Genomic DNA, 71,301 nt, shown 5'->3' with positions numbered 1-71,301 from the left:
AAAAATCAAGCGATCAGAAGTGGCAATGGCAGATTTAAATCCCAGAACCAACATAGATGACTGAATGAAGCCACTCGGGGAGACAAAACTATTCGGCCTTGGGCACATGGAAGACCAAGTTACTTCCATTGGAAGTGGACTAGAGGAGGAATAGGCCAAACTCATTGACATAGAACTGAAGCGTAACAGTGATCCGTCTGCTTGGCCCGCGACTGACATGTCAAGAATACATCCATGGGTCTGTTAACCCTCGGCAAGTGTACGGAATCGTATCAAGTAATAATAAAATGGTAAGACCAAGTATCGTTTCCCAAAGACTCACGGCCTAAACAGTTATGTGATTTGTTGATTATCTTAGACTTGTAACCAAAAATAAACATGAATGCAAAGTTTTGATCAGTGGACTTGAAAGATGAAAAAATGGTTGATGTATAATATGAATGATTATGTTGTTGGGGGTTTCCGATTCATCCTATTCACTCTCATGTATTCAAGAATTCATCTTTCTTCATTAATGTTAATGTTACTTTCTAATTTACCTTAAACTCGATGTCTCGGTGAAGAAAGCCTACTCCTAATCACTAGTTTACAATTTCTTGTCTCCCTAACAATTATTCATGCATTACATTCGCACAGAAGCTTAAAGGCAACCAATCCTCCTATCCCTATGTCTAGGCAATATTGCTCTTGGGAGAATTTCTTCTATTCTAGATTTACTTATATGTGTCCATACAAATAACATCAGTGATCATGCAATTGAATGAGTTAAAAAAAGCATGCATAGAGTATAGAAGAAAAACCCTAACAATTAATGAAAGAAAACATATAGATTAAAGAACCAATTCAATACATGAGAGTTTCAAAGGATTACATCGGTTCCCCAACAACAATGAAGGTTTAGTTCACCATAGACATGGTGAAACTAGATGAAAAATAATGAAAGAATGAAAGATAGAACCCTAGAAGTTGAAGAATAGAGCTTGAGCATCCAAAATTCTCCTCCAAGGGGTGAAGAAAGTGTGATTTCGCCTCTTTCTGTCCAAAGATACTAACCCTAATTCGGCTAAAACCTTATATAGCATTCTAAAAATTACAGAAAGTAGGCCCAAGGCCCAATAAAATGGTGCTCAGTGGTAAGTGCGATTCTTCTATTTTGACGCTCAGCTGAAGTTTTGCCCCTCAACGTTGACTGCGGGACTTCAGAGTGCCACTCAGCGGTAAAAGTGGCGTTGAGCGGTACATGCGGCTCTTCTTTTGTGCACTTTTTCTTCCTTTTCTGAGTCCAATTGCTGGCTACTTCACTTCTTTCATTCAATTCATCTTAAAACCTACACAAACAAGGAAAACCAAGCATAAAAGCCATTCAACTCTCTTATTTCCAAAACATAAGCAAAAGCATGATTCCAAGCTGGTTTCTAAGTCATAAAGGTTGTTTTTTATGTCAAAATTAAGTATAAAAATAACAGTTTTTCAACTGTTATTAGGGTCATGTCACACAAATTGGAAATGTTTAAAGAAGCCCGCCTAGTGGCATAGAAAAAAAGGAGGCTTGGAGAGGAGAAGAGGTTGACAGTAGATGCTGAGGTGAAGAAACTCTTGGAAGCATATTTGGGATATAACAAAATTTCCATATATCCTCTAATAGTGAGAAGAAAATCTTTAGCATTGAAGGGTCAAATTACTGCTATGAGGTAATGTCGTTCGGGTTAAAAAACGCGGGGGCTACCTATGAACGTTTGATGAACAAGCTGTTTCATCGTCAGATTGAGAGGTGCATGGAGGTTTACGTAGATGATATGGTCGTGCGAAGCAGATCATTAGAAGATCATGTGAAAGATCTTACTAAGGTGTTCGACCAGGTGCATAAGTTTGGAATGAGGTTGAACCCGGCTAAGTGTACCTTTGGGGTAGCCGTAGGGTAATTTTTGGGCTTCATGTTTACGGCTAGAGGGATAGAGGCGAATCCGAACAAGTGTAGGGTTGTGCTAGAAATGAGATGCCCCCAAAACCTTAAGGAGGTACAACGCTTAGTAGGGCGGCTGACTTCGTTATCCCGGTTTATCCCAAGATTGGCCGGGCGAATCAAGCCTATCGTTAAGGTGATGAAGAAGATTGTTGAGACTAGTTGGGACAACCGGTGTAAGGAGTATTTCAATGAGGTAAAAGGCATCCGGGCTAGCCCACCGGAATAGGTCAATCTGATTCAAAGCACGACTTGTAGTTGTTCCTAGCAGTATTGGAGGAAACGGTCAGTGTAGCTCTGGTCCAAGAAAACCTAGAGTTCAAGTTTGTCTATTTCATCAACAAAACGCTACATGACGCAGAGACAAGGTATAAGCAAGTGGAGAAGCTTTCCTTGGCCCTTGTCATAGTCGCACGACGTTTAAGGCCTTATTTTCAAGGCCATCAGGTGGTGGTAAGAATCGACCATCCTATTGCTAAGATATTGCGAAAGCCAGATCTGACGGGAAGGATAGTAGGTTGGTCGGTAGAGTTGTCCGAGTTTGGATTATGGTTTGAACCGCGCGAGTCTGTTCGAGGGCAACACTTAGCTAATTTTGCAATTGAATTGCCTCTATAGGGAGAAGAGCCTCCGCGGCCTTGGAAGCTCTTTGTAGACGGATCAGTTGACCGAACAGGCGGGGGAGCAGGAGTTTTCTTAGAGGGCCCAAATGATTACTTGTTGAACAATCCATCATCTTTTGGTTCAAGATTAGTAACAATCAGGTTGAATATGAAGCAGTGCTTGTTGGTCTTGAACTAGCCAAAGACTTGAGGGCAACTTCCAGTGTATGCCGGACGGATTCGCAACTTGTTGTTGGGCAGATGGACGGGAGCTTTCAGACTAAAGATGACCAACTGCTCCGTTATTATCACAGAACTAAGGAATTGGTTAAACAATTCCAAGTGGTGCAAATCAAGCATGTTCCTAGGATGAAAAATGTTAGGGCCGATATCCTTTCGAAGATAGCTAGCGATAAGGAGAAGGGTCAATTGTCTTCGGTCATTCAACAAATCTTGTTGAAGCCTTCCATTGAGTGCTTGTCGTTCTTCAAGATATCCGATCATTTTGATTGGAGAAAGGAAATTGGAGAGTTGATCAAGAGACAAGAGGAGGGCTTATCAATACGAACGGCGAAAGCTAAAAAGATAGCTCGTTACTTGTTCATAGGCGACGACCTTTATAGGCAGGGATTAATTGTTGAAGTATGTCTCGTCAAACGAAGCAGAATATGTTATAAGAGAATTGCATGAAGGGACATGTGGTATGCATACAGGGCAACGATCCCTTCGTACACGGGCGCTGCGAGCAGGGTACTTTTAGTCGACGATGGAAACAGACTGCAAGATGTTCGTGCAGAAGTGTGCGAAGTATCAAGAACATGGGAACAACCTCAACATGCCACCAGCAGAGTTGCATAACTTGGTGTCTCCCTGGCCATTTGCGCAATGGGGAACGTTCTTGTAACTCTCACCTTAAAATTTTCGATATAGGGAACATTCTAAGTGAACTCCTAGAGTCCAACGCTTGGTGAAGAATGTTTTTGTAACTCTCATCATAAAATTTAAAACCTAGTGAACTGCTAGAGTCTAACGCTTGGTGAGAAATGTTCTTTTAACTCTTACCTAACATTTTCGACCTAGGGAACATTCTAAGTGAACTCCTAGAGTCTAACGCTCGGCGAGGAACATTCTTGTAATTCTCACCTAACATTTTCGACCTAGGAAACGTTCTAAGTGAACTCCTAGCGTCCAACGCTCGGTGAGGACATTCTTGTAACTCTTACCTTAAAATTTTCGACCTAGGGAATGTTCCAAGTGAGCTTCTAGAGTCTAACGCTCGGTGAGGAATGTTCCTGTAACTCTCACCTTAACATTTTACCTAGGAAACGCTCTAAGTGAACTCTTGGAGTCCACCGCTAGGTGAGGAACGTCCTCGTAACACTAGGATCAAAATGATTGGAAGAGTGGGAAAGATAAAGAATGAATAAGAAAAAGCAATGTATATATTCATTCAAAAAGTTCGATACAAGAACTAAAGGGTAAATAACTATAGGTGCCCTCTACAAAAAGTAGAAAAAATATGCAAGCTAAGCATTTTCCCCTTCGGCCTCGTCAATGATTTCAACCAATATTATGTTGAGGCTTAGCAGAGGAGGCGATCGGAGCAACAGTCTCGGGAACAGATGTGAGGGGCACAAGTTCACCCTCAACCACGGTCTTCATCACATCATAGCGAGGATTGTCTAAAGGCACTTGATAGATTAAGTTGCATTGGGTGATCGTCTGGTTGAAACCAAGGACATGCTCGTTGATAACCTCTTCGCCCAAAAACTTGTTCTCTTCATCCAACTTTTGCATTTTACCGCATAGAGAGTCACGCTCAGTGAGAAGATTGTCTCTCTCGGTGACGAGCTCTTTGTTTTTCTCAGCAACACGTTGTAGGTCCAGCTTTAGGTCATCATTGGATCGCTGCAGCTAAACGGTGGTGTGAGCCTCAGTAAGTAAAGCTTTGGCCTTCGTTTTGTCGTCATCGACAATCTTCTCAACCTCAGTTACCCGAAGGGTAAGCTCTTCATTCGACTTTATAGCCGAATCAAGCTTCTCTTGAAAAGCTTGTAACTCCGCGGAGGCAGCAGTCTTCTTCCTATTAGCAGTATTGGCCATGTATACATTGGCTCGAGCAGCATGCTCGTAAGCCATGTTGGAGGCCTCCTCCTCGGCCATTCCATTGTATTCCTTTCCCTTGGGGAAAAGGTTGAATTGGATCTGTCGGGCTACCTAGATGTTTGGGTCGAGTGACCTAGTGAGAGGAGGACCACCGGGAAGATTCCTTTTGTTGCGCTTTAAAGATATTGAGGGCTCTCGGGAATCTTTCCTTTTATCCTTCTTCTTCTTCTGAGTAGGAGCATAAGAGATAGGGATAGTCTCCGGGGCGTGCGGCCGGACGGAGGCAGTAGTGTGGACTTCAAGGTCCACTGGAGGAGTTTGTACCACCACGAGCTTAGGAGTAATGGGAGGACGGGAGGATCACCTTTCTCCAGATTTCTTAAGTTCCTCCTGCTTGCGGGCGAAGGTGCTGCTCTTTCCCTGATCCATGATTGACAAATAATCTGCAGAACAAAAATAAATTTAGATAAGTTACAAATGAACGCTCGGTAAAAGCATCAAAAGTAGCTTACCGAACACTCTGTTATGAAGATTTTTGAAGCCCAAGTAGCCTATGAGTGTGCGAGAGGAGGATTAGAGGGGCAACTAACTTAGTTGGTTTATCACTTCAAGCTCCTTAAGCGTCATGGAAGACTTGGGCCAAGAAATAATTTTCTTGGGACAATGGTCCAGTAAAATAGAAACTTAGGCTGATCATCCGGAAAGTAAAGTTGGGAACGACCGGCCTCGAGAATGGCAACCTTGAGAAAACTCCCTTTGAACACTTTGTAAGTTGTATTGAACAGCGTAAAATTTTTTCTTTCTTTTATTGAGATTAGGGAAACCCAAGGCTTGTTGGGGTGTGGTGTGACACGGAAGAAGTAGAGAAATGATGCAGGAGTGGGAGTAAGGGCAAGAGCGGCGTAGACGACCGAGAACGCTTGCATGAAAGCCCAACCATTCGGATGAAGTTGGGCGGGAGCAACGTTGAGTTCATGCAGAACGCCCATTTGAAACCCCGAGAAGGGGAGAAGAACCCGCAGATCGCGGAATAATGTCGAATAGACATAGAAAAAGTATGAGGCGTACCCTTCTTGGCCATGGCACACCCGCTTGGTCATTTGGCAAAGTGCCAATTTGAAACAATTTGCATCGTTGGTCACCTTCACCAAGCAAACCCTACTAGCAAGCGCTTTTATCGAGCGATAAAGTTTAACCTTGTGAGGAGCCCAATCGTAATCAGCGATGGCGGGCCTAGCTTTACATCTTCCATCCCACTCACTGGTGAAACCAATGTTGATCCCCACCTCCTCGTCTTCGTTGTCCTCGAATATATGAGAGGAGTTTTCGGCAACTGGTGAATCGGCCTTGTTGTCGGCAGGAGAATTTCTCTCATCGCTGGGACCTAAAGTAGAGGAGTTAACCGAGGAAATGGATGTTGCAGCACCGTCAGTATACCCCCAGCCTTCCCTCTCGGTAGAATTAGAACTCGTCGGAGAAGACATTGTTTACTTGGATGAAGACGAAGGCTTGGAGCTTTGGAGAGGAATTTGGAAAGACAAAAAGAACGTTCGGGAATCGAAGAACTTGAGGGTAAAAGTGAAAATGAGGGGCGACCCCACCGATATTTATAGCCGATAAAAGCGTTTCACTCAAGCCATCTGAGGCGTTGGATGAGAGGGGATCTGACGGTTCAAAGACCTGACGTTTCAGTTTCTACCCTTTCCTGCCTTTTCACGGATCCTGGGGGAACACGTGTCATTCTGTGAATCGTCATTACCTTTGGTAACTCAGGTAAATGTGTCAACCGATTGGTATAACTAAGTAAACCCTATGAAATATCCAAGATTTTGCTAGGGTTTGGGGCCCTATGTTACTAGAGGGATAGACCCGACTGATCGAGTATGACTGTGTGCTGAGTAGAATGAACCGAACGACCGAGGCATGGAAATGGACTTCGCAGTCGTTCAGTCACGACAATAGTTGACCAGAGTTAAAGCGAAATCAATACGGTAATTGCTATTGATGTCTGGTTAAGACTGACATTAATGACCATTAAGAGGTAAATTAATTGGTCAGATTCTTGTAAACTCTATAAATAGGGGTTTAATTTCGAGGTAAAAAATATTTTTTTTCATAATTGAATTACTTTAGACCTCCAGAAAAAAAAATTGACTTGAACATCAGAGTGACTTCTACAGGTCACCCTCTCAAACCAATCGGTCATCCAAAACACAGTGACTAGTCCAGACAGGATACTACGCAGGAATCATCCTCGTCCCATTTCATCCCATTTCATCCCATTTAAGCAGAAACAATTTCTATATTGGTTTCTAAAAATTAATCTCTAAATAGTTTTTATTACTAAAACTAATTATTGTTTAGAAATTTTTAGTGATATGACTTATACGAGATATTAATTTTTTTCTCAATATTAAAATAAACTATTCAAGTTTTAAAGTCAATCTTATTCTATTATTATTAAGTCAACTAATAGTAAATAGCTACATAATAATAAATATCATTCTATTGTATATGTAGCTTTCAAACAGAAGAGAAAGTCAAATAATAATAAGTAGCTACATAATTATTTTTAGAAAATTAACAACCACCCACGTTATTGAAATATAAAATTCAAGCAAAGTCAATGAGGCTAGCTATTTTATCTTTTATAATAATTTGTTTTATAATGATTGATTTTTTTTATTTTAATTATGTTGATATTTCAAAGTTCATTAATAATTTATCATGAAATTTTATTAAAATAACAAAAATAATATAAGTAAACATATATTTCGTCTCTATTAATTGTAACTTGTGTTTATTAAAGAAAAAATTAATATGAATATGCTATTAACTTCTAAAGAAACCTTTTACCTTTTATTTTGTTTATAATTTAAAATTTGTTGTGGTTACTTCACATATCAAGGGTTGTTAATTCTTCCACAAAGTTAACTTGCTTGGAATATACATTATCACAACACGTTTGATGAAGAATTTTCTACTCTTTTCTTCACATATAAAGGACAATATTTTAATGCATGTCATGTTACAACTGCTTGGTGTGCTAAACCAGTTTGTTTTTCAACGTTTAAATACCTCACTAAAACTAAAACTTGAGCAATTGCTAAGTTCATTGACTTGGCTTTAATTTTATGTTTCAATAACGTGGGTTGTTAATTTCTTAAATAACTATGTAGCTATTTATTATTATTTGACTTTATCTATGCATGAGATCAAATTACCTATACAATAGAATGAGATTTATTACTATATGTAACTATTTATTATTATTTGACTTTATAATAAAAGAACGAGATTGCCTTTAAAATTTGCATAGCTTATTTTAGTATTGAGAAAAAACATAATATGTTCCATTTTAATTATGCTGATATTTCAAATTCCATCAATTATTTGTTATCGCATGAAACTTTATTTAAATAAAAAGAAATAATGCAAAGTTTGCGTCTAAAAATCTTAATGTCTTTTTAAATCCCTATTTTCGCCCAAAATCTCAAGGTCCCTTTTTTTCGGCGTCTCAATTGGGTCCTTATTTTAGTAAAATTGAATCAAATAAAGGTTTTCCATCAAATTGATCAAACGCAGTTAAGGAGTGTGTGACGTGACATGTTGATAGTATAATTTTTTATTACGTGGCATTAAAAACATGACTGAATTGTATTTTTTTAATTTTTGAATTAAAAAATGAAGTGTACAGAATCGAAATATAATTTAAGTAAGGGCAAAATTGGAAAATCAAATTAAATTAATTTGACGGCTATCACCTATGCTGCCCCTTCCCCACCTAAAATTAGGGTTTCAGATTGGAGGGAAGGGGGAAAGCTTCATGCGCCGCGAGAGAACATGGGGCGCTAACTGAGAATGTCTCGTGGCAGCTCTTGGAGGCGTGATTCAGAGAAGATAAACCAAGGTTGCTTCACGGTTTTGTGTAGAAGACGCAATTAGGTAGTGTGAACTTGAATCTCGCAGGGAGATCGATGGTGGAAGCGCGAATCGCAGTGGAGCAGGTTCTCGTGTTGACTGGCTGTCTCTCGTGGAGGAAATTTCGAGTTCGATTCGCGATGGGGTTTTGTCACGGCGACTTGGGTTTCTCTGTGTTTTCTGGCTTGGATTTGATGTAGGTTTCTGATGCGATGATGGAGGAGATGATGTGGCTAACTGGTGGTTGCAGTGAAGCTCACAAGGAAAAAGAAAGGGATATGCGATTTAGGATTACGTGGCAATTGGGATTTTCTGATTTCTGGGTTTGCAGGTGATGAAGATGAATGTGCGGCGACCATGGAGGTTGGCGACAACGGCTTGTAGTCCGACAAGGATGATGGTGGCGGCACAACGTGGCTGACGGCGGCATTGGCTAGGTTAGGGAATTAAGGTTTGGCGGCAGCCTTATGGTAGCGCGGAATTGACAGTGATGGTGGCCACTAGCGGTGCGGTTTCATGGTGGCGGCACAGGTGATAGTCGTGGCGGTGACGTGGGGTTTGGTGGCGGCAGAGTGATTGATGGCTAATATAATTTTAGCACTTAATTTAATTTGATTTTCCAATTTTGCCCTTACGTAAATTATATTTCCACTCTGAACACTTCATTTTTTAATTCAAAAATTAAAAAAATACAATTTTGTCACGTTTTTAATGCCACGTAATAAAAAATTACACTGTCAGCATACCACGTCATAGCCTCCTTAACCATGTTTGATCAATTTGATGGAAAGCCTTTATTTGATTCAATTTTACAAAAATAAGGACCCAATTGAGACGCCGACAAAGAAGGGGATCTATTTGAGATTCCGGACGAAAATAGGAACCTAAAGAGACATTAAACCATAAACAAACTATTCTCATTATAAAAAAAACTAAATAAATACATGAATTAAACATTAAACTACTCATATGATTCTCTATGAATAAAAATTAAATTAGTTAACTTATCAACACAATGATTGTTCTCATGAAAAATAGGAGAAACTTGGAAGTGCATATTCTTATAAAAATGCAAGCACTGATGTTATCTTCTTATAAGACTCTAAGAAACCACCTTGATCAAAGAAACCCTAACAAACTAAAGTAGAATCACTCTGTAACCAAATTTTCAAAAATTCTTCATTCCAAACGTGCTTCATAACATAAATGACTCTCATAAGTAAAGTTGATAAAGTACTCATATTTACGCTATCTTCCTCTAAACATACCAGCAAATATAATTAAACTAAGAAACATCTACTTGCATCATCAATATTCACAATAAGTTTATATTTACCATAAGTCAATTAACAAGAAGAACTTAGAACTTGTCATATTACATTCATAAAATAAAACTATCATATGCGCTCTCTAGTTCGAATAATGAAAAATTGTAGTAAAAAAATCAGAGACATTATTACTAATAGGCTTATTTAATTTATTTTTAATTATACACCTCATTAATTTGAAAAACAGTAGAAATAGAAGTAATTGGAATCTCAAGTCTATTATGGTTTCTTATCTCTAAATCATTCAAATAATTACGTTAAAGTGTGTATTAGACTGTAACTATAAATAAAGGTCTATAAGAAGCTTTATAAACTAAACCACCAAAAGAAAAAAACAAGAAATCTTGAAAAATCGTATTAAGTTACCTCAGCCATTAATAGATTTCAAAGAAAACTTAATAGAATTAAAGTGTGTATTAGACTGTAATTTTTGTTATTAGATTAAGAAAGAAACATGTGAATAATTTTCGTACTATTTACCCTAAAAATAAATATTTAATATGATATATTGTTAATTTTACATGTAAGATTGTGCAATATAAATATATACTTATAAATGTTGTTATAAATCATTAAAAGGTCTTATGAATTATTCAAAAATTTAGAGGAAAATTGGTTTTGTGCAGTATTAGGATCAAGAAAAGCAAGTATTGAAATTGATATTAAGCTCAAGTTAAAATAGGAAAGCACTATTCACAAGAACAAAACATTTTGATAATATTGTTAGTAATGAAATAACTCATTTATTGTAAAATTATTTCCACGTTAATTATTCTTTATATATTAAATCAGTCCATTTCTTTTATTAGAGTCGATTCAAACAAATTTTTATGCAAGAAAATTTGTTAGATTTTTTATTCAATTTAAATAAATTTAAAACTTTAAGAGAGATGAAATTAAAGAAATATCATACTACTATTCAAAACATAGGAGATCTCAACAAACAAATTTAATCATAATTAACCAAATTTTAAAAAATAAATATTTCAACATTTCATAGATATAAAAAATATATTAACAATGGAAGCTAGAAATCGCAACAATGAAAGAGGATGGAAGAGGATTGTAGTAATGTGAAACAAGTATTGGAAGTAAGGAAATACGTGCTACAATAATACTACCAGAGTGCAAAACCTATTTAATTATATTAATTAATTATAGGGTTTAAACAAAATTAAAAATTTGTATAAATAGTATAATTTTTTCTTGTTGTACTAAAAACTAAATATATTGAAGTAACTATTTATCCAAAATAAAAATAATAACATTTTATTAGATGTTAAAGAGGTGTAAGAAAATTCAGAAGTACACAAAGTATAGGATTTAGGGTTTATAAAAATAAGCCTAATGATAGGTTAACGAAAAAATAGGCAACCTTAATTTTCTTCATAATAAATTAGTTTTATAGTAGAATAGGGAGAAGTTATTAAAACCTCCATCAGACAATATGTTTACAATATGTTTAGCTTTATGGAAGAATATTTTTAGCTCCCATTATGCCTGCCAAATGCCATGACATCCAGCTTAGTTATATGAGTAATAAACAAAAAGTATCATAATAAACACTTCAAAATTGACGTCGTTCCATCCAAGGTAGTTTATTATTTTACGGGAAGAGTTGGCGAGAAATTGTCAAGTATATTCAAAGTTTCCGGTTTTTCAGGCATTATATCAAATTCCGGCCAACAGGTTAGCCTAACAGGGTTTTGTGTCTAGTACAGGGGAAATTTAGGTTGATCGTCCTCGGTAAAGAAGTATGGTCGGCCTAGATCGATTATTTCTATTTTGAAAATTTTATCTTTGAACCCCTTAAACGAAAGGAAGAAAAGCTCAAAGTGCATTTCTTAGTTCAGATATTAAGGATACCCATCCTCGTTTGGCAATCGGGCGAGTACGAAAGTAATACAAAAAAGTAGCAGGTGTTGGTGTTATATCAAGCACCTGACATATTACAGCAAATGCTTGTATGTAACCCCAACTATTGGGGTACAATTGGGAGGGCGTTGTGTTCAACGATTTTAGTACGCCCATTTGGAAGGCACTAAGCGACAGTCTTATAAACATATCATGAAACATATAGGCATACGCAAAAAAGAAGTCAGTGGGATGGTTGCTCTTCCCATGGAAGACTCTTTTGTTTTCTTTACATGCTGACAGTTTAATCAGGGGGCTAAATTCTAAGGTTTATACTATACAGTTATTGTCTACCCAATCCCCTAATTCTATTCTATTTGTAAAGAAAGTGCTAAACTCACTCACATCGCGAGAAGCCCATTCATATCCACTATAATACTGAGAAGGGTTTGTGTTGGATCTTCTTCGTCTTCAGAACCTTCAACTAGAACATTACCGTAGACAAAAGCCATTCCAACGCTTAACATGGTTTTTGTTGTTCTCCCTGTATTACTTGGTTGGCTGGTAGTACATGACGATTCTACCGGTGCAGTAGGTGACACACCATCATCATTGCCTCACCCTCCTCCTCCCATATATTTAGTAGATGAAGAAAAGGGTATAGTAGAAGTCATGGTTACCTGTAATTTCTACAAACCGAGTTCTTTAAGGAAGTAACTGCTGGAAAAGTGGAACGACATAGTGGGTCTAACGTATTCATATGGGGTAAGTTGTGGAGTAAGAATTAAAGGGAGTCGCAGGATGAACATTAATCTAATGGCCTTGAATGCAAGACGTTGTAACTTCTCAAAGAGCGGGAAATAAAAATAATCGTTCAATGGTGCAACATCTTAATCTAATGATACAAAATTTTCATCTTTTTTAATGCAAGAGCGGTTACAGAACTGAGCCTCAATTCAGATCCAATACTTAAGCCTATTATAAGTCCTATATTTAATTATGGTTAACTCGGACTTGTGGGCATATGTATGGTATAGAGGATCAGATTCGAACGGTAAGAAGGGTAATAAGGTAGCGTCGATAACAACTATGGTATGTAGGCCGAACGGGTTACATTCATGACCATTCGATCTATTCCTTACATCAATAGTTAAGCAGGTGAAATGGGTCTATGCGTGTTGGACCGTAATTGGACCAATGCAGATATTACTGTTATTGGGCTAACGCCAGCAGAAGTGCTATTGGACCAGTGGATTGGCAGGGAAGTAGTTAGTAACTCAGTAATAGATTGGTTAAGATAATAATAACATATTTAGAGTGGTTAAATAATAATAACAGATTGGCAGTTAATGTATACATAGTGCTAACATGGGCAACAACAATTGAAGGCCGATAAAATACCTATAAATATAGAAGTAAATGCATAGGTAAGCAAGCTTAATTGAGTTCTAATACTTAATTGTGAATTAAGTTCATTAAATCTAACTTGAACGTTGGAGTGGTTTTAACAATCGGATTGGACTCGAAAAACTTGAAGTCAGTGAATCAAAAAGCAAAAAAGACAAAAGGAGAAAGGTGTGTCTTAGAGCCTTACTCAATTATATATAGAAACAAAAATAATAACTTTTTATTAGATGTTAAAGAGGTGTAAGAAAATTCAAAAGTACACTTAAAATATATAGGATTTAGGGTTTATAAAAATAAGCCTAACGCTAGGTTTGCGAAAGAAAAGGCAATCCTAATTTTCTTCATAATAAGTTAGTTTTATAATAGAATAGGGAGAACTTATTAAAACCTCCGTCAGTCAATATGTTTAGCGTTATGGAAGAATAAACAACCCCTACTTTGTTCCTTCTTTATTGAAACCTTCCATCTAGCAATAAGTTTTATATATATATACCCCATGCACGAAGTACCAACATAACATAAGAAAGGTTAAAGTATGAATATGAAGCTTTCCGAATGGTCACGGTCAGGGTATAAAGAGTTAGTTCTCATATACTCTAAAGGATCCAAAAGTAGCATTTTGGGTTTGAGGTACGACCAAAATAGGGTGTTGTTGAGACTTCGCAACCCTTTCTGCGACTCTGGTGCAACGCGTGAGCTTCTGGTGGAGGTCACTGCTAAGAAGGGAAACTCTCGTGAAGGTTTCTACTTTTGGGCAGTCAAAGTGATCACAGGTAGACTCGATGACACTCCAAACCATGATGGATTCAATGGTGAGTCAGAGCTGAAACAAACTTTCAAGAACTCCTTTTCTTTACTTCAAATGAAACCACTAACAAATATGTTTGGTGATTTTCTATGTTTTGATGATTATGTCTATATGATGCATGAAATGAAGTTTAGAACCCATATAAAAATTGTGACAGATATTCTCCATAACTTTGAGACAGTTTGTGATAACAAATATTGGAGCGAGCTTTGTGGAAAGGAAAGTTGCTTTTATGAAGTGATTCGAAAAGTTGGAAACAGAAGTTCTGAGGAGGAGAAGGTGAATTGGGAGTTTTCTCACTGGTGTTCTGTGAGTGGTGAAACACGTATAGCATACAGTGTGATTATCGAGTGTGACAAAAGAAGGGGACTTAAGGCAGAGCTTAAAGGCCCTTTTAAATGCTTGAATTTGGAGAAAAAAGTAGAATCTGAGCCTGCACTCACTCTGCAGAAGATGAAGAAAGAGCCAACAAAAGAAGCTGAGAGAAAGTTTGTGGAAAGTAAGATCGAAGGAAAAGAATACATTCTCTTAGCAGGAGGTTCTGACCAACGTGCCACAGTGGTGAATAATATTGTTAACTCCGGTACTTTTACAGGTGATGGTAATGGCTCTAAATACGAAAATTGTCATATTGAAATGAAGTCGGACTTTAACTCATCATCACCCTAGCTAGCCCTAGATTAAGACGTCGAAACATTTGTGATTTGCAATGAAATTAATAATGCATGGTGGCCACATGGTTGATCTATAAAAGTTAATGGGGGTCTTCTTCTTGTTAGATTTTGTTGTTAATTAACATAATCTACTTTCTATTGTTATTAGTTATATATCTTTACATTGGGAAATAAATCACTTCATTAAATTTTAATTACTTTATAAATTTTTGGGTTTTCAATTGAATTTATTTTAGAAATCTTCATTTTTTATTGAATGTTTTTTTCAATTAAGAAGTCTTTTTTAATCAGAGTTACATGACCGTTGGTTTTTGTAATTTTAAACAAAAACTTTTAGACAATAAGAAAAATGAAATTTTGAAATCTAATTGTATTCGTCAAATATCATTATGTGTCTCCATTGTTATTTAATATATGAAATAAAAAAATGTTGTTTTTTATAAAATAATGTCTTTTTATAAATTTAAGTTCATGGCATTCTGTTTAGAGAATGCAAAATGAAATGCTCACGCCACTTAATTGATGATAAAAAAATCAATTCAAAAATAAGAAAGTTTTACATACCCACTGGAACGAAATTTTTTTTAACAAAATTTAAGTTGAAAACATTCAATTTTACAAAGGACTTAAAATTTAATAGGTAGAAACATATAAATAATGATGATATAATACAATCCTGTTTCACTAACCAACGGCCTTCTTAAATAGTCTGTTTAATGAATTTTTTAAGAACTAATTAGAAAATAATCACATCTATAATATATATATATATATATATATATATATATATATAAGAGAAGATTTAAAAATTTATCTTTTGAATTAAACTAGCATTTTTTGAATTTATATATATACTTCATTATTTTATATTTAGAATGTATTTACATTATTTATATACTTTATTAACAAAATGCATTTTATTATAAAATTATTTTAAATAAAATATAATAATTAAATAAACCAAAATAAGGAATTTATAACTAAATTAAATATCCAGTAATAAATCTTACATATTTTGATAATAATTAATAGTTTTAATACTTATTTTGGCCTCTCGGTTCGTAACGTTTGTTCAAAGTGATTTTACTTTTTTAAAAGGTTTAAAATTGTTAAAACGGTTCAAGTTGATCCTTTTTGCTGGTAGAAGTATGTGGCAACATCATTCCAATTTACGTGCCAATGTTAAAAGTCTTTGATTTTAATTAAACTCTCTCTATTACAATTAAATTTACTTTACCTTAATTAAATCTCAATTCACTATTATGAAACTCTAATTATAAACTTTTTTCCCTCTCTGTTTTCATGTTCTTCCTCTCTATTTTCTGGTTCTCAAACACACCATGAAACTCTAATTATAAACTTTTTTCCCTCTGTTTTCAGGTTCTCCCTCTCTATTTTCTGGTTCTCGAACACACCAGCCTTGGGGTGTCCCTACAGGTTTCGTAGGATTTTCTTCTTCTCCTTTGTCTTGGTTAGGGGTCATCTTCTCCTTTTCTAGTTAGGGAACATGATTGGCTAGGTTGAATTTGGGTTATGTTAGGAATTTCTTCTCTACAAGTTTTGATCTCGCGATTTGAGGCTAGGGTTTTGATTTGGGTTCTGTTATTTGGGGTTTTGGTCTTTGGGGTTTTGTTCTTGATTCTTATCTACAAGTTTTGATCTCGCGATTTGGGGCTAGGGTTTTGATTCAGGTTTTGTTATTGGGGGTTTTTATTCTTGATTCTTCTCTACAGGTTTTGATCTTGTGATTTGGGATTAGGGTTTTGATTTAAGTTCTATTATTTGGGGTTTCTGTTCTTAATTCTTCTCTATAGGTTTTGATCTCGCGATTTAGAGTTAGCGTTTTGATTTGGGTTGTATTATTTGAATTTTTGTTCTTGATTATTCTCTACATGTTTTGAACTCGTAATTTAGGACTACAGTTTTGATTTGAGATTCTGTAATTTTTTTTCATTTGGAGGGTGATGGTTGCGGTTTGTGGTTTTTCGGGGGTGATTTGGTTTGGAGTTTCCAATGATGGTTTGGATGCAAGTAGCTTCTGAGTTTAACAAGAAGAAGATTAGAATCTATTAAGAATAACTTTTTCACCTCATTAATTTTTATTTTTAAAATCAACACCTCATTTGACATCAGTGTGCCACACAATGAAGAAGTGGACAACTCATTCAATTTTTGGCCAGGGGGCAACTACATTGTTAGAGTTTTTAATGTCGTCAGCACAAAGGACTAACTTGAATCCTTTTAACACAATATGGGACAATTTTAATCTTTCTAAAAAAGGCAAGACCACTTTGAACAAACATTATAAATCGAGGGACCAAAATAGATATTAAACTTAATTAATAATGTGAAACCCATAAAATACAAAACCTTCTTATGTCATGAGAGATCCCATACACACTCATTCTTCATGTCTTCTCCCAAGTTGTTCTCTTCTACCTTCTCCTTTGTTCCATTTTCTTCTTCCTCTTCTACTTGTTTATAAACTCTTCCTGAGGAAGCATCGAAAAATTGATAATTGATGTTATCATAATATTTTATTATGATTATTTTAATATTTTATTATTATCGTTTTAAATAATCAAGGGTTTATTAAATAATTTTGAAAAATTAAGTATTTAAATTTTATTTGAAAAATATTGTATAGATAAGTATAACACTAAAAATATTGAATAATATATCAAGGATTGTCAGTTACAATGCATTTAAGTACAAATTTTCATATCCAGTTAGTTGGACTTACTTTGCATAGCAAACATGACCAATTCACCCAACGAGAAGGTCCAAGTTGCCCAATAACTCTAACTCGTCTAACTAATTGTGTGTTTTGAAAAGTATTAAATAAAGTATGTCAAAGATTTAGAAAACACTTTTGTGAAATATGAACCTAAATCCTAAGGGAGAGGCAACATAGATGTATTTAAGATGCGGGAGACATATCATCGTCATCATATCCCTTTTCTAGTGCTCAGAATGTTTAGGAGTAATTAACTCCCTTATTCATTGGGATTAGACGTAATGTATCTTCACTCTTTATGATTTCTGCTATTTAATTTACTTGTTTTTCATTTCCTTTTGTTATATTGTTGTCCTTAATTGCATGATTATGGATGACTTATTTTATGATATCTGATTATTTGAAAATAATTTAAAACCTTAATTGGAATAAAACAACTAATAGATTTTAGGTTAAACCCCTTTAGTAGTCCCTATTTATGTTAGGATTTTCCAGTTAGATCCCCATTTTATTTAATTCCCCAATTTAGTCCTAAAAAATAAAAATTTGAGTCAATTAAGCCCTTGCCGTTAAATTGGCTTAACGAGGTTAAGTTTTTGACGTTGATGTGGCCAGTTTTTGAAACATGGCATTCTCATACCCTTATACATGGAATTTGACAACATGTTAGATTTTAATAATAGGGATTTCTAAAATGGGATTTAGGGTTCATTGAAATTGAAATTAGGATTAAAATTAGGATTAAAAATCTGAGAGTACAGTGTATCGCAACCTTGCGCGAAGTCCTTAGTGGAGACGATATTTGCTTAATTAGGGCTTTGAAGCTTTGTGATTGGAGTAAGTGTTGGTATCTAGAGGTTCGATGTGGATGACATGTTAGAGGTTGGTCCCAACAAATCTCAAATCCATAAATTAAAGGCACATTTAGCAAGGGAGCTTGAGAAGAAGGACTTGGGATCAGCAAACAAGATTTTGGGGATGTAGATTCACCAAGGCAAAAAAGATAGGAAGATTTTGCTTTCTTAGTAGAATTATTTGTTGAAAATTTTGCAACACATCAATATACAAGATTGCAAGCCAATTTCTATCTCATTTCTTGTCAATTGTATGTTATCTTCAAATATAGGTCCTAATATTGAAGTAGAGAGGATGGAGATGTCTAGAGTATCATATGTATAAGTGGTGGGTAGCTTATGTATGTTATGATTTGTGCAAGACAAGACATTGCACAAACAGTGGAAATGGTTAATAGGTCCATCGAAAATCTAAGTGGAGAGCATTGAAGAACTATTAAAAGGATCCTGAGATACATCAAAGGAATGATATAATGGCAAAGAATAAAGCACTATGTTAAGATTTGATTAATTTCATAAAAATATTCAAGTGGGAGATTACGAGAAAAAAAAATCCCAAATCAATGAGAACTTACCTTAGGTTTGCTTTTCATGTTATAAAAGGACTTTAGTATTTTCTTAGAAACACATCCCAAAAGTTTTTTCCTTTTCTTTTCTTTTTCTTTAGTGCTTTAAGGGAAAAACTAAGAGAAGATGTTAGTTTCTCATTTAAGGCTCTTCTTGTATTTAGTTTTTCTATTTCTAAAAGAGAATTTGTCATTGTTTTCTCCTCTCACAAGAAAGAAAATATGTAATTTCTTCCACTAATAAAATTTCTCTTTTGTCTATTATTGGTATTTTTCTCATTTTTATTTTAATTGTCATCAAGTAATCCTCTCTTCATTATTGTAATCATATACTCCAACAACTATTCTAATATTATATATATATATATATATATATATATATATATATATATATATATATATATCAACATTACATGCAATGAATGCTATTTGTAGAAAAATCTTCATTTCACTTCATTGTGACAATTACCTAATCCAACATTAATAACTCAATTAATGAGCACTTAAAAATGGAATTTTTTTTTCTTCCACACTATTAAATGTTGTGTAAATAATTTAATGAAAGAATAGGAACCCACTATTTCCTTCCTTCTTTACCGAAAACCCTTACTTAGTTAGCTGTATATATATAGAAAAACATTACAAGCATATACACATGACTTAAGATAACATGGGTAATGGATTGAGTATGGAACTTCACAAATGGTCAAGTCCTGCGTTTCCTGAAAAGATTGCTCTCGTATGCACTTCCCTCACTGACAAATCCAAGCGTAGCATTTTCCATTTGAAAGTGAATCGAGAAAGGGTGCTGTTGAGACTGGCAGAGTCTGTGTGTGATCATCATCCAGTTCGCTTATTTCACATGGAGGTCGCTGCTCAAAGAGACACCATGAACTGTTTCAACTTTCTGCAAGTGAGAGTGGTCGTAGATGACACTTCTCAACAGACTCAGTACAAGGGTAAGTCAAAGTTCAAGAAAACCTTGAGAGATTTTATCAAAATGAAAAAACAAGTATCAGGGATTTTCTTCTTTCCATATAACAGTACAAGTTTGTTTTGTCAGTAAACCTAAAACATAGCTTTTAGGTTTTCTTACATATTTGATAAATTTGTAAGAAAATTGGCAAGTCAAAAAAATATTGGGAAAGTCGTGTGTACTAGTAAAAATTCAAAAAACAAAATTATGAAGACCTCACACGATTTCTATGTGAATTTTTGTTCTTAAATCGCCATTACTTCTTATGATTTCACTTTTTTAGAAACTCACGAAGAAGAAGTCATGTGAAATTTTTGACATGAATGTTTACGATTGTTTTTTTGAAATTGTCATGAGTCCAAGTTAATGTTCAGTAATATTTTTTTAACTTGCTCATTTTTCATAATATATCTGAGCAAATTTACCCAGATACGTAAAAAGACCTAGTTTTTGGGTTTAGTGACAGTACAAGTTTAATAGTAAACCAAGCTTTGTTTTTCTAACTGGGTTCGTGTTCACCTTCTGCTTATGAATATGCAGGTCAGGACTATCTGAGCGATCTCTGTGCAAGGAAAAGTTGTTTTTATGAAGTGATGCGCAAAGTTGAAAGCAGTGGTTCTGTGGAGACGGTTTCTTGGGAGTTTTTTCACTCATATAGAGTGACTCTTACAAGCCATATCAGATACCATGTGATAATTGAGTGTGACAAAGAGATGGGACTTAGGGCAAAAATTACAGGCCCTTTTGAATGTGAGGGTTCAGTTATAAGAGCAGAATGTCTAACAGGGTCACGGATTCAGCTTGTGGCAAAAGGAAAGCCATCAAAAGCTATGAAAGCCTTCGCTAAGAGTGAGTTTAAAGGAAAAGAGTATATCCTCTTGGCAGCTGCTTCTGATAACCAAAGTGTCAATATTGTTAACACAGGTGCCCTTTTTCATGGTCATGGTAATGCCTCAACTTACAAAGATTGTACCATTGTTATGCAAACATCTGTAGAAAAATCACCTTCACCATAATTAAGAATTACTTTGATACTTAAAATATAAGTGATGCAGTTGCAACAGGAATGTTTTCATACAAATATAAGTCATTGTAATGGGAGAACTGGTCAAGGCATGACCATATCTTTAATTTATTTATATTTGTTAGCATGATATAAAATATTTACAGGATTTTGATAACTAATCTTTATCAGAAACCTACCCTACTATAAAATTATGAAGACTGAGTTAATTCATTTTGTAATACTTGACTATAGTTTTGTCCTCTTTTTTCTTTGGCATTTTGTAGTTTTCTTATACAAGACATCAAATCAACCATTAAAATTAGAAGATTTCAGAGAAATAAGATTCATATAACAACTGGAATTTAATATGCTTAACTACCCAACATTAAAGCCAGAGAGTGACACTATAATATAACAAATAACAAGAGGACTAATCAAAACATGGTATTATAACTCTTTTTATTTAAATCAGAATATAGCACAAGTGGTTAATTATGTGTTTGCATTACAAGAAATGTGATTATTTTCATATTATCATCCAATAAAAATATTACTTTGATAATAATTATTTCAAAATTATATAACATTATAGAAATGATGCAACCAATAATAGCATGTTAATTTCCAATGTAAGTTCCATCAATTGATTAAAAAACCTGATTGAACCTGTCGGATACTTCAAAGTGGACAGCTGAACTGATCGGTTAAGAAAATATAATTTTCAGATTTAGTTTTTTATTCAATATAAAATATATTTATGATAAATGAAAATACATATTTGCATGTATTCATATAAAGATCAATTATTTTGTAGACTATTATTATCTTATAAACGTATAATTCAGTCATTTATATTAATTTCTAATTTTTTATCTTTTTTTTCATATTTTGTACTATTTTATAACTAAAAATCCTATATAATATTAGAAATAGAAATTTAATTAGTAGGATAACCATGGTGTTCAAGTTGGTTGGATATTTAATTTTGAACAAGTATTCTTTTTATCTGTTTAATCACGTGTCTGCTTTAAAAACATTGATTTCATCAATTAACCATTAATCTATGTTCATTATTTTTGCTAATGTATATAAAAATTTATAAATTCACAGATAAGAATTTGAAATTACGTTTGAAATAACTTACCATATATTAAAATATTAAATAGTTGATATATATATATATATATATATATATATATATATATATATATATATATATATATATATATATATATAAAGTATTTAATATTTTTTCTATGCAATCTACATTGTTAAAAGAATATCCTATGTTATTTTTTTTCCTATTATTTCTGAACCAATTAAAAAGGTATAAATTTATTTTATTTTATATAATTATTGTAATATTTTCTAAATTTAGATTTTGGGTTCTTTTGTAATGGCTGTAAGCCTCAAAATCTTCTCTCATAAAGATTCATCTATTTTAAAGGAGATTTGAGTTAATGTATTTAATATTTGTGAAGTGATTATTAGGGAGATTCTGACTTTTTAAACTCTTAGTATGTGGTTCTTTAAGTTTTAAGGATCTTGACGGATTCATTTTTAGCTTAATATTTGTTCTTCCTTTGATATGTGTATTATAAATATTAGGTTCTTTGATATTGTTGATATATTCAAATCGGTCTAAATAGTGAGAAACCAGGATTTTCATATTTATTTTTTATTTATTATAAAATATATTTGATATAAATAAAAATACATATTTTCATATATTTATATAAATATAAATTATTTTTCAACTATTATTATCTTCTACAAGTACAGTTCAGTCTTTTATATTAATTTATAATGTTTATCTTATTTTTTTCAAAATTGTATATTATTTTATTGCTAAAAAAATTATATAATATTAGAAATAGAAATTTGGGTTAGTATGATTTCAGCCATAAGTTAGTTGGATAATTATTTTTGAACTAGTATTTTCTTATCTGTTTAATCACGTGTCTAGTTTAAAAACATTGATTTCATCAATTAAACATTAACTTATGTAATTATTATTTTTGTTACAAAGAGTGCTTTGACTCATGTACATGACGATGATATCATGTATATAAAATTGTACAAAATTTATGTATTCACAAAATAAATAATTAAAAATTATGTTTAGAATGTATGTGTTTGAGAATGCATATTCCAAAATGTAATTATTTTTTAAATGTATTATGGATTATATAATTTGGAAAATAATTTTGAATCTAGAAATTTGTTTTACAATATACATTTCAAATTAATTTACAAATATATTTTAAAATGTATATTCTAGAATATATTTTTGAGTTTAAAAATACATTTTAGATAGTACGATTCAGAATTCATTAAAAATGAAGGAGTTCAAGATAATTTGAAGATTTTATAATTTTAATGAAGATTAATTTGAAGTTATAGATTACTATGGGGATGCAGGAAAAAAATATAATACCTTTCGGAATGATTATTTTGGAACTAGATTTTTGGAACAAGTTTTCTAGAACACATGCAATGCATTTTAGAATAAGTTTTTTGGAACAATTTTTTTTTCAGAATAGCTCTCTTTCTCTCTCATTTGCAATGGAAAACAATGGTCAACTAACCATAACAACAACGGATGACGGGATGGTGTGGTGTAATGAGGGAGGTATTTGTCTTTTTCTTCCTTATGAGGGTACAATTAGTAATAGTGTGAGTGCAAGAAAAATAAAGTTTGATGTATAAGGGTGTGAAAAGCCCAAAGGGAGATATCGAAGGCTTTGGAATGTGAGGAAATGTTCTAGGGTGTTTCACCCTACACATCCAAGGGTTTCATCCTGCACACCCAATTTTCATAAATGTCTACCTAATTAACGAGGTAGTTGTACATTATGTTTTTTTAACCGAAATGATTATGGAATTCATTGATACATTGATTGAAATAGCATGGAAAATATACTTCCTTCTTCACTTCACTGTCGTGCCTTCAATATCCTGCATGCACCCCATCTCATTTCTTCTCCTTCCTTCGTCCAATGATCCCTTTAGAAAGATTGAGATAATTTTTTATTGAGCTTATTTGTTGAAGATAGCCGAAGGTGGTGGTTCGAGGCAGTTGGAGATGGCGGTGTTGTTTTCAAATAGGTACATGAATTCACTATTAAATGTATATAATCATAGTCGAATATGAAAATTCGATAAATAGAAAATCAGATATCAAAATCTGATTTTTATTTATCAGATTTAGATATGTGATAGAGGAGGTATCGAATCTCGACATTTGAAGAAGAGAAAATTAGATTTGGAGTAAAAACATCAATCAAATATGGAAATCCAAAAATCACAACATCAAATGTCGAAATCCAATGTTATGATTTTCAAATTTTCATACCCAATTCATGTTTTTATATGTTTGTTTGTAATATTTAATTATGTATTTATTTCATTATTTTAAAATGTTTAATTAGATAATTTTTAAATGTTTAATTTATTTTTTTCAAGTTTAATAGATAATTTGTAAATATTGAATTATTTGTATAATTTTTTATTTTATAATTTAATTTTAAATGTTAAATTTATTATAAATGTTAAATTTTTTATTAGTTTTATTGTATTAGTTTTTTTTGTATAAAATAATTTGTATGAATTTATTTAATTTAATAATAAAATAAATTTAGTTCAAATTGATATAAAAAATTTAAAATTTGCATGTGTCGAATATAGAAATGCGATTTTGAAATCCAATTCTCTCTTTATTTGATATCGAATGAAAGAAGAATTGAATTTTGAAATTCGATATTCTCCCTTTCGCATTTCCATATATCTGATACATACGTGATTTTTAAATGTTTCTTTTAATGTTTAATTACATTAGTTATAAAAGTTTATTACATTATTTTAAAATGTTAAATTATATTATTTATAAATGTTTTATTATATAATCGTCTTTTATAAATTGTTAAGAAATATCTCACAAATCATTTAAGTTATTTTTTAAATTTGGAGACTAAAATATATTATTAAAAAAACAAGCGGTCTTTTCCTTGAAATTCAAAATTTGACTCGTAAAAACACAACTCATTTAAATGTTTTTCCTAAAATAAAAAATATAGACATGATTGGTAAACTATTCATTTTAAAGTGCTATATTAATTGATGGCCTAAAACTATTACTTATACTTAATAATTAATTAGAATAAAATTATAAATAGTACTATTTATAGAAATCATATAATATTTAAAAATTAATTTGAATAAAATTAAAATTTCTGGAGTTTATTTAAAATAGTGAATTTTAAGGATTAAGTTTAAAAAACTTAAAATTTAATAAATCAATTTATAAATAGAATAAAGAGGTCATTTTCAAAATAAATTTTTTTCCTTCTCCCCCTTGGAATTCAAAATTTAACTGGTGAAAAACACACGTTATTTAAATTTCATTTCCTAAAATAAAAAACAAATCTAGATATTTCATTTCCTAAACTAAAAAACAAGTCTAGATATTTCATTTCGTAAAATAAAAATCAAATCTAGATATGATTTTTAAAGTATTTATTGTAAAGTACTATTTTCAATTAGTTAATGACCTAAAAATAATTTAAGGATCAATTGGAACAAAATTAAAATTCAATATGTTTATTCGAAAACAAACAAAAATGGTAAAATACATTTTTTTTTCCTTTTTATTTAGGGTTAAATATGTTTTTAGTCCCTGAACTATCAGACGATTTTGTTTTTAGTCCCTGCTCAGAACTTTGATGGTTTTTAGTCCTTATAGTTTTGAAACTCTGAGTATTAGTCCTTAAAAATGGACGGTGTTAAGTTTTTGTGGATGTGGCAAACGGCGATGCCACGTGATCACTGATCTCTGCCTTCACTCTCTGCCACGTGGGATGTTTAACTGTTGAACTGAGATTAAGTCAGTTAATTACGTTGTTGATTGAAATTAGATATAGGGTTCAGAATTTGTCAAAAGTAAATATTTGAATTGGGGGGAAAACGTAGTTTTAGTGGAAGCATTGTAGTGGAAACCTTTGACAGGAAGCATTGTATCTTGGTTGTCCTTGCGGTGGTGGTTGCGGTGGTCGTTCCGGTGGTCGTCAAAGACAAGCGTAAAGACAAGCGTAAAGGTAAGTTAAGCTATTGTTTTTGTGTTTCGGTTATGGTTGTTCCAATTTGTGCGTAAAGCGTTGATGTGTGAATGTAGGTCTAGAAATGGTTTTCGACGTTTGTTTGCATCACATGGGGAAGTTTGTTAGTAATAAGGGGCTACAGTATGTTGGAGGAGAGATACACGTGATCAAAGGAGTTTATCCGGATCGTTGGTCATATTTTGAAGCGGTTGGAATAGTTAAAGAATTTAAGTATGATGCAGACTTCAAACTTTGGTGGAAGGGGTCCAAACAAAGGCTGATGAATAATGTCAGATTATTGAGTGATGACAATGAAGCACTGTACTTGGCTAATTATGCAGAGGAGAATAACGAAGAGGTAGAAATTTATGTTCAACATGTTCCTAGTGAGGCAGTGGAAGTTCACTTTCTTAGTTGTGGTGAAGTGGCTGAGGAAGTGGAAGAGGGTGATGTTGAAAAAGGAAACATAGACACGGAGGAAGTGGTTTCCAAAGTGGATGAGATTGTACAAGAGGGTGGAATGGGTCTAGAAGAGGGTGAGGAAGACTGTGATGGTGGTCATGAACAACAGGAGGTTGATAAGGGTGAGGTGGAAGAGTGTGATGGTGGTGAGGAACAGCAAGAGGTTCAAATGGGTGAGGAAGAAGAAGAGTTTGGTGGTGGTCATGAACAACAAGAGGTTCAAATGAGTGAGGAAGAAGAGTGTGATGGTGATGATGAGCATGAAGAGGTTGAAATGGGTGAGGAAGAAGAAGAGTGTGATGGTCATGATGAACATGAAGATGTTCAAATGGGTCAGGAAGAACAAGAGTTTGTTGGTGGTGATGAATATGATTATCTTGGGGAAGAAGAGGAAGGGGGGAATGTTGTTGAGGGGGAAGTAGAAGCTTCAGCTGAAGAATGTATGGATGACAGTGAAGAAGACAGAATGGCTAATGAAGATGATGGGTTTGATGTTCAGAATGATAGGGTGGACCAATTTCGGAGAAACATTAATCCAGTTTTGGATAGGTGGAATAGAATGAAAAAGAAGAAGAAATGTGTGCGTAGAAGAGGCAATGTTGGGGAAGGTTCATTTTTACTGAATGAAGAAGTTGGAGATCATGAGATCAATGAAGAATACAACAGTGATGAATTGGATTCAAATGTAGATAGTGATGAGGATGTGAGGTTATCAAAGGGGAAATTTAAAAAGTTTAGAAAAGATGATATGAACAAGAACTTCAGATTTGAATTGGGGATGGAGTTCTGTTCTTTAAAGGAATTCAAAAATGCACTATTGGAGCATAGTGTATTAAATGGAAAAGAGGTTAAGTTTGTGAAGAATGACCTGAACAGAGTAAGGGCAGTTTGTAAAAACAAATGTGGTTTTCTGATTATGGCTAGCAAGGTAGGAGGGAAGCAAACATTTAGGGTGAAAACCTTGGTTGGACGACACAGTTGTGGAAGGACCTTTGGAAACAAAAGTGCAAATGTGAACTGGATTGCACAAGTATTAGTAGATAGGTTTGTAAATGTGGCTAACATGACTGTCAACCAAATAATTGATGACATTAAGAAGTCATTCAGTGTTGGAATCACTGCTTGGAAAGCTGGAAAGGCAAAGCAAATTGCCTTGGATTCTTTGGTTGGTGATGGAGAGCGACAATACGGTCGTGTATATGATTATGTGGGTGAATTGCTAAGAGTGAAGGCTGGAACATTTAAAATTAAAGTCAATCAACCCCAACCAAGTTTGCCTCCAAGATTTGGCTCATTCTATATGTGTTTAGAGGGTTGTAAGCAAGGCTTCTTAGGAAGTTGCAGGCCCTTCATAGGGGTAGATGGTTGTCATCTGAAGACAACATATGGGGGTCAGCTGTTGGTGGCAGTGGGCAGAGACCCGAATGACCAATACTTCCCACTAGCTTTTGCTGTGGTTGAAAACGAATGCAAAGAGAGTTGGAGATGGTTTTTGACACTACTACTGGAAGATATTGAAGGAATTGATTGTCAACGTTGGGTTTTCATCTCTGATCAACAAAAGGTATCTTCATTTTAATATTTCCCTATTTTTATACAGTAGCAATTGGAATACTTACTATTGAGCAAGACCTTTTCTGAATTGCAGGGACTAATGACAAACATGCATTTAGTAGTTATCCTAGATGCGATGTCTTGTTAAATAATTTGTCTGAGTCATTTAATAGTACAATTTTACTAGCTAGAGACAAACCTATCATAACTATGATGGAATGGATTAGAACTTACATTATGAGGAGGTTTGCAACACTTAGAGAAAAAGCAAAGACATATACAGGAGTTGTGATGCCTAAACCACGAAATAGGCTTGCTGGGGAAGTTGAGAAGAGTGGAAATTGGATTCCAACTTGGGCAGGGGGAGCAAAATTTGAAATCACTCACGGGTTTACTATGGATAAATTTGTAGTTGACCTTAGTAACCATTCATGTAGTTGTTACTTTTGGGATTTGGTAGGAATTCCTTGTAGGCACGCTGTGGCTGCCATCAATTACAAACAAGAAAACCCTGAAGACTATGTACATCCTTATTACAAGAGAGAGGCTTATGACACTTGTTATGGCCCTGAGATTGTTCCAATCAATGGACAACAATTGTGGTCTACTTCTGAATTTGGTTCCCTACTGCCTCCAATTTATAAAACACCCCCTGGGAGGCCTAAAAAACTAAGAAGAAGGGAGGCTGATGAATATGTCACTCATACAAAATTATCAAAGACGAATCTTCTTATGAAGTGTAGCAGCTGCAATGAATTTGGTCATAATGTAAGAACATGTAAAAGGGCAAACAAAAAGGTACAAAATCAATCTTTTACAACTTCACTTATTTACACATTCAAACTTATTTACAATCTTACAATTGCAATGTTGCTTACTTCCATTTACAGAACACAAGGGCCACTTCCAGTTCAGGAGGATTTGGCAGCACAAGGGCCACTTCCAATGCAGGAGGTTCTCAACCACAAGCACCTCCATCAACGTCAGAAGGAGGACCAACATCAACAAGGGGAAGAACAACTGGCAGTGAAGCAGGAGCTGCATCAAGTCACCAAGGAGGAGGAACATCAAAACGGGGAACAAGTGCCAGTGGAGCAGGACCTGCATCAAGGCACGAAGGTGGAAGAAGAACATCCTCAAGACTAGCTGCACAACATCTAGGGTCCCAAGCTAGTACCAATTGAAGAATTATTGTAGCCAACCCTTTATTTTATTGAATTTTGTAATTCACAGTGACCCACTAAGGGAACAATTATAGTACTGGCTACAGTGGTTGGTGTGGTTGCTTTTAATATTTTTTGTAGTGGAAAGGGACCACTAAACTTATGTTATTTAATAGTATGTGACCACTTCATTTTCAAAGGGACCACTAAACTTCCAGTTGTATTCCATCTTTGCATAATGGCAAGTTAACTTTATTTATTCCAAGTCCACATTTACAGATACTCTGCCTGTGCTTTCTTATGCTGTGAACTGTTTTCTTTATTAACATAAATGAATATACCAGTAACAGTGGAATGTGTAAGGGAAAACAAACAACAACATAAACAATTTCCAGACAATCCTCATTTTATTCAACCATAATTCTTAGTTACAATTCATCTTTAACAAAAACATAATACAAAAGAAAATTGTTAACGCCCATGACAAGATAAACAATAACAACATCATTTTTCCAACTTTCTTCTCTTCTTCTAATTTCCTTTTCAACTTGTCGTTCTTCTTCCTTAGATCCAATACGAGTTTTTCATTTTCCAAACACATTTGAAGTTCTTCACGTTTTCTTTCAAAGCTTCCTTCAGTTTCAGAAACTCCTTCATCATGCCATTCAAAGTAATTACAACTTGAATTACTCTGCAATCAAAACAACACAGGATTAATTCAAAATTCAGCAAATGAAATGAAATATTTAATCACTTACTGCCCAATTTCTACATCTATAAAACAATCTTCCTTTGTTCTTCACAGTAGTTGCCTTCACAGTAGTTGCCTTCACAGTAGTTGCCTTCAAAACCAACAATGTTTCACCACAACCACACAATTTAGAAGGTAACCGTGAAGATGATCCACAGCTTTGCGACTTAGACGAACCAATTGACCTTCGCGTCCAACCATTTCCTCCACTGTCACCTTTCATTTCACTACAAGAAAATAATCCCTTCATCAGCTTTGGTGCCCACAAAAACCCTATATCCCAAATCGTCATATTCACACGAAGAACAGAAGAAGACCAAAACCAAAACATACAAACTTACCTCAACAATACCAACTCCAACCTTCAGATGTACCCAAGTTCTTTCTCCTCAGTTGCAGCCACGAAGAACAACCAAACTTCTTCAAATCTCATTTATAAAAGATCACGAAGTGCTTAACTGACTTAATCTCAGTTCAACAGTTAAACATCCCACGTGACAGAGAGTGAAGGCAGAGATCAGTGATCACGTGGCATCGCCGTTTGCCACATCCACAAAAACTTAACACCGTCCATTTTTAAGGACTAATACTCAGAGTTTCAAAACTATAAGGACTAAAAACCATCAAAGTTCTGAGCAGGGACTAAAAACAAAATCGTCTGATAGTTCAGGGACTAAAAACATATTTAACCCTTTTATTTAAGTGAAAACGTAGGTGCATGGTAAACTGAAACGTGATTGTGGTAAGCAAACGTTGCAGTGTTTGAGTAATGCTATTCTTTTGAAGTATAGTGCTAAATGGTCCATCTTTATATTGATGGGTAAATTCCATTTTTACATTAATTTTGTGAGCCAATTTTTCGAAAAGAAAATTTATTTCTTCCTCTCATTTGACTGGTAAAACACACAAGTTATTTCAATTTAATTTTTTATTTAAATACCACAAAATTAAAGTTTCTTCAATAAAATTCCAAACTTTGTTGATTCAGCATATGATTCAATAAAAAAAAAGTAAATTGACAGTAAAATAGTTATGGGCATCAATCATATCTGGATGGTTCAAACAAGCACACATAACAAGTTCAGAAGAGCAAAATAGTGGAGAATTGAGAATTATATAGAATGAGAATGCTTCTTAGTGAAATATGACAATTGGGCACTATACTAATACTACAATAATTACCATGCACAAATGAACTTAAATAAAAACAAGAGTAGAATTGCTTAGCAGGAAGCCATTTTTTCTTATCATCAAGATAAATGTTACACTTGAAAATGTTACACTTGAAAAGCAAATTAATACATGACATTTCTATCTTTAGGGCTGCCCTTAAAATATCCTTTTTGTAGATTTAATATCCTTGGAAGATGAACCAATTCCAGAAATGTTTCTGCTTTTCGGGACACTTGATGAACTGCATCACATAGATAAACAAGATGATAACTGTTAATGAAAAGAGAAGATGAAAAAGAAAAAGAAAAGGTAAATTAAATTCAATCTCATAAACCAAAAACGATGGACAAAAGTAAATAACAAGGAATAGTTTCAATGAAAGGAAGAAATGATGTTATATGCACCTTTGACTCCTCTGGATAGAATTTTTCTTCATTGCTGCAATATTCTTTACCTCTTGACTGTATATATATATAATTGAAAATCAATATTCAGTTGAGTTTATAAGCTTCAAGATGCATGATCACAACACAAAATTATAGCAGACAAAACTGTATTAAACTTAATTATAACATGGAAAATGCTTTCTTTCTTTTTTTAATGTTTTACCACAGTTGACTCGATACTGCAAGTGGCAAAGAGAAATTTCTAAGTATTCAAATTTCGAATTACCTCTTCATAAATTCTATCTTCGCCTTCTTCATTATGTTGCTCTTCACATTTGCCACATTATATCCAGGTCCATTATCTATAACAGATCATCAAAAACACAAAATAATAAATAAAAGCTCAAACTTGATCAAATTCAAAATGTACTTGACAAAAGTGCAGTAGTTGGAGTGAACTAAGGAGACAGAGATTTAAGAAATTAAAGGGTTACCTCCCCAAAATCTTCTTTTACTTGAAGGTGGAACTTTAGTGCATGGCCTTACTTGCCTGCTCTGTTTTCCTGCAGAGATCCAATACTTGGTGGTAACTACTTCAAACCAAACATGTCATAGGAAATATAACTATCCAAGAATTCCTACATTACCCCCTGGTGTAAAATGTAAGGCTAATCGTATCAAATCAGTGATTAACAGATCTATTAATATTTTTTTAAATCAAGAAATCATGTTTACTAAAACAGGGAATAGGATCATACTTGCATCTTCTTTTTTGTACAGTTGCTTGATTCGATCAAGTGCTTCATTCTCAACCTGAGCCATTTCCTTTCCTTTTGCCTGTGCACAGAATTGGAAGTGAGATTAATTACTCCACACCTTTAGATATTGATACCATGCCCATTGTAAAATGTGAAATCTAAGAGGAATAATTCATCGAATTGAGTCAAACACAACTAATCACCAGAGTCAGTAATAGCTAATATCACTAACTATACATACGCTTAATTCTAGCATTTTATTCTTACTACCTGATAGGATGTTAACCAGTTAACAAAACTGATCATTAGCGTTTTTCTTTTGTCAGGATAGTGAATAAACAGAAGTTATATATATATAGTTTTTCTCTTTCATTTAAACTATCCAAGCCTGTAAACAAAACAGCAAAGCAAATTTAAAAATGTTACCTCGTACAACTGAATCCATTTAAATGAAACTTTCTTTTCTTTCATCCTCTTAACCACTTCATTAGTGGAATTTGTGCCAAACTGCTTTTCAAAAAACTTCTTCCACAACTTATCAGTTATAGGGCTGAGATCTCTTCCCTGCAAAAAGCGCATCAAGCATATTAGATGACCATTTCATTCTTGTTCAAATTTCACTAACAGTCAACAAAAACAACAAACAGAGCCCATCTTACCTTTGTGGACTTTTCCACATGCATCAATTGGTCAACAGTGCAGTGTGGCAAGATTCGCTCAAGCAGATGCTGATCAACATAACCAACATTTCCAAGGTACCTTACGTTATCTATCACTTTCTGAACGCAAAGGTCAACCAGGGTTGGTATCTTAGGGGCACAAATTTCATCTCTTCTTCTCATCATAACGCCACTGATCATCAAGAAATCAACACAACAATACAACTCTATTAAAAATACTGACCAACCATCAAAACTGACTAAATTCATCTGATATCTATACCTCTTATAGTTTTCAGTTAATCAACAAGCTGAGCCTATCATAGCCAAAATGATTGTTATTCCTAAAATATCACCCTTTCTTACTCGGTACATGAATTAGTAGCTAAATCAACCACAGCAGCAACAACACTCACAAAATTGAATCAGATCACATTCACTTGCAATCACAAATTGTAGGTATAATACCATTTAAAAAATCACTTTACCAAAGATGCCTTTTTTCTTATTGATTTCCAGTTTAAGAATCTTTAAATTGACAATATATACAAATAACATTCATAATTCATGCTACACCAACCACCTTAGGAAGAAATAAAAAAGACAGTAAAATTTATCAATCTATTCAGTGAAAAAACAGCTATAAAAAATCGAACTTGATCATATTAAATTCATGATATGAAAAACAGAAGATCTGTAAGGTTCTTCACTTTGTTTAAAAAATTTTACTTATTTATCTCTAACACACAAATCCCACAGTACCCTAATTCCCAATTTAAATTAACCAAATTGGAAATTCAAAAACCCCAAAAAGTCTATTAATTAAAAATTAAACAAAAATAAAATCGAAAATAGATAACTCAGATAATCAAAACAGAAACTCGATTGACTGAAACGCAGATCAAGAATTTTTCGATGTACTTACAAATTCGATCAAAACTAAACACGATCCGAAAGAAGGAACACAATCTGGAAGGGGGAGCTGGATAGGAGAGAGAGAGCAACAACAAAGGTTGCAGGAAGAAGACTCAGGCGCGTGAGGCTCACGCGCTATGATTTTGCTGGGAGCCGAAAATGCTAACATGCGCCAGAAGACAGTCTCGATGTGGAATTGTTGTAAGATTGGCCACTCCAATAAATAATAATGGGTGGCCTATTTTCTTTTTTACTTTAACCGTTTATATGTCAAAATTAAAGAAAGAAAATAACTAAATTTGATTTGATTTTATTTTATCTTTTTTTTGGATAATCAATTTGATTTTATCATCTGATTTGTTTGATTTTTAATGTCAAATTTTTCTAATGATTTGATTTGTTGGATATTTTTAATGTCCTTTTTGTTTAATAATTTGATTTGTTTGATTTTTAATGTAAATCTAGTTAATAGATTGATTACAACTATAATTTAGAATCAGAGAATTCATTTAATCTATAATAAATATGCATGCAAAAATGTATATATATTTCTTTATGATAATAAAAAATAAAATTATAATTCGAAAACTAATTACTATAATTAATTAAAGGAATTTTTTAAAATTATATTAAAATTATAAAAGATGTTAAAGATAAAAAATAATTATAAAAATATTTTTTTATCAATTTTATATTGTTGTAATTATATAACAACAATTCTTGTAAACTTCCATCAAAAGAAAAAGTATAATTATAATAAATAGTGATAATTGTTTTAAAATAAAAAGTTATAATTTTAATTATACAATAATAACACTTCCAGTCTTTCTGAATAATTTTTTAATAATACAAAGTAAAGAAAGAAAAAGTAAAGAACGAATATAGAGATACAAAAGTTAAAAAGAGATTAAAATAAAGTCTAAACAAATATATTTTTTTATACATATAGATTTCATCCTTTTTTTTAACCTTCATTGCTATGTGAGTGCATATCACTCAGAATTTGAATATAATTGGAAACAAAGATTCACTCTATATATTTTGTCTTTACATGTAATTCTTTATTCTTTTTAAATTCTTTCACTTATTTTTCATATTTTCTCTTTCGAATCTCGTCAATTTTTTTATCTGTTGATTTAGGTTTCCTTAGTTCTCATCTTTCATAAGTCTCAACAATATTTATTATGAGATCTAACACAAATTTAAAGAAGGATTCTTCAATAAGTTTTGGAGAATCTTTCTGTTAAATTATTTTCGTTGTTATTGTTTGTGTAGTAATGGAAGCTACGTTGAATTTGTATTCAAATTTTACGAAAATGCTTCGATTTGATAAAACTGATGACAAATGAATTTTACAAAACTACAAGAAATTATAATATCCCTCTCTTTAAATCTAAAGAAAATAATAATAATAATAATAATATATTTTCTATTAAAGATTGAAGATCATAATTATTAAGATAATCTTAAAGAAAATACTATTTTTTTCATTTAGTTTTTCCTTTAGTTTATAAAGCAATACGGAAAAAGAAAAGAAAGAATTTGGAATGTTCCTAAAAGAGGAGTTAATCCTTATGTAAGAATAGGAAAGGAGTCATTTAAAAAGAAATATACTTTCGCACATATAAATATTTTATATTTATTTAATATTAATTATTTTTTTATTTTTGAAAAATTACAAAAAAATATTATTAACTTGTATTTTTATCACGTGAAATGAATATAAATATGAGTTCTTTTAATTAACTTTTATCTTTGTAATATCTCATTCAGTATAAATATTATAAAAGAACTATCACGTAATTAATGAATAATTAAATTTAAAAACATATAAAATATATTATTTAACAATACTATATATATATATATATATATATATATATATATATATATATTATATTTACAAAACCAAAAGAAGAGTAAAACAACTATTTACATAGAGTTCTCAAAAAATAACTATACAAAACTATCATGCTCCAATTATACATATAGACTATCATCTCTTTGCACCTCTTACACCTAGAAGTCCTCACCTGCTACTCACACTAATCAGATGATCATTACACAAAAAATTAAGTATACACAAGCAAATAAGCAAGAAAAACACAAAAAGAGGTAAGCTAATGTAAAAATTATCAAACATGGGATTTTAAGATTTCATTATACATCACATTTCACACAAAATAAACTAATCATCCTAATCATGTCATGGATAGGGATGACAATGGATCGGGTCGGACACGAATAGTGCCTACCTGCATGAAAAAAACCTCCGGATTTTTTTCAACCTACGGATACCCGTTGGATACCCATTTTTCACCAAGCCCAAATTCTGGCCCAAGACTTTATTCTCCTTTCTTATTCAGAATCATAACTCACAAACCCTAGTTATTCACTTCAAATAGAGTAATCGTCTCCTCCTCCACTCGAGGTAGTCGACTGCCCTCCGTCCACCTAGCAACGTCACGCCCTCCTCTGGTCGGTCGAGACCAACGTCGATGACGCCACCTGCGCCGGTCATAGCTGCTCACTCCTTCGTTCTCCCGTTCCCGCGCGAGAGAAGCTTCGTTGCTCATGGGACATCGTTCCACCATGATTTGGATTCGATCTATGTTTAATGTTTCACTAGAGTAATTCACCAGAACAGTAATTATACAAAGAGAAGAAAAAGTAAAAGAGGAAAGAAAGAAAAATCGTACTCTGGAGGTAGGCAGTAGAGACGCCTCGGATTTTGAATCGGTGGCTGAGACTAGTGGACGGAGCCATTGGTGGCACCGTAGTTCTTGGAGGTCGTCATCATCGTCTTGAACTCCTCAAAGTTGATGAATTTGTCGCCATCGCCGTCGACGAACTTCATTATGTCGCGACATTCATCGACAGAGCACTTGAGGCCGAGGCTGTTGAGCGCGAGGTGGAGCTCCTCAACTAAGATGAGTTCGTTTTTGTCGCAATTGTAGTGGTCGAAGGCGTTGTGGAACCTCCGACTCCACCATCCGCGGAGTCGGAGCGGTAGAAGGCAGCGAACTCGATGAGGAATGGGGCAGCTTCCTTTTCCTTATTCTGATTTCAAGAAGAAACCCTAAAAAGGGAATTGGGCTTTGGCCTAATTTTATAGCAGATTGAACAGAAAAGAAAACCTCATTGAAAAGTTAGAAGAAAAAAAAACTAATGGATAAAATTGTAATTTTATTTTTCAAACAGGTAGCAGATACCCACGGGTACGGATAGTGTGATATCTGAACCCGACCCGTTAACAAGCGAGTATTAAATTACCTGTTACTCGCTATCCGCGGGTACCTCTTACCCGCGAATACTAAATATCCGTAATGGATTTTACAAGCGGGTATCCGCAGGTACGGATTTTTTTGTCATCCCTAGTCATGGACCTAGAACTGATCATCCAAATATAGTATGAATGTCGAACTATGGCAGGTCATGCGTTTGTGGTGGTCTCTATTGCTCTGTAGAGCCATTACCAATGGGTTTCACCCTACCACACACACAAGGTTAGTCTTTTATGCATCTTAGACCATACTAGAGCGCCTAAATTAGGACCTCCTGCTACTCTCACCACATGTATCACTCATCTCTAATTAAGAATGAATGACTATTAGAGTGTCAAGTTAATCCCAAAGACTGAACTTCCTATATTCATACAAACAATACTTGATATAACCACTTAGAATTTCTCTTTAGAAACTCTTATTCAATCACACCTTGATATATACATCAACCTCATTCAAAACCCTTCGATAAAACATACTAAAGCATGTCATAAGATACTCACCAATTCTTAAATGAAATAAAAAAAGTCAAAGAAGAAGAAAACAAAGAGTACACACTATATATATTGACGCTGAGCGAAACCTCCTGTAACTGAGCACCATTCCTCTCGCATTTCTGGCACTTGAGTGCCACCCCCTTTAGGCACAAAACCTCTCGCAAATCTATTGCTCAAGCCCCGTAAGTGTCGTTGAGCGCCACACCAGAACATTATAAACCCCTATTTTCTAGCCTTCGTTACTCTTTATACCTACCAAATTGGTTAATATGATATCCTAAACATTAAGAATGCTTTAGAAACAAGCTTTTAGCTTAAAATGTATACCCTACACCAACTTGTCTACTCTAACTTACCTAAACTCACTTTCACCTTTTCTCATGCAAAGATTAACATCTTAAGGGTCCAAAACAGTCAGAAATGATCTAACCGTAGACTCAAACTCACTACTTCAGCCCACACCTACTACATTAGAATCTCACTAGCAAAAACATCTAAATTGAGCTTAAAACCTTCCTAAACCACCCTATTGACTCATACATATTTCCATATCAGATTTCTATTAACTCAAGGTGCCAACAAGTTTCAAATAACCCTACAATATGTCCTAGATTGTTGTTTCTCCCCTTAGTCTCTTACTTCTAAAATATACTTATCAAAATCTCCATTTTTGACCAAAATGACTTATAACTCAGTCTAGTCCACTTCTTCTCAACATTATAACCAATTTGACATCAACAAACTTCACAACAACAACATTCATCATAGAAATTAAGTCTAACATAGAATCATTCAATGTCAACAATCATCATGTGGCTAAACCTGCTCATCCAAGAACAATTTACATTAACAATCATTTCGGGCATAATAATTCAACATACAATAACTACACACACCAATAATTATCAATTTATACTTCATAATTCAATTAAAAGAAAAACATTAGATTCTCTTACCTAAAGAAGAATGCTACAATACAACTCTCTCTATATAATGTACCACTTGTGTCTCAACTCAAGAAACTCTAAAAATACCTACAAATCACAGAATCATGATCAGAGTAAGTTTTTAGGACCTCTGATCGACGAAGAGCTAGAAAAAGAAATCAAATGACACATGCAAAAACTTCTATGCATGGCTTTAAACTAAGAGTTAAAGAAAAAATGAATTGAAACTTACTTGTTCTACAAAAAAAACTGATCGGTAAATGACAAAAAATGCATTGTTTTAAGTATCTCTTAACAGTTAAACAGATGAGTGAGTAAAAAATCTAAGATAAAAAATGGAAGTCAAAGAAAAAATTATAAAAAAATGATTAAAATTAAAAATCATGTTGTATTTATATTATTAAATTATTTTAACGTTAAAATACTTAATTTCATTATTTTTAAAGATTAACAAATATCATTATTACAACAGTCCTATTATTAGTCACATCTAAATCTGTGCTTAAAAAGTGATTACTCTTCGTCCCAATCACAACTCACGTAATTTCTTAAAAATATTATGAATTTACGGAATTCTTTAATATCCAAACCAAATGGTTGTGATATGGTAAAAGAAAAAGATATATGGGTGTTGCCATTTTGTCCGTACAACTGTAGGTGAACACTAAGCATTTGCGCAGTGAATAACACCAATGTTCTATGCTTTCTCTTCGCAAATCGTTGCCACCTCGCAATTTGAGGCCAATTTCCACGGTGTTCCCATTGCAACGCTGGATTCACCACATTTTTTCATCAGTTACAGGTTCTTTCCAACAGGTATCACATGACCATGAGAACAAGACCAACTTTGTATTCCATTCTTGCACCGACATTGGTACTGCCAGGCAGCTTCACGCGCTTTTTACGGTGTTGGGTAAGGCTCAAAATGTCGTTTTGTTCACTCGGCTTGTTACTTTGTATGCCACTCTTGGGGACCTCTCATTGTCTCGCAACACTTTTAAGTACATTCAGAGGAAGAACATTTTCACATGGAACTCTATGGTGGCTGCGTTTGTTAAGTGCGGGAAATACCGTGATGCTATGAACTGTGTCAGTGAGTTGTTATCTAATTCGGGTGTAAGACCTGACTTTTACACTTTCCCCCCTGTGTTGAAGGCGTGCGTGAGTGTGGTTGATGGGGAGAAGATGCATTGTTGGGTTTTGAAGATGGGTTTTGAGCATGATGTGTATGTGGCTGCTTCCTTGATCCATCTGTATTCAAGGTTCAGTGCTGTGGATGTTGCCCACAAGGTGTTTGATGATATGCCCGTCCGAGATGTTGGGTCTTGGAACGCGATGATTTCGGGGTTTCTTCAGAATGGGAAAGCAACCAGCGCGTTGGGTGTTTTAGGTAGGATGAAGGTTGAAGGGGTAAAGATGGATACAGTTACGGTGGCAAGTGTGCTTCCTGTTTGTGCGCAAGCGAATGATGTTGTTTGTGGGATGTTGGTTCATCTGTACGTGATAAAGCATGGGTTGGAAAGTGATCTTTTTGTTTGCAATGCTTTGATTAATATGTATTCGAAGTTTGGTAGGCTGCAGGATGCACAGAGGGTTTTTGATGGCATGAAGGTGAGAGATGTGGTGTCTTGGAATTCTATAATAGCTGCATATGAGCAGAATGACGATCCAGATACTGCACTTCGTTTATTTAAAGGGATGCAGTTTGTGGGAATGGGACCTGATTTGTTGACAGTTGTGAGTTTGATCTCAATTTTTGTTCAGTTAAGTGATCGGAGGATTGGCAGGGCTGTTCATGGATTTGTTACGAGGCGTGGTTGGCTTGAGGAAGATGTTGTTATAGGTAATGCTCTTGTGAATATGTATGCCAAATTGGGTTTGATAGATTGTGCACGTGCAGTTTTCGAACAGCTTCCTAGAAGAGATGTAATTTCATGGAACACTTTGATCACAGGTTATGCTCAAAATGGTCTTGCAAGTGAGGCAATTGATGCTTACAACATGATGGGAGAATGTAGAACGATAATCCCCAACCAAGGAACATGGGTGAGCATTCTCCCAGCATATTCCCATATTGGAGCTTTGCAACAAGGAATGAAAATACATGGGAGGCTAATCAAGAACTCTCTCTACTTGGATGTCTTTGTGGCTACCTGCCTGATTGACATGTATGGGGAATGTGGGAAGTTAGAGGATGCAATGTCCCTATTCTATGAAATCCCTCGGGAAACTTCAGTCCCTTGGAATGCAATAATATCTTCTCTCGGGATTCATGGGCATGGAAAAGAAGCTGTGCAACTTTTCAAGGATATGCAAGCTGACGGGGTAAAGGCTGACCATATTACTTTTGTATCGTTGTTGTCGGCTTGTAGCCATTCAGGTTTAGTTGATGAGGGTCAATGGTGCTTCGAATTGATGCAGAAAGATTATGGGGTAAAGCCCAATTTGAAACATTATGGCTGCATGGTGGATTTATTTGGCAGAGCTGGGTATTTGGAGAAGGCACATGATTTAGTAAACAATATGCCCATACAAGCAGATGCATCCATTTGGGGTACTCTCCTTTCTGCTTGTAGAATACATGGAAATGCAGAATTGGGTACTTTAGCTTTAGATCGCTTGTTGGAAGTTGATTCAGAGAATGTTGGCTATTATGTTTTGCTGTCAAATATCTATGCAAATGTTGGAAAATGGGAAGGAGCAGTTAAAGTAAGATCCTTAGCCAAAGATAGAGGATTGAAGAAGACTCCTGGATGGAGTTCTGTTGTAGTAGGTAGTGTAGTTGAAGTTTTTTATGCAGGGAACCAAACTCATCCACAATGTACAGAGATATACAAGGAATTAAGGGTTTTGAATGCCAAAATGAAAAGCCTTGGTTATGTTCCAGACTATAGTTTTGTCCTACAAGACGTTGAGGAGGATGAGAAAGAGCAGATTTTGATAAGTCACAGTGAGAGGCTGGCCATTGCATTTGGACTTATCAGCACCCCACCAAAATATCCCATTAGGATATTTAAAAACTTGCGTGTTTGTGGTGATTGCCACAATGCTACCAAGTACATATCCAAAATTACTGAAAGGGACATTATTGTGAGGGATTCTAACCGTTTTCATCACTTTAAAGAGGGGTTTTGTTCATGTGGTGATTACTGGTGACTGATGAATTTCCATTTGTTAATATTTTTCTAGACTAATTGTGTTTCCGTGAGGTTTCTTTTGTTTTTATTTTCTTATTTTAGATTAGATTTGGTTTTTCAAAAATAAAATGCTGTTATTCCATATATGTGTTAATATGAGCTTATTAGATATAATTTAGTTTACTCTAGTTTTCTTTCCTATTCATTAGTTTAGCTCAGTTAAGTTTTCTTTAGTTTACATTTGCTGGTTTTGTTATTTTTCAGAGTTAGTACTAGTTTGTAGCTTTTAGGCCATATCTGTTGCTGTTTTTAGACTTGAGTTCTGATATTCTCTTGTTCTTGAATTTTCGTGTTTTCTTATTTTTGTTTCCAGACCTGATGTGATTTTATTTTTGTTTGTCTTGAATTAGGAATTAGTATAATTCATTCTCATTTGTTGTTTCACAGTTTCAGTCACTGCATTTTAGTTTTTCTTTAACTGCATTTTAGTTTTTCTTTAACTGCATTTTAGTGCATTTTAGTTTATCACTGCCTTTTGGTTTCTACTGTGCCTGGCCATTGACTGCATTCACTCTCAATTGTTGTTTCTAGTTTCTGTCCAACTTAAATGCATTGCATTTTTGTTTCTGCTGCCAGTCACTGTTTGCATTTTAATTTCAGTCCAGGTCTCCACTGTCCAGTTTCTGCCCATCCACAAAATCATTTCCGCTTCCTCTCCATTTTAGCTTTAGCCCATATCAGTTTTGATTACTAGTACTGATTTTGAAAAATTCACTAAAAGTAGGTAGAAATTAATTTTTTAGTCAAATTTTTTGTGCTAACATTTATTAGTGTGTATTTGTTTGTACAGTCTTTACATTGCATATATTAGTCATAGATTCTGTTTTGAAAAATTTGGTGGTGAAAAAGCTTGAAATAATCATAACATTTGGTATGGACCACGAATTATGATGTGTTGAACTGTAAAGTTATTGGAAACTGTGTTTCAATTCGGCTGGCCATGTTGGGGTCCCAAAGTTTCAAAATTCCACCATCTACTATATCTTTTCTATTTTCTTAGTATTTTTGCCCCATTTTACTATATTTCAGAGATTTGTTTCACTTACCTATACTATTCAGAAAATTCTAAAACCTTTTATGGTGTTTTCTAGCAGTAAATAGAGATTTTTCATGCTTTTATATTTTAGATCTTCTTTTTATACTTTTATATGTAGAACATTCCATTTAGTGTTTCAGTCATTTCTTTTCTACTATATTCATTTGTTTGTGCTGTATAATTTTGTGAGTACATATTTTGCATCCTCTTTCATACTAAGATTCATAGGACATTCCATAGACTTCATATAAAAATCGCATAATTTTTTTTTCCATGCATTGCATATAGCTAGTTATTTTTCATTGCACGGTTCATTTTGCTGTTTCACTATTTTGCTGTTTCAATCTGTTTCACTGTTCAATGCTGCAGTTTTCAGTATGATGCTGTTCTCAGCCAAATGTTACTCCTCATGGTGCAATGGAAATTAAAGATGAAGTTTCCAGCTCAAAACCTTCAGGTAGACCTGTCCAGACATGTTTTGGATTTAGACGGAACAACATTCATGAAACCTGTGTTGGAGGAGGAGAGCAGCAGAAGGGATTTGATTCAGCAGCACAATGGAAACATCTTTGTTTTTTCTGTTTTTCTGTTTCTTTTTACTCTTACATTGAGGACAATGTTTGGCTCAAGTGTGGGGGGAGGTTTTATTTCAATTTGCTGATTGATAGTTATTCTCTGATTTTCATTTTAGATTTGAACTCATTTTGGTTTCCTGTTTGTTGTTTCTGATTTCATTCATTGTATTTTCTGGTTTTTCTTGGGAGTTTTAGTTTGTTGCTTTTAAACTCTACTGTTTTTTGCTATTTGCTGTTTTAAGAATACTGATTCTGTTTTCTGTTTTAGTTCTTCTAGGTTTCTGTTTCTGTTTTCTATTCCAACAGCTGCAGTTGTAATTTGCTTTGCCTTGCTGTTTTCAATTTGTTCAGCTGTTTTGTTTAGTTTAAACATTTGGTTTGCTGTGTTTTTTAGTAGCTGCTGTTTTTTTTTTATTTAAACCAGTTTTTTCTTTCACTGAATTTTTTTAGTATGCTGTTTTGAGCTAGTTCCTTTTGCTGTTCTGAATTTTTTTTTCTGAACTGTTTTGATAGTTTTTCAGTTTTCATATTTTTTCATTGAATAAAAAGCTGTTATTCATCATTCTTTTTTAGAGGTCTTAAACTTGATTGACATGTTGATTCATTGAATTTAGGCAGTTTTTCATGAAAATTGGACGGTGGATCAGTTTTGATAACAGTTAATCTTTGTGAGACTTGAGTTTATTTCTTTCTTGTGTGATTCACTCATGTTTTATAAGTGTTCCAGGACTTGCATTGACTCTTTTTTTATACTACTTGTTTTAAGATATACTCTTGAGATGATCTAGGCCATTTTTGTTACAAAGCTTGATAGGATACTGGGTGATAGGATAGAAGGCAGGGGAGCCGAATGGTAGGAGGTAGGGGAGCCGAACGGTAGGAGGCAAAGGGAAGCAAGCCGAACGGTGAAAGGTGATGAAGAGCTGGAGCCAAACAGTAGGAGGCAGGGGGAAGCAAGCCGAACGGTGGAAGGTGGTGAAGAGTTGGAGCCAAACGGTAGGATGCAGGGGGAAGCAAAGCCGAACGGAAGGCGGTGAAGAGCTGGAACCGATTGATTGAAGAGTGACTATCCTAATTGGGAAAACAGTTAGGATGAGCGGGAAATAATTATAGTAAATAGAGCTATATCCTAGGAAAATATTCAGTATAAATTAATTATAGTAAATAGAATTATATCCTAGGGAAATATTCAGTATAAGTTAATTATAGTAAATAGAACTATATCCTAGGGAAATATTCAGTATAAGTTAATTATAGTAAATAGAATTATATTCTAGGAAAATATTAAATATAAATAAAGCTAGATGTTATTGTTTAGGGCAAACTTTTGATTATTGAGTTTTGTCGACAGGCGGCTATGCTCCTGTGAAGGAGGATATGCTCCCAAGTAATTGAAGGAGGTTATGCTCCCAATTACCCTTGTTTACTTTTGTTTATTTAGATATTACCATCAATAAAAGAAATTCATTCGTTCATTATCATTCAGTCATTGTCTTTTTCTACCTACTGTGACCGTGTTTAATTTATGTCTCCGACTCGGATACGTAACAAAGGTTCTTGATGATTTTAGTTTATTACAAGCCTTGGACCTGAAAAATTATATTTGACCCCACCTTTGAGTTGTGAGGGGCTTTGGAGTTGTTTTGGGAAATTATTGTGAAGTTCAAGTGTGGGGAAATGTGCTGAATCAGTTTTGAATTTTATGATGCATTGAAAGAGTTTGGAAAGTAGTATGAAAGAATGAAAAAGAGAAAAATATGAAAATATGAATATATTTGTGGTCTGTGCTGAATTTGAAAAGAGAAAAACAGAAAAAGAAGAAAGAAAATTGAAAAATAAAAGGTGAAAGAAAAGAGTGAAGTGTTGGATGATTGATAATTCTTGATTGAAAGAGAACCTTGCACTTATACTTCCAATCTTTTCCTTATCGTTTCCTCGCTTCTCTCTGGTTGTAGCCTTTGATCCTTTCTTATATCCTACCTTGACCTTGACCACATTACAAGTCATATAAGTGCTTTTGATCTTGAGTTGTACTTTTTTCAAGTGGTGAAAATTAGAGGCTTTTCAAGCATATTGTTAGGAGTTGGAAAGTTTATAAAAGGAGGAAGAACAGTACCGAACGGTAAGGGAATGAGGGGTCCGAACGGTATCTACACTAGTACCGAACGGTGGCTATAAGGGAGGAAGGAGTCAAGGTCCGAACGGTTTTGGGTCGAATACCGAACGGTAGAGGATGAAAAAAGGGCGGGAAAGTTTGTTAGGTTATTAGGAGGAGAGAGAGTATAAATAAACCTTCTATAATTCTGTTGAGGAGGATAGCCTTTTGCATTGTATAAACAGGTCTTGGACCTTTTGAGAGGGATTAGGCTCCCGATTCGTCATTGTATTTCTTTATTTGTTGCAGTGAATTCATACATTTCATTTGTTCTCTCTGGTTTGTGTGCTTGTGTGAGTGGGTGTTGTGAGAAAGTTAGGCTTCTAACTCACAAACCTAACACATATGGTAATGTTTGTATTCATGATGTGCTGAGTGTAAACACTAACCCTTAAACACTTGAGAGAATGAGTGATACATTTCCCGGAGAGATTATCATTTTTGATCCATGGTGTGATTTGAGTGAGACTTTGATGTTTGAAACATGTTTTTGACTGGTTTGAGCTCTTTAAACTTTGATGGATGAAAATTTTCTCTGCTCACTGTTTTTCTCAGTTTTCACAACTTTTCATGGTTTTCTTACTTTTAGCTTTTCACTGTTTTCACAAAGATTACATTTGTAGTGCTCACTTTTTCGATTTATTTATTGTTTTCAGTTTGGATAGTTTGTACTGCTTCTAAAGTCTATAAAAAGTTTGTATAGTTTTTCATTGTTGTTTGTCCGAGAGTGGGAAAGTCTAAGTGTGGGAGTATGATGAGTCTCTATTTATTAATATTTTTCTAGACTAATTGTTTCCTTGATGTTTCTTTTGTTCTTATTTTGGATTAGATTTGATTTTTCTTAGATAAAATGCTGTTTTTTCCAAATGTGTTAATATGTGCTTATTAGATAGAATTTTTTTCTGAATAAAAATAAAAGTGCATTTCTGTAGCTTTGACCTTTACTGATTGTTTGGTTGATAACTTTTTCCTCAGAAATCAGATTGAGCTGAAATTTGTTTCATTAGAATCCTGACTCAAAAAGCTTTAATTAGAATACAAGAACATGAATTTTAGATGATTGAGCTGATTGCAATTATTTCCGAAAAGTTGCAGCAGAGAAGAGACAACACTGTTTCGGCATTGTTTTAGATTCTCTTCTTGTAAGGACAGATTTATAACTTCCTTTGGCAGTCTAGTTAGTTCAGATAGCTTAGTTAGGAAGTCTGAAAGTACTCAATTACTCTTAGTTCTATCGATATAACAGCTCAGACACAACACCACACCATATTTTTCAGTTTAATTTAGTTTTTCAGTTTTTCTAGTTTCTGACGTTTGGAGCATTTTTGTCTATGGGTTTTCTTTTCAATGTGTTCGGTTCTTTCTTTCCTTTAATTCCAGTTCTGTAATTCCATTCATTTCTTCTTTCAATTCTCTCTACTGTTATACTTCAATCAATTCAAATTTAGGTTTCTGCATTGCTTTTCCATTTCTCTTACTGTTCTTGATTCAATTTTCAATTACGATGCACTTTCACCTATTGTTAAGTGGTTATTTGATATGCTTGATGCGCTTTTGCAGTGAAGAGATCTCAGCTCTGTGACTGATAAGTTGTGGAAGAATCTTTTGAAAATCAGTGTCACAAATTCCACTAATGAAGTGATTAGGAGGATGAAAGAAAAGAAAGTGTCATTTAAATCGATGCAGCTGTATAAGTTATTAACCTCATTTATCAATCTGTGCACATGCTGAGAATGAAGCAAAGCACTTGATCAAATCAAGAATGTACAGCAAAGAATTGACTAAAGAAATGTATTTATTCACCAATGGTTATTCAAGGTTTTCGTATCTCTTATGTTTCTTCTGGTGTACGAATGTAAAGTTAGATAAAAACAATTAAAACAAAAATGATTTACTGAATCAATAAAAAATGAAATTTTAATCGAGAAAATTTAATTTTTGTAGTATTTAAATAACCAAAAAAATTTTAATAATTTTTTTTATCACCAATCAAATTTTGAATCTCAAAAGGGAGGAAGGAATACATTTTCTTTCTTAAAAAATTTCCTCCTAAAATAAATATAAATATAAAATGTACCCATTACCATGAAGAGTGGAATAAAAAAGTAAATTCAGTTTCAAGAATCTGTCATCTCAATAAGAAATTCTTTTATTGATCAAACACAGGTTGATAATGGACAGGAATAATAGTATATATTTTAAATAAAGCATGGGACAATGTGCATATATATATATATATATATATATATATATATATATATATATATTCATCCTCATTGTCATCAGGTCTTTGTTTTAAATTACTAAAAAAACATGTAATTTATTTAAACAATCAAAACACTTTTAATTTATTTAAGTAACTTAAAAAAATTAATAGTTTTTATTTTATTTGAAGAACACTTTTTTTTTTGTTACACAATTTTTATTATTTTTATTTTTTATTTATTTTTATCAGATAAGAATGTCTGACTACCAATTTTAATATCTTAATAGTGTAAAGTCTTAGTTTATTAAGCATAAAAATTTTATCTTCTCTCTATAATTCTTACTTTTGCTGCTTCTTTTTTTGAAAAATTCTTTTTTGCGACACAATTTTTCATTATTCTATCAACCATTCAATTAGTTTCATATCCACTGAATTCACTCAAATATCAAAGATATTTCCTTCTAAAAGTTTGAAAAAAATTGTTTTACTATTTTTTATAATTATTTGATGTTTCATATCCACATTCTTAAGATTTGACACTAAAACAATGTGTACTTTTTTTTACGATGAAATTTTTAAAGAACTATACTTTTCTATATGAATTTTAGTTTTTTTGAAGAATATATTTGTAAAAGAAAATGACATGTATTTTAAAAATAGTGCGCGGTTTGACGATTTTAATATTAAAAGGTTTTAATATAAATAGTTTTGTATAGAACGAATTTCATTATTTAAAACATATCATATATCTAGAAACTACTTTTATAGAGTTTTCTAACTTTTCGCTGGAAGTTGGTATAATTTGTTTGTATGGTTGAAGAATCGATCTTGGCAACAAACTCTTTAATTTGGACCGATCAATTTATCATATAAAATAAGTTGATTTTCTACTCTTTTTCCTTTGTATATTTTGTCTTCCTTTACATGTAAACCAATTGTGGTTGCATGTGACATCTAAGTCCTCTGTAAGATTCTTTAATGATCAATGAGCGTACCTTGATCGGGTTTCTGTGGTTTGTAAGAGTAGATAGAGTTTCTTAAGCCGAGGGAGTTTTTTAGTATCTTTAGAGCTATTGAATCACCTAACAAGTAGTTGAAACTAATTACCACTTTTTCATGTTGTTGATGCTTTGATGGATTGTGTTGCATGTTTGATTTGGTCTGAAATTTGTAGTTTGGCATGTAGAGTTTCTATTGTGTTTTCTATTGACTTATTAATCTGTAGATTGTGGTGTCTTATTTCTGTTTTATTCCACGTTTTTCTCTGATTTATTTTTTTTCCTCTTGAGGATTCAAATTCAGTGTACTCTTTCCTGGACATGATCATATCAGTTAAAGTTGTTTATTTGAAATATGGTGTTGAGTGACACTAGTGTGGCGTTGAGCGCAAGCATGATTGTGAAGGTCTAAGAGCATTTTAGCTCCAGACCACTCAATTAGGTTTGTGTCATTGAGTGACTAAAATGTGTGAACAGTCTGACGCTAAGAGGTGGCAGAGTATCGTTGAGCGTTACTTTTCTCTGCAAGTCTAGAATCTCTTTCATCTTGTTTTGCTAAGCTATAGGTTGGTTTTGACGAGTGAGACAATTTGTGAGAGCTTTGAGCGTCAATGTGGTTTTCTGAGTTTTCTAATTCTTTGTCTATTTGGAGTGATTTATTTTAGATTTTGTGCATGATTATTATAAATTTAAGATGGATTGTGGTGCTTATGCATGCTTGATATGTGTGATGTTATTTCTGTGGATGAAGAATATGATTTGAGATATTGTTGAGAGAATTTCAAAGAGAAATTTTGTGATGTAGTAAAGTTAGTGTATCCTTTGACATATGGGAGTTCTAAGAGTGAGATTATCATGAACTCTAATAAGTATTCATACTTAAATAAAGTAGAATGAGTTATGTGGTGAGAGTCGTATGAGATCCTAGTTTATGGGCATTGGTTAGGTTATAGACATGAAGAGGATTAACCTCATGAGTAGTAGGGTGATAACACTTTTGTTTAGGATTTTCTACAGAGTATAAATACTACTACAAGTGCAACCTACATTGAATACATATGCCAAAGCATGAATCTGAATAATTGACTCTAGTGTCAATTGTTTATGTGTGTTGATATGAGTATTGTGTTTTTTAAATGTTTAGATTAATTTTTTTGGTACATTAGCTTACGCTTTAGTCTTTGTTGTTTGTTTGTTTGTCTTTCCTGTTGCAATGAGATCACATGACTGGTATGAGTAGATGAAGATGTTCCAGTTGATCCGATCTAGAGTAAGTGAGATGCTATAACTTAGAATTGAATATGTTTTGTCTTATATAATTCCTTTTCTTTTGAAAATTTCTATTGTATGTTAGAGTGTTTATTTATAACTTTCTATATAATCAATACATGTTTTATGAATGAATGTAATATAGTAGTTGTATCTATGTCTCATCTACTTAATTGATTATCATGTTTATAACATTTATTTTAGGAGTTTTATATTATTAAAATGAGATGTTATATTAATGGTGTCAGATCAATTCGTCCTTAGGATGACCTGAGGGTTGTGAGTTTTTCGTGTCTTTTCTAGTTTAAGAGTTGAGTTTAGACTATGTAGATTATGTATCTAAGTGGAAGTATTGAGAACAAAAAATATCTTGATAAAAGTTTAAGGAAAGAAAGAGTTGAGTTTGTTAGAATGAAAAAGAGTTTTGTTTTCTATATAGATTCTTGTTATGTTCTTGCCTCTATGATAGTGTTAAGTACTCTATAGTGGTAGAGGGATGTAGATCTAATGATAACTTGGTCTGTTTACCTTTATGAGATTTGGATAAGGCCTTTGAGACATCTTACCTCAAAGGTATAGAAATATAGTGGATTGAAGTTTGGGAGTTAAAAGATCAAAGTTTTAGGTTTCAAAAGATATTGGTGGTTTTCAGAAATAACATTTTAATTTGAGGAAGCTTAACAGGTTCTTAGGATCAAATATCACAAGTTTTGCAAAAGGAGTTGACTTCAGGAGTTAGAACAAGAAGAGATATCATTTTTATAACATTGGTTTTAATAGTTTTATATTATTAAAATTGAACGTTACCATACTAGAAATCAAGAATAAAAATAAAACACAAATCTCATATCTAACCAAAAAATAAAAACAAAAATTAATATAAATTTTTACTCACAAAAATAAGAAAAAATATAATTAAATCCACATTAACTTCTTCATTAACCATTTAACACCATATTTCATACTATCAAGTAAGTAATTCCATGCACCTTCACTTAAATAAAAAGGAAAAGAAATTTATTTATCTCTTATAAGTTTCACTCCATTATAAATAGATTGTAAACTATAATTTTAGTAAAATAGATCCTCCGAATTTGTTTCATTTATCTAGCTTAAACGTTACGGTTTTTGTAAATAAACACTAAAATTTTAATTTCATCAAATTAATTCTTAAATTTAATATTTTATAAATAATATTTTTCTAACGTATTTGTGAGAACCTGATAATTAATACACACTAATTCATTCCCTGATCACTATTTTAATGCACCGTGACACGTCAAAATGCACTCACACTTCCACTGCATGCGCTTGCCATGTGTCACGGTTAGAGCATTCTGAGAAGGTTAGTGGGAGACAAGTGGCGTGTGGAGGTTGGGGAGTTTATTCTGCATAGGAAGAGAAAAATAATTCTGGAAACTCTCCCTCTTCCTCCTGCATGCTTCATCTCCTTCTCAGAATTTCTGTTTTCGATTTCTCTGCTTTTCTCTAAACCGTGTTCATCTTCTCCCTAAGATCACTCACTATCAATTCCTCCAATCCTATTTCAGACACCATAGAAGCCTTCCCTGCACTGTGAACCTCATTCTGATCCGAACAGAATTGAGAACTGAACTGGTAAGTTCTCATCTCTGCATCTTCGTCCATTTGGTTCATGCAAACCAAAATTCTGGTTGCATGCATGAATTAGAAGTCTGATCTGCTTACGGTTTTGGTGTGTTAGATTAAGTGGAAGTGGTTGAGTGAAATTCTGATAGAAAGCTGTGAGAGCACGAGAGAAACTCTAAACAATTGAAGTGAACTGCTTGATAAGGTAAGGGAAGCTTATATGTTTAATTCATACTGCTTGATTTTATAATCTGAGTTGCATGTATATGAAATCTGATGTTTGAGCATTATGAACGTTTACTGATATGGGATATGAATTCTGGTTCATTTGCATGTTGCTTTGAATACGTATGAAAGGTGTATGAATGTTATAGAATTGGAATGAGTGGATTGATTGAATCTGTCATGAATGAATACTGATATATGCATTATACAGGTTGTGGTTGATTTGATTCAAATGCATGTTGATTTGATTATGTATGAATGGAATATGTTGATTGTATAGTTGGAATGATTCAAATGTTGAAATCTGTATGATTTTAATGTATTAAATCTGGAAGGAAAGTTGTAAAATTCATAAATTTGAAATCTGGAAAAATTCTGTTAAAGTTGAAAAAATCTGGAATTTACTCTTTCCCACTGATAAAGGACGTTCGTCCCTGTACGGTCTTAAACCGTTCGGCTTTCAGTAAAATTACTTAGATTGGAATTCTTTCATTTGGAAAGAATTCTGCTCGAGAACGAGCGTCCCCAGTTGATGGTCTGAGCGTTCGTCTAGCTCAGCAATGTTTAAATATTTAAGACTTTATAAATAAGTGACGTTCGGCCTTAAGTCGAGCGTTCGTCCTTAATGTCGTTCGACCTTATGTCGAACGTTCGTTCTACAGAGCGTTCATTCTTATACTGAACGTTCGTCTGAATTGGCGCTCGGTCCTATACCGAAGCATTCGTCTTAAATAGCGCTCGGTGTATATCCAGCGTTCGTTTTAATTCGTGCTCGGTCATTGACCTAGCGTTCGTCCAAAGCAGGGTTCGGTTTCTAACTGAACGCTCGTCCTTATTATTGAATTCTGAGCGAACGTAATTGACGTTCGTCCAAAGTAAATTTCTGAACGTTCGTTCATTGACAGTAAGAGTTGTTTTCTGTACTTTGAATATTCTGGTTATTTATCTAAGTTATTCTGTAAGATATTTATTCTCTTGATTCAACCTAAAGTTCTTGTACTCAACATCTTCTAAGTATTATTCTGAACTTCTAAATTCAATCTCATTTAAATTCTTTAAGAATTCTTAACGTCCATCAATGAATAAGAGTTCGTTTCTTTTGTTCAGAAACGTGAAATCAAAGGTTCTGTAATAAGTTCGTTTTATTTGATTAAAGAATGCATGACGTTAATGTTAAGAGAGTGGAACACAGAATGGAAAGATTATAACTATGAAAGGATTTGATGGTTGAACACTATGTGATATGATTATACGATTATGGAATTGAACGAGCGTTCCAAGGAGGAACGTCTCATATATGATTGAATATGGAATTGGTAAAGTATGACCGTGGTTAGTTAATGCTGGCTTGGTCCATCCTGATATTCCGTGATGCTCATCTTCACGTAGAAGGGAGTAGTCATGTGTGGGAATGGCAGGAGGTCATTCGTATCTCTCACTTAGCAGGGGCGAATGATTAACCTCAAGTGGAAGCTGATTAGGTATATCCCGGCTATTACACCACTTGTGTGCAAGGACGCCTGTAACTACATGGTTCATACAGTCCGGACGGTCTGTCATATATATATATATATTTATATGTTAAATTATATGATTAAGTTACTTGATGAATGTGTGAATTGAATCATGAACTGTACGTATGTTGTATTTATTAAACAATATAAGCTTACCCTTGCAATGTTCCATGTGTTGTCTGCTGTTTTTGTATGTCCGTCTTGTCAATGCAATGATCATCCGTTGTGGATGTGAGCAGATGGCGAGGCACCCTTGGAATCATTGCTGGAAGAAGAAAATTTGGAGGATGCCAACTTGGTGGAAGTTGAAGTCAAATCGGAGCAGTAGGGATTAGTTCCGTAGTAGATATTAGATTTTTCTGTACTGTATTTTGACAGTTCTGTATACGGTTGTGCATAATAGATTATTCAGAACTGGTTTTGTATTTTGGCTGAATTTCTGAACACGGAAACTACTGTAAATACTGTTATGTACGTGCTGTATCCTTTTGAGCAGCTGCTGTTTATATCTGAAGACTGCACTGTATTTTCTGTAAATGTAATTAGTTCTGATTAATGGAAATTTCTATTTATTGGGATGTTACATTTATTGGTATCAGAGCGGTTTTGTTCTTCTAAGGACACTGTAGGGTTATGAGTGCACTGTGTTTTTGCTGTGTGCTTATTGCATGTTTAATGAGTTATTATTGTTTTAACTCTTGGACATAACTAATGCTCGTTTGTTTTTCTCTGCATCCAGAGAACAAATGGCACCTAGACTTCCTCCTCCTCCTCAACCGAATGAGTCCGAAACGTCCAACAACACTAGATTGTTGGAAACCGTGGTGGAAAGATTGCATCAACAGAATACCACGTTGCTGGAGCAAAACGCCACTCTGATGCAGCAAAACCAAGCTGCTATGCAAGGTTTGGAGGCCTCGCGTGTCAATTCTGAAAACACGCAAAGGCAGTTGATGGAAATCTTGGCTGCAACTAGAGGTGCGCCTGGAGCATCTTCTTCAAACGCTGCTCAACCTACTGCCGAGTGGAGTTTGGAGAGCTTCCTGCAGCATCACCCAGCTAAGTTCAGTGGGAAGTGCCTCCCTGATGAGGCTGATCAGTGGCTAAGGGATATGGAGAGGATTTTTAACGCCAAAAGGTGTCCGGATGAGAACAGGTTGGCGTATACAGAATACTTATTAACTGGAGAAGCAAGCCATTGGTGGACGAGTACAAGGGCCATACTGGTAGACGCTCACCGCCCTATTACTTGGGAAGTATTCCGTAATAAGTTTTATGAGGAATATTTCCCTGACAGCGTAAAGTTTGCAAAGGAGGTGGAGTTTTTACAACTGGCTCAAGGTGGAATGTCTGTATCAGAATACACCAATAAGTTTAAACACCTTGTCCGATTCAATACAATGGCCACTAGTGAGGAGTGGCAGTGCAGAAAATTTGAGAACGGTCTACGCAGTGATCTAAAAGTTGTAATTTCCAGTTTGTGTATCAGAACGTTCCCTGCTATGGTTGAGAGAGCCAAGGTGTTGGAGAAGAACTTGGCAGAGGCGGAACGACACAAGAAGCAACAACAAGCTAGTAGGGGACCAATTGTGTCCAGGGGAGGTTCTGTTCAAAGGAAAATACCTTACACTCGTCCAAATCAATCAGCCAATACGAGTGGTTCTCAAGCATTGATTCCTGTCGGACACACTGGACAAGGAAATATAACTTGCTTTCAGTGTGGAGGGCCGCATTATCGTTCATCCTGTCCTCAGCTAGTGGGAGGAAAACACTGCAACAGATGTGGACGAAATGGACACTTGGGGAACGAGTGTAACATGAGTGGAAGAGCAGTGATGAGACCACCCAACACGGGAAGAAATCAGCCCAGGGGGGGGCGAGCACAAGCAGTAGGCCGTGTGTACGCTATCACTGGAGCGGAGGCAGCAAGCGCAGGTAATCTTATAACTGGTGAATGCTTGCTGTTTGGAATGCCTTGTCATGTACTGTTTGACTCTGGGGCGACGCACTCCTTCATCTCGAAGGCGTGTGTTGAAAAGCTGGGAATAGTGGAGAGGGATATGCAGTTTGACTTGGTGGTATCAACACCAGCGGCTGGAGAGATTAGGACATCTACCGTGTGCATTAGATGTCCTATTGTGGTTGAGGGGCATAGTTATAAGGTGAACTTAATCTGTTTACCTTTGAAGGATTTGGAAATAATTCTAGGAATGGATTGGTTGGCTACCAACCATATTATTATAGATTGTGGGAAGAAGGAATTAGTTTTTCCCAGTGAAGAAGAGGAAGAACTGTCAATCACTGTTGGGCAGTTTAGGGAGGACATCATGGAGGGAGCAAGCTGTTTTCTCATCATGACGCATGAAGATAAGGAATTAGGAGGATTGGCAGAAGCACAGACGTCCCAGGAGAGCAGTATTGAACAAGCGGTTGTGAATGAATTTCTGGACGTTTTTCCAGAAGAGATACCAGGATTGCCTCCTGTTAGAGAGATTGAATTCACCATTGATTTGGTGACAACGGCAGCCCCTATATCAGTTCAACCATACCGTATGGCACCTGCAGAGTTGGTTGAACTCAAGAAGCAGATTGAAGAGCTTATGGAGAAGCAATTCATTAGACCAAGCGTATCACCATGGGGGGCTCCTGTGCTCTTGGTGAAAAAGAAAGATGGCAGCTCTCGGTTATGTATAGACTACAGACAATTAAACAAGCTGACCATCAAGAACAAATACCCGTTACCAAGGATAGATGATTTGTTGGATCAGCTACATGGAGCAACGGTATTTTCTAAAATTGATTTGCGTTCGGGATATCACCAGATAAGGGTTAAGGAGGACGACATCCAGAAGACAGCATTCAGATCACGTTATGGGCATTATGAGTACGTGGTAATGCCATTTGGAGTGACAAATGCTCCAGCCATCTTCATGGATTACATGAACAAGATATTCAGACCCTATTTGGATAAGTTTGTGGTTGTGTTCATAGATGATATTCTCATCTACTCCAAAACCAATGCCGAACATGAAGAACACTTGAGAACAGTATTAACCGTGTTGAGGGAGAAAGTGTTGTACGCAAAGCTGTCCAAGTGTGAATTCTGGTTGAAGGAGGTGCAGTTTCTGGGGCATGTGATATCGTCTGAAGGTATTTCAGTGGATCCCTCTAAGGTGAGAGCAGTGTTGGATTGGAAGAGCCCGCGTTCAGTCACGGAAGTGAGGAGTTTTGTGGGACTGGCAGGCTATTACAGACGTTTCATAGAGGGGTTCGCCAAGATAGTGGCTCCGCTTACCCGGTTGACTAGAAAGGATCAACCCTTTGCTTGGACTGATCTGTGTGAGGAGCGATTCCAGGAGCTGAAGGTGAAACTGACGAGCGCGCCAGTTCTGATTATTCCAGACACGTCCAAGCCATTTGAAGTGTACTGTGACGCTTCTCACCAAGGCTTGGGCTGTGTGCTCATGCAAGAGGGACGTGCAGTAGCATACGCGTCTCGCCAATTGAAGATTCATGAGAAAAATTATCCCACACACGATCTGGAGTTAGCAGCAGTTGTTTTCGCATTAAAAATTTGGAGACACTATCTATACGGATCAACATTCCAAGTCTTTAGTGATCACAAGAGCCTCAAATATTTGTTTGATCAGAGGGAGCTGAATATGAGGCAAAGACGTTGGTTGGAGTTTTTAAAAGACTATGATTTTGAACTGCTGTATCACCCTGGAAAAGCCAATGTAGTTGCTGATGCCTTGAGTAGGAAGGCCGTAAGGGTTTCTGCAATGATGGTGAAGGAACTGAACTTGGTGGAGAGTTTTAGAGATCTAAGATTACAATTTGATTTGGGAGAGAACGTTATAAAGTGCTGTAATCTTAGAATTTCCAGCGATGTGTTTGACAGAATTTGGATGAAGCAACGTGAGGATGAAGAATTGGTGAAAATTTTTAACGTGCTTGGTACAGATCAGGCCAAGGAGTTTAATGCTGGGACAGATGGTATGCTACGTTACCGTGGTAGGACGTGCATTCCCAATGACGGCGAACTGAAACGAATCATCCTGGAGGAAGCACATCACAGCCGTCTTAGCATGCATCCTGGCATGACTAAGATGTATCATGACCTTCGTTTGTCATTCTGGTGGCCTGGTATGAAGAGTGACATTGCACGTTTTGTGTCATCCTGTTTAACCTGTCAAAGAGCCAAGGCTGAACATCAAAGACCAGGAGGATTGCTGCAGCCATTGGAGATTCCAGAATGGAAGTGGGATAGCATCTCCATGGATTTCGTGACTCATCTGCCACGTACAGTCCGAAACCATGATTCAATTTGGGTGATTGTGGATAGATTGACTAAGAGCGCCCATTTCCTGGCTGTTAATTTGAAGATGTCCATGACAAACTTGGCCAAATTGTACATTAAAGAGATTGTTAGATTGCATGGAGTTCCTTCAAGTATCATATCAGATCGGGACACGAGATTCACATCTCGTTTTTGGCAGTCATTGCAAGGAGAATTGGGAAGCAAACTGCAGATGAGTTCTGCATATCACCCTCAGACGGATGGACAATCTGAGCGAACCATCCAGACTCTTGAAGACTTGTTGAGGACTTGCGTGATAGATCATATGGGAGTATGGGATGAAGTTCTGCCGCTTGTTGAATTCACGTATAATAACAGTTATCAAGCAAGCATAGGAATGGCACCGTTTGAAGCTCTTTATGGAAGAAAGTGTAGAACTCCTTTGTGTTGGTTCCAAGAAGGTGAAACTGCAGTAACTGGACCTGAATTAATTCAGCAAACAACTGAGAAGGTGAAACTGATTCAAGAACGTTTGAAGACTTCTCAAAGCAGGCAGAAATCGTATGCAGATAAGAGAAGAAGACCCTTAGAGTTCTCTGCTGGTGATCACGTTTTTCTGAGATTGAATCCGATCACTGGAGTGGGAAGAGTTCTTCGTCCAAAGAAGCTTTCACCAAAGTACGTAGGACCCTATCAGATTCTGAAAAAGATTGGAGCAGTGGCGTATGAACTGGCCTTACCTCCTCAACTGTCCAACCTTCATCCAGTCTTTCACGTGTCTCAACTCCGGAAGTATATAGCTGATCCATCTCACGTACTGGAGTTAGAAGATATCCAAATTCGCCCAGACAGAACACTGGAAATGCAACCTGTTTGTGTGGAAGACAGCCGCACCAGACTCTACAAAGGCAAAAATGTTCATCTCGTGAAAGTGGTGTGGAATGCCAAGACGGGTGACTCAACATGGGAGGTGGAAGAGGCTGTGAAGAAATTGTATCCTCACCTATTCCCTGGTAAGCTTTAGAATTTTCGAGGACGAAAATTTTTGTAGTTAGGGGGAATGTGAGAACCTGATAATTAATACACACTAATTCATTCCCTGATCACTATTTTAATGCACCGTGACACGTCAAAATGCACTCACACTTCCACTGCATGCGCTTGCCATGTGTCACGGTTAGAGCATTCTGAGAAGGTTAGTGGGAGACAAGTGGCGTGTGGAGGTTGGGGAGTTTATTCTGCATAGGAAGAGAAAAATAATTCTGGAAACTCTCCCTCTTCCTCCTGCATGCTTCATCTCCTTCTCAGAATTTCTGTTTTCGATTTCTCTGCTTTTCTCTAAACCGTGTTCATCTTCTCCCTAAGATCACTCACTATCAATTCCTCCAATCCTATTTCAGACACCATAGAAGCCTTCCCTGCACTGTGAACCTCATTCTGATCCGAACAGAATTGAGAACTGAACTGGTAAGTTCTCATCTCTGCATCTTCGTCCATTTGGTTCATGCAAACCAAAATTCTGGTTGCATGCATGAATTAGAAGTCTGATCTGCTTACGGTTTTGGTGTGTTAGATTAAGTGGAAGTGGTTGAGTGAAATTCTGATAGAAAGCTGTGAGAGCACGAGAGAAACTCTAAACAATTGAAGTGAACTGCTTGATAAGGTAAGGGAAGCTTATATGTTTAATTCATACTGCTTGATTTTATAATCTGAGTTGCATGTATATGAAATCTGATGTTTGAGCATTATGAACGTTTACTGATATGGGATATGAATTCTGGTTCATTTGCATGTTGCTTTGAATACGTATGAAAGGTGTATGAATGTTATAGAATTGGAATGAGTGGATTGATTGAATCTGTCATGAATGAATACTGATATATGCATTATACAGGTTGTGGTTGATTTGATTCAAATGCATGTTGATTTGATTATGTATGAATGGAATATGTTGATTGTATAGTTGGAATGATTCAAATGTTGAAATCTGTATGATTTTAATGTATTAAATCTGGAAGGAAAGTTGTAAAATTCATAAATTTGAAATCTGGAAAAATTCTGTTAAAGTTGAAAAAATCTGGAATTTACTCTTTCCCACTGATAAAGGACGTTCGTCCCTGTACGGTCTTAAACCGTTCGGCTTTCAGTAAAATTACTTAGATTGGAATTCTTTCATTTGGAAAGAATTCTGCTCGAGAACGAGCGTCCCCAGTTGATGGTCTGAGCGTTCGTCTAGCTCAGCAATGTTTAAATATTTAAGACTTTATAAATAAGTGACGTTCGGCCTTAAGTCGAGCGTTCGTCCTTAATGTCGTTCGACCTTATGTCGAACGTTCGTTCTACAGAGCGTTCATTCTTATACTGAACGTTCGTCTGAATTGGCGCTCGGTCCTATACCGAAGCATTCGTCTTAAATAGCGCTCGGTGTATATCCAGCGTTCGTTTTAATTCGTGCTCGGTCATTGACCTAGCGTTCGTCCAAAGCAGGGTTCGGTTTCTAACTGAACGCTCGTCCTTATTATTGAATTCTGAGCGAACGTAATTGACGTTCGTCCAAAGTAAATTTCTGAACGTTCGTTCATTGACAGTAAGAGTTGTTTTCTGTACTTTGAATATTCTGGTTATTTATCTAAGTTATTCTGTAAGATATTTATTCTCTTGATTCAACCTAAAGTTCTTGTACTCAACATCTTCTAAGTATTATTCTGAACTTCTAAATTCAATCTCATTTAAATTCTTTAAGAATTCTTAACGTCCATCAATGAATAAGAGTTCGTTTCTTTTGTTCAGAAACGTGAAATCAAAGGTTCTGTAATAAGTTCGTTTTATTTGATTAAAGAATGCATGACGTTAATGTTAAGAGAGTGGAACACAGAATGGAAAGATTATAACTATGAAAGGATTTGATGGTTGAACACTATGTGATATGATTATACGATTATGGAATTGAACGAGCGTTCCAAGGAGGAACGTCTCATATATGATTGAATATGGAATTGGTAAAGTATGACCGTGGTTAGTTAATGCTGGCTTGGTCCATCCTGATATTCCGTGATGCTCATCTTCACGTAGAAGGGAGTAGTCATGTGTGGGAATGGCAGGAGGTCATTCGTATCTCTCACTTAGCAGGGGCGAATGATTAACCTCAAGTGGAAGCTGATTAGGTATATCCCGGCTATTACACCACTTGTGTGCAAGGACGCCTGTAACTACATGGTTCATACAGTCCGGACGGTCTGTCATATATATATATATATATTTATATGTTAAATTATATGATTAAGTTACTTGATGAATGTGTGAATTGAATCATGAACTGTACGTATGTTGTATTTATTAAACAATATAAGCTTACCCTTGCAATGTTCCATGTGTTGTCTGCTGTTTTTGTATGTCCGTCTTGTCAATGCAATGATCATCCGTTGTGGATGTGAGCAGATGGCGAAGCACCCTTGGAATCATTGCTGGAAGAAGAAAATTTGGAGGATGCCAACTTGGTGGAAGTTGAAGTCAAATCGGAGCAGTAGGGATTAGTTCCGTAGTAGATATTAGATTTTTCTGTGCTGTATTTTGACAGTTCTGTATACAGTTGTGCAGAATAGATTATTCAGAACTGGTTTTGTATTTTGGCTGAATTTCTGAACACGGAAACTACTGTAAATACTGTTATGTACGTGCTGTATCCTTTTGAGCAGCTGCTGTTTATATCTGAAGACTGCACTGTATTTTCTGTAAATGTAATTAGTTCTGATTAATGGAAATTTCTATTTATTGGGATGTTACAGTATTTCTGGTAAATCATCTACCTTAAATGTTAATAATTCATTAATATTTTTCTTCTTTTATTACCATTCATTTTTTTTATCATTAAAGTATCATAAAAATAATATTTTATAGATAAAGAAAAAAATTATAGAAGTCTATTTGAATTTTTAATCCTAAACATATTTTGTTTTAACGATTGAAAAAGTTATTTATAGATGTAAAACTAGTAAATGATTGAAATTTAAAGCATAAAAATAGTTAAGATTTATTTATTTATTTGTAGATTAACTCAATTCAATGTAATAAATTAGGTATAAAAATAAATTTTCAGAATTAACTGTGACGAAATTGAAATTATCTAGAAGAGGAGAAGTCGAAGATATAACAAAATTGACGAAATTGAAATTCGCATTGTCTGTACAGTATTAATGTGGATTTTAAATTAAAAATAATAATAAATAAAATTTTAGAATAGTGAGTGTCATTTTGAATAGTCATTGATCACCACTTAAAATATTAACAAATTTCACACAATTGTATGGATTAAAATAGTGATGGAAAGTTTTGAATTATTAAAAAGATCTAAAATGAAAATTCACTTATTATACGCGAACTATAAAAATATTTAGATTTTAAATTAACCTAAATTTAACATTTTAGTTTCATGCAAAGGGATGATTTGATTTTGTTCTCTATTCATTTTTTTTATGATCATTGCTAATATTTATGTTGATCATATAAGTAATTGTTTTTATTACATTTAATGGTAACAATGTTATTAGATTCTGCTTAAAGTTATGAATGATCAAATAGTAATATTTGGTAAAATTGAAATAGACACAAAAGTAGGTAAGAGGCAATAAGAACTCAAATTAATCTCTGCAACAAAAACGGGTATGAAACTATTTTCATGATTACAAAACTCATCACTGTTTGGCTGTAAAACTGAAAAACGAAATCAAAGCATGGAAAGGATTAGAAGAGGAAATATGTTATTTAATAAATCTAGAAAAGAATGAAGAATTATAAAAAAGGAGTTTAAATAAAGTTATAAAAACGTCTCGGAAGATTTTTATTTTTTTTTTCAATTTGTTGTATTAGATACTTAAAAGGGCATCTAAATGTTTTTATAAAAGAAGGTTTACAAAAAGTTTTCTAAAATGTTTTACTAATGCTCAAGAGAAGTAATAGAAAGTGACATTGTTACTTTTGGCTTCCATGTACACAGTCTCTACAAACTATATGCTAAATTGTCCTGAAATTTAAGCACACATACAACACATCTTTCTTCAATCTATTCAATAATAAAACGGGTTTACAATATTTCACACTTATATGAGTAAATATGATATATAAATATTTTGTTTAGAGAATAACTTCATACCTATGTGAATGACTTACAATACAAGCACTCTTGGTACAAGTTGTCTAGAAGACGATATTTCTTAAGCACTATAAGCTATTAAAGAAAGAATAAATATGTATGAACTCAATATCTTTTTTCTTTGTTCCTCATCAAGTTTTGACACGTTCCACCTCTTGAACACAAGACAATAAACGCATATCCATTTTAATTAAAAAAAATAAATAATAAATAAAGAAACGAGGAATAAATTTTAAAAATTGATTTTTTTTTCATTACAAACACAATTCAATTTAAAAATTGATTAAAGCCTTTCTAGGCAAGCAAACTTAACAATAAATTAGAAATGTTAACAAATATCCTTATTCAAAAGAAATCCTCAAGAATAAATTACAAGGGCCAATTGTTTGGTAAGAGCAAAGGCCATTTGCTCCTTTACACTGATCAATCTATCTAGTTCTTAACTAAATAAACACAGCATTTAATAATTCATCCAATTGCTAATTCATCAAAAAACTAGTTGAATGAAGGTTTATTGTTAAAATTTTCAAATTTCAAATAGTGAAATTTCTCACAAAACCCTCTTTCAGCAATGTGGCTAAAAATTTGGAGAAGTATCACCGGCGCTGAAAAATACCTGCTCCAGCCACCTCATTGTCAGGAAACTATAGGAATACTGAGGGAACTCAAAAATGTGGAACGATAAAATTATACTCAGAATGCAATGTCATCATCAGCTACAATCGGTGGAACAAATCTGCAATTTTCAAGAGTTTGCTCAAAGATATGTCCCACTCTCAGCAGTTCTCCCTGCAATTTAGTTCCAAGCCAAAGGATGTCAAAAATATACTCTTGAGGAGTATCACATACCACATTTTACTCAATTTTATATGTTATTTAACAAAAGTCTCCAATCAGAATATCAGTAGGACCCCATCAGTTAACTTTGGCTGTATGGTAACTTTCAATCTGATCCAACTAACATATCCCAATGCCAAGGTACAACTTAACTCTTGCACCAAGGCTTGCCCTTTAACTATGCATCTTATAAACCAAGAATGATAATGTTACGTACCTGAGTACGAAACCTAACCAGAACAACCTCTCACACTCACAACACGTAACAGAACAATGAACGAATGATAATAAACGAATGAATTTCTTTTATTGATGGTAATATCTGAATAAACAAAAATAAACCAGGGTAATTGGGAGCATAACCTCCTTCAATTACTTGGGAGCATAACCTCCCTCACAGGAGCATAGACGCCTGTCAACAAAACTCAATAATCAAAAGCATGCCCTAAACAATAGCATCTAGCTTTATTTATATTAAATATTTCCCTAGAATATAATTCTATTTACTATAATTAACTTATACCGAATATTTCCCTAGGGTATAATTCTATTTACTATAATTAACTTATACTGAATATTTCCCTAGGATATAATTCTATTTATTATAATTAACTTATACTGAATATTTTCCTAGGATATGGCCCTATTTACTACAATTAACTTATAGTGAATATATATCCAAGGATATGGCTCTATTTACTACAATTAACTTATACTGAATATTTCCCTAGGATATGGCCCTATTTACTACAATTAATTTATACTGAATATTTTCCTAGGATATGGCCTTATTTACTATAATTATTTCCCGCCCATCCTAACTGTTGTCCTAGTTACAATAGTCATTCTTCAACCGATCGGCTCCAGCTCTTCACCGCCTTCCGTTCAGCTTGCTTCCCCCTGTCTCCTACTGTTCGGCTCCAGCTCATCACCGCCTTCCACCATTCGGCTTGCTTCCCTTTGCCTCCTACCTTTCAGCTCCCCTGCCTTCTATCCTATCACCCAGTATCCTATAAGATAAACTAGATATCCTAAAGATTTATGGATATTTTAACACACGAGAGGAATCGCTTGTTTATTTCTACAAGTCAAAATCACTTTTACATCACCAAATAACTTTTCAGTGAATTGTCCCGAAATCTCCCACGAGGTTTGGAATGCCTATTATTATATTCATAAACTTTTACTTCTTTCCTCTCTTTAGTATTTTACCTTTCAAATTTTGATAGTCTTTTCAGCTCGAACTTTTACACTTCCTTTTCCAGTTTTTCCCAAGTTGTGGCATCACAAAAATAAAAATAAAAAAACAGATTTTCTATCAAATCTAGGTGCATGAAACAAAACATCCATGCTCACAGAAAAGCAGAATTTTGGAACAAAAATCTTTGAACCGTCCCGAAAAGAAAAAAAATAGACACAATATGAAACATGATATCAATGTGATCTGTATTTACCAAATATCTAATTTGAGGCAAAAAAGGAATCAAATTATTTTTTTTAATTTTACACTGGCCCAAAAGTTTTCTATGTTTTTATCTTTTTTTTTCGTTCCTTCATCTTTGTTCTATCATCTTCAACTTAAAGTTCTAAAAATCTAAAACTTATCACCATCTCTATTTAATATCTTTAAGAACTAAAAGACTAGTAAAGAAAACAAAACTACCAGTTATATAAAGAGCTCCATCAACAAGGATTCCAGTGCAGTGGATAGGAAGAGTCAATACCTCATTAAAGGCTGCACCAATCATTTGCAGACCAACAGGAAGCCCTGCAGGTCCATCCTCAACAAAGCCGCATGGCAAAACCAAGGCAGGTAATCCAGCTAGATTAACATTTACCTGTAAAAAGACAAATCATCAATAAAAAGGTCAAAAACTATGTTTGATATGTTATTGTATATGAATGAAATTTCAGACATTACAGAGAATATCAAACTCTTAACGATGTATAATTAGTTAAGCTCAATTGTGACTTAATTCCAAAAGGAAATTCCCTCGTTGAGCCTCTAGACTCGAACTACTAGATACTAGGCACATGTTAATAAACTCATGCAATGCGACCAACCTGACAGTTAATGGTTAGCAAAGATAATTCCTGGATGAGTTAGCACCCCATCTTGATTTTCTAAGGCTTAATCTACAATTTTTGTCAGATCTGATTAAGGCCCGTTGAAGTGCTGGCAGTGTTTAAATTAAGTAGTTCATGTATGACTCAAGCTTGGGCTAAGTGGAGTTAAAGAAATTCAATACCACACTTCGAAGACCTCAAACTAACACTATCTGGACACAATCACAACCATGAGACAGAAATCTCGCTCAAGAATGAAATGCTTACAGTCATAATATCGCCTGCATACATGGCCAAAGGGTCATTTTTCTTTTCACCTGCAAGTTCCAAAGGCCATTAACATTTTAGCACTGCAGATAATGAAGTGCAATAATGCAAACACTAAGAGTGGAAGATGCTAACCAATTTTATAAGCAACTGAAGGAGCTGCAGGGGAAATCAAGATGTCATTTTGACTCAGTGCCTCCTTAAAGCTATTCCTAATTATGGTCCTCACCTGTAACAATAATCACAAACATTGAATATTGTCCATAAAATACTGCACTTCTAGAAGAAGATGAAATTGATTAAATCCAGAAACTTAAAACTTCTTAAAGCATCATGTATTTGCACGTATGAAACTGAATTCACAATTATTAGGACTTAGATCAGAGATCTACGAAGAAATAAATAAAACAATATTATTAGTACCTGCTGTGCACGTTTGTAATATGCATCATAGTAACCAGCTGAGAGGGCATATGCTCCCATTAAAATTCTCATTTTGACCTAAGACATTTAAAATTGAAAGGTAGCTTAAATAGCAATACCAACACATATGAACCATTTCTCTAAAACCGGTGTTTGTAACATTAAGCTACCACTCATCTTGGAGCCAAATTTGAAATTAAGAAGGAAGGACAGGTGAGTACCTCAGAACCAAACCCTTCAGCTCGGGAACCTCCATAAAGAGAATCTAGTTCGTCAGCATAAACTTGGTTTCCGTATCTAAATATATACAAATGGTCAATTAAGGCCAGGCTAAAGGTTTATCAATGAAAATGTATTCAGAGGGGAGAGAAATAAGAAAGGTGATTAGAGTCACTGACCTGATACCATCATAGCGAGACAAGTTGGAAGATGATTCAGACACAGCAAGGATATAATATGCAGGCAAGCCCAGGGAAAAGGATGGCAGTGAGACCTGTAATAAGTTCGTAGCAAAAGATAAGGACATCCTGAAATATAAACAGCAATAATACAAACTTCAAAAGAACCAATAGAAGTCGTCATTCATAGAGAAAAATGATATAGAACCTCATTCACAGAGCATCCTAATTCCTCAAAATGCATAGCAGCAGCACGAATTGCTGAAATTACTCCAGCATCAACACCCTTGTCAATTGTTTCACGGATCAGACCAACTCTCAGTCCCTTCAAGGGTTTACTTTCCAAGGAGCTCAAAGAGACAAAGTGAGACTGGAAGTCAGGCACATCCTGAAAAACGAAACCATATTGTTGGAAAGACATTGGCTTAATAAGAAGAAATCAATAACGCTTATATCCACTGATTTCAGAAATCACCAATCTAATTGAGGAACAGAATTTACTAACATTATTAATATCCCTTGCAAACAATGAGAAATTGGAAGGATTATAATAGTTAGACCAAACTTTGTGAAAACTCATACTCCTCCTACCTGCTTACTTGAAGTGGCATCAAATCTATCATGACCTGCAATTGCATGAAGGAGAATCCCGGTATCGGCAACTGATGAACCAAAGCAGCCAATGGTATCAAGTGATGATGCATATGCCATAAGTCCAAATCTTGAAACACGCCCATATGTTGGCTTCAAGCCTACAACACCACAAAAAGATGCCGGCTGCCTCACACTTCCACCAGTGTCACTTCCCAGCGATACAACACACTGTCTGGCAGAAACTGCAGCTGCTGATCCTCCTGATGATCCTCCTGGCACCCTAGACTCATCCCAAGGGTTGGCAGTCACCTATTGAATGAACATATGCAGCACCTGAGTAAACCAATCGCAGTTATAAATGGGAAATACAAATAATAGGACCCACACACAACCCCTCTTTTATCCCATTAAGCTTTGCAATAACAGAGGGGAAATAACATAGCAGGAATGAAAATTAGTAACACATTAATGCATGTAAGGTCCATCAAGTCATTCATTGACAATTTTCATTCCCCATTTCCTATACCAAACATACGCTGAAATCCTGCTTTCAATATAGAACAGGTAATCAATACTTCAACTCCTAGAGACAAATGAAAAACAGAGTCATAAAGTCACCCATCCTCAAATAACGCAAAGTGGGCATTCGACATTTTAGAAGATACATTCTTAGACACACCCAGCATCCCACAATGCTCTTAAGATCACACCATTTAACATCAACCTTCTGAATCTTCAATCACGTTTCTAATGTAACTTCTGTAAATAGCAGATTATTAGAATAAAAATATTCTCAATATCCCCATAGTAATTAGGAAAAAATATCTTCATAATCTTTCTATGCATTTCAACATATTTTATTTTCTCTTTTAAAGGTTTTAACTATTACAAATAGGAATGATGAAAATGTAACCCATCTAATTGGTATCAAAGCATATCAGAGTCTTCCTTAGCATTGTTTGCAGGGTCTAATGTGCAACTCATTATCGGGTCCTCCTTTATTCCCATACTTGATGTTATCAAAGTGAGGAGATGTGTTGAAGATCTCATATCATCTTGGGATTTGACCAAATAATAATAGATAGATGTGTACAAACCTCACCTTATTAAGCTAATTTTGTAAGGTTGAATTGGGTTCTAAAAGTAATCTTACAAACTCTAAATTTCTAAACATCAACAATAGTGTGTGGGAAAAATTCAGTGAGTGTCCTACCTACCTATGCAGAAATCCTCCTCTCTTGCCTCATTTCTGACATAAAGTACTTTCTATATAATAATAAATAAAAAGGATTAAAGGAATATTTAGTCCATGAAGCATATCCAAAATTTGATTTTATTATCAATTTTTAAAACTAATCAATTTTGCCCATGTATTTTTAAAGAGAAGAAAAGAATATGTACTAACATTTTAAAATAGTGTTACATTGCCATTTACATGGTAAATTTGTTGACTTTATAACTTATATGGGTGGTGATAATTTGTGACTGGACGACTGAGACGCCCATTAAACTTTTTTTTTCTTTCAAATATCCAAACATTTTCCTGCATAAGGGTAGGAAAATATGTGTAATTAAAAAAATGAAGTACCCAAAACCAATGTTTCAAAACTTAAATATTACAATCAAAATTTAGAAAATTTTCAGAGACTAAAACACCAATAATACTAGTATAACTAAATAATAACAGAAGTAGTGGTAGCAGAGCTTGTTGAGCTTGAATCCTCATTCAAACCTAAAAATGCATACAGTGTACTAAGTTTCAAAGTTAATCAAACAATTAACTTTTAAACAAAAAAATAATTCAAATTGCAATATAAACCATAGTAAAAAAATGTATAAATGCAATATTAGGAGAGAGAGAACCTGAAATGCAGAAGCTTCAGTGGTGCTTCCCATTCCAAACTCATCCATATTGGTTTTCCCAACCACAATTCCTCCCAATTCCCTCAGTCTCTTCACCGCCGTCGCGTCGAACGGTGGCCGGTACCCGGCCAGGACGCGCGACCCACCCGTGGACGGCATGTCCTTGGTACAAATGTTGTCCTTCACGCCGACGAGCACGCCGGCGAGGGGACCAGGGTCGTCGCCGGCGGCGATGCGAGCATCGAGCAGGCGGGCCTGGGCAAGGAGGGCATCATCGTCCGGGAGGTGGAGGAAGGCGCGGAGACGGGGCTCGGCGAGGCGGAGCCGCGCGAGGCGGGAGAGGGCGAGGTCGACGGCGGAGGCACGGCGGGAGAGGAGTGTTTGGCGGGTAGAGAGGATTTCGGAGTGCGGCGGAGGCGAGGTGGTGAGGGTTGGGGTTTGGTCAGTAAGGGAGGCGCGTGAGGTGTAGGAGTGGGAGTGGCGAGTGAGCGAGAGGCGAGATAGGGAGCGAGGGGTTTGAAGTGTGGATAGTAGCATTTTTCAGTGAGGAAATGAAAATCAATGAATGAACTAAATATAACGTTATCACTTATACTCACCTGTGTATAACAAAGGAAGAAGACGAAGGCAAAAAAAAAAACACTATTTCATCTTATTATCTCATGTTTAATTTTGACAACTATCTCTGAGCTAATATAAAAAAATATACTCGTAATTATATAAAATTAGGTGAAATTATTTTAATTTTAAAAATTGTTGCCTGCCATTAATAAAACAAATAAATTATATCGCATGACGTTGTCTTTAATTTTTAAACAAATACTTACTTTTTTGTATTTTAATAAAATAGTATTCACATCTTTTATTTTATTTAAATTCATATGTGTATTAAAATATATAAATATAATAAGGTAATAAATTTATCCATATATTTTACATTTAAGAAACTTTTGTCATAAAATAGTTTATATTTTATATGATCATCTATAATTTGTTCGAAAACTATAATTATTTATATTGATCATATACAATAATTAAATTTTTCCGCTGATATAGTTTCTTTTAATTTTTACATTTAAAATTTTCAAGTTTTAATATTTATAATTTTATTTTATAAGTTAGATTATTTAAAATTATAGGAGATGAGAGTATAGTTTAATATGATTATGAGGGAAGTAAATCTAAGTACGTTTTTAAGAATTAAGATCTAAGACGTTTCTTTTTTGGAATTAAATGAGTCCACATTGAGTATTTTTTATCGAGATGATGGGCTTACTTTAGTCAGAATGTCTTTTTGAGTGTAATTGATAATTTATCCTCAATCATTTGCACATTTAAATTATGTTATATACTATTGTTAATGTTTTGATTACTTGATTTTACTTTTGTAGAAATAACATTTTTTTTATTTTGTTTCATCATCTTTTATTGATTTAGTTTAGAGGTATTTTATAAATTGGTTAGATGAATGAGTGTAAAGTGCAAAATCAGGTTTTGTAACAAGAACCAAAATACTCCATAGTGAGATTAAATTTTTACAGGATGTCTTCCTGAAAAGAATTTAGCACTCTTTCATCAAAATCAATATACATTTGCCTATAACTTCAGTGTTGTATATGTTCTTAGTTAGTTTCTTGTATTTTTTTCATTTGCTGAACATGTTTTGGATTAGTTTTAGCTTAGATAATAATTTCTTGTTTTCTTGACTATGTTCTTTTAAATCATGAATTGCTTTGCTTTATATTCTTGTTTCACAGGTTCTTCACTGATTATTTGATTTGGTTAGTAATTAGATTTCTCAATTGTAATATGCATTTCTAGTTTCTTTGTAAATCAGTAGATCATATTAGCTATAGAAATTAGGTCCTGTTTCTATTATTAGGCAGTAGCAATGTTCACTAGTTTAAGTCCTTTCTTTTGCATTAATTTCTTAGTCTAGTTTAGGTTTCATATTAGAGTTTCATTTTCTTCAGCAAGAATTAACTTTACACTTTAAACTTAATTGTACCGAGTCCGATGATTGATACCTAGGTTGTCCCTATACTTCATTAGTGGGGAAATCTAGTTTGTTCTGATTTTGTGCGACCAAAATCTAGTTTAAAAATTAGCTTTAACTTATCAGCAATGTTTTTCATCTTCTTAAGATATTGTTCCATCTTTATGTTTCCTTTTC

General features: G+C 34.4%; 6 protein-coding genes and 1 long non-coding RNA gene across 10 annotated transcripts; 4 read left to right on the top strand and 3 right to left on the bottom strand.

The window, feature by feature from the left end:
- The first annotated feature begins 13,623 nt into the window (after positions 1–13,623).
- Positions 13,624–14,832, top strand: LOC148198269 (uncharacterized). Its single transcript, XM_088114881.1, has 2 exons — positions 13,624–13,993; positions 14,171–14,832. Exons 1-2 carry the CDS (start codon positions 13,717–13,719, stop codon positions 14,656–14,658), a joined length of 765 nt encoding a protein of 254 aa, XP_087971007.1. The 5' UTR covers positions 13,624–13,716; the 3' UTR covers positions 14,659–14,832.
- A 4,589-nt stretch (positions 14,833–19,421) lies between these two features.
- LOC148198268 (uncharacterized) lies at positions 19,422–21,041 on the top strand. The gene is made up of 2 exons (XM_088091927.1): positions 19,422–19,779; positions 20,337–21,041. Exons 1-2 carry the CDS (start codon positions 19,491–19,493, stop codon positions 20,810–20,812), a joined length of 765 nt encoding a protein of 254 aa, XP_087948053.1. The 5' UTR covers positions 19,422–19,490; the 3' UTR covers positions 20,813–21,041.
- A 2,363-nt stretch (positions 21,042–23,404) lies between these two features.
- Positions 23,405–29,060, top strand: LOC148198267 (uncharacterized). The gene is made up of 5 exons (XM_088115735.1): positions 23,405–23,434; positions 23,855–23,910; positions 25,807–25,895; positions 25,973–27,895; positions 28,009–29,060. The coding sequence occupies exons 1-5, from the start codon at positions 23,405–23,407 to the stop codon at positions 29,058–29,060; spliced, it is 3,150 nt and encodes a 1,049-aa protein (XP_087971861.1).
- A 1,863-nt stretch (positions 29,061–30,923) lies between these two features.
- Positions 30,924–33,922, bottom strand: LOC148198266 (uncharacterized). Of its 2 annotated transcripts, XM_088115414.1 has the most exons (8): positions 33,730–33,922; positions 32,805–32,997; positions 32,572–32,709; positions 32,146–32,224; positions 31,882–31,950; positions 31,674–31,749; positions 31,406–31,462; positions 30,924–31,242 (listed from the first exon to the last, which is right to left on the bottom strand). In XM_088115414.1, exons 2-8 carry the CDS (start codon positions 32,988–32,990, stop codon positions 31,158–31,160), a joined length of 690 nt encoding a protein of 229 aa, XP_087971540.1. In that variant the 5' UTR covers positions 32,991–32,997; positions 33,730–33,922; the 3' UTR covers positions 30,924–31,157. The 2 variants fall into 2 exon arrangements, with proteins under 2 accessions (XP_087971540.1, XP_087971539.1); XM_088115413.1 differs by lacking the exon at positions 33,730–33,922 and having other exon boundaries at positions 32,805–33,005.
- Positions 33,923–35,812: 1,890 nt separating this feature from the next.
- On the bottom strand, positions 35,813–36,915 carry LOC148198265 (uncharacterized). Its single transcript, XR_015779952.1, has 2 exons — positions 36,419–36,915; positions 35,813–36,327 (listed from the first exon to the last, which is right to left on the bottom strand). It is a non-coding gene; the product is annotated as an uncharacterized LOC148198265 (long non-coding RNA).
- Positions 36,916–39,049: 2,134 nt separating this feature from the next.
- On the top strand, positions 39,050–47,230 carry LOC124844920 (pentatricopeptide repeat-containing protein At4g33990). 3 transcript variants are annotated; one of them, XM_088116464.1, is made up of 2 exons: positions 39,050–41,503; positions 43,050–47,230. In XM_088116464.1, the coding sequence occupies exons 1-2, from the start codon at positions 39,147–39,149 to the stop codon at positions 43,339–43,341; spliced, it is 2,649 nt and encodes an 882-aa protein (XP_087972590.1). In that variant the 5' UTR covers positions 39,050–39,146; the 3' UTR covers positions 43,342–47,230. The 3 variants fall into 3 exon arrangements, with proteins under 3 accessions (XP_087972590.1, XP_087972588.1, XP_087972589.1); XM_088116462.1 differs by lacking the exon at positions 43,050–47,230 and having other exon boundaries at positions 39,050–40,290; positions 40,402–41,767; XM_088116463.1 differs by lacking the exon at positions 43,050–47,230 and having other exon boundaries at positions 39,226–39,360; positions 39,450–41,767.
- A 15,766-nt stretch (positions 47,231–62,996) lies between these two features.
- LOC124844552 (glutamyl-tRNA(Gln) amidotransferase subunit A, chloroplastic/mitochondrial) lies at positions 62,997–69,700 on the bottom strand. The gene is made up of 10 exons (XM_088091613.1): positions 69,129–69,700; positions 67,263–67,574; positions 66,880–67,059; positions 66,672–66,766; positions 66,495–66,570; positions 66,274–66,351; positions 65,986–66,079; positions 65,851–65,900; positions 65,241–65,354; positions 62,997–63,468 (listed from the first exon to the last, which is right to left on the bottom strand). Exons 1-10 carry the CDS (start codon positions 69,663–69,665, stop codon positions 63,373–63,375), a joined length of 1,632 nt encoding a protein of 543 aa, XP_087947739.1. The 5' UTR covers positions 69,666–69,700; the 3' UTR covers positions 62,997–63,372.
- Between the last annotated feature and the right edge of the window lie 1,601 nt (positions 69,701–71,301).

This window comes from Vigna umbellata, chromosome 5, assembly GCF_029865625.1.
Source record: "Vigna umbellata cultivar VRB3 chromosome 5, Vumbellata_1.0, whole genome shotgun sequence".
Lineage (NCBI taxonomy): Eukaryota > Viridiplantae > Streptophyta > Magnoliopsida > Fabales > Fabaceae > Vigna > Vigna umbellata.
Note: the sequence above shows the minus strand (reverse complement) of the source record. Positions and strands in the feature narration are given on the sequence as shown.

Bases quoted from the DNA above. Each gene is read 5' to 3' on its own strand.
- LOC148198269 (XM_088114881.1), top strand. From the start codon at position 13,717: ATGAATATGAAGCTTTCCGAATGGTCACGGTCAGGGTATAAAGAGTTA. The intron at 13,994-14,170 runs GTGAGTCAGAGC...ACTTTGAGACAG, and splicing joins AAACCATGATGGATTCAATG to TTTGTGATAACAAATATTGG.
- LOC148198268 (XM_088091927.1), top strand. From the start codon at position 19,491: ATGGGTAATGGATTGAGTATGGAACTTCACAAATGGTCAAGTCCTGCG. The intron at 19,780-20,336 runs GTAAGTCAAAGT...ATGAATATGCAG, and splicing joins TCAACAGACTCAGTACAAGG to GTCAGGACTATCTGAGCGAT.
- LOC148198267 (XM_088115735.1), top strand. From the start codon at position 23,405: ATGACGGGATGGTGTGGTGTAATGAGGGAG. The intron at 23,435-23,854 runs GTATTTGTCTTT...TATTTGTTGAAG, and splicing joins GGTGTGGTGTAATGAGGGAG to ATAGCCGAAGGTGGTGGTTC. The intron at 23,911-25,806 runs GTACATGAATTC...AACCTTTGACAG, and splicing joins GCGGTGTTGTTTTCAAATAG to GAAGCATTGTATCTTGGTTG.
- LOC148198266 (XM_088115413.1), bottom strand. From the start codon at position 33,005: ATGATCAGTGGCGTTATGATGAGAAGAAGAGATGAAATTTGTGCCCCT. The intron at 31,750-31,881 runs GTAACCCTTTAA...GATCTGTTATAG, and splicing joins TAAAAGAAGATTTTGGGGAG to ATAATGGACCTGGATATAAT. The intron at 31,243-31,405 runs GTGCATATAACA...TATGTGATGCAG, and splicing joins TCTATCCAGAGGAGTCAAAG to TTCATCAAGTGTCCCGAAAA.
- LOC124844920 (XM_088116464.1), top strand. From the start codon at position 39,147: ATGCTTTCTCTTCGCAAATCGTTGCCACCTCGCAATTTGAGGCCAATT. The intron at 41,504-43,049 runs GTACATATCCAA...TCAATGCTGCAG, and splicing joins GATTGCCACAATGCTACCAA to TTTTCAGTATGATGCTGTTC.
- LOC124844552 (XM_088091613.1), bottom strand. From the start codon at position 69,665: ATGCTACTATCCACACTTCAAACCCCTCGCTCCCTATCTCGCCTCTCG. The intron at 67,060-67,262 runs GTAGGAGGAGTA...TTCGTTTTTCAG, and splicing joins ATGCCACTTCAAGTAAGCAG to GATGTGCCTGACTTCCAGTC. The intron at 63,469-65,240 runs GTATTGACTCTT...ACTAAATTGCAG, and splicing joins TTGGTGCAGCCTTTAATGAG to GGAGAACTGCTGAGAGTGGG.